The sequence below is a fragment of the Zingiber officinale genome, chromosome 2A (assembly GCF_018446385.1).
Source record: "Zingiber officinale cultivar Zhangliang chromosome 2A, Zo_v1.1, whole genome shotgun sequence".
Lineage (NCBI taxonomy): Eukaryota > Viridiplantae > Streptophyta > Magnoliopsida > Zingiberales > Zingiberaceae > Zingiber > Zingiber officinale.
Window position 1 is genome coordinate 134,504,505 of NC_055988.1, and position 72,089 is coordinate 134,576,593.

Genomic DNA, 72,089 nt, shown 5'->3' on the forward strand with positions numbered 1-72,089 from the left:
TTAAACAAGAATTAAAACTTCCTAATTTGTTTTCAGAAATTTATAAAATTTCTCCAATAATTTTATCCCTTCATGATTGGTTAGTAAAAAGGAAATTTTATAAATTAAAATCTTCCTTTTAAACATGTGGATAATTTTCAAAAAGAAAAGTTATCTCTAAAAATTAAAATCTCCTTTCAATCTACAAATAAGGAAAGATATCAAATCTTTTCTTAATCTTTTGTAGAAACTTATAAAAGAAATATTTAATTTTTAAACTCTCTTTTAAATCATGAACATGGTTAAAAAGGAAAGTTTTTCTCAAAATTAAAATCTACCTTTCAATCTACAAATAAGGAAAGATTTCAAATCTTTTCTTAATCTTTTGTAGAAAGCTATAAAAGGAAAGATTTTAAATTTTAAACTCTCTTTTAAAACCATGATATCCACATAAGAAATAATTTTAATTAAAAATAAATTCCCTTTTAATATGGCCGGCCAATCAAGCTTGGGCTCCAAGCTATGGCCGGCCAATTAACTTGGCTCAACCTTTGGGTCTTGGCCGGCCCTAGCTTGGGTTCCAAGCTAGCTTGGCCGGCCACCAAAAGTGGATAAGAAGGTGGGTATATGGTGGGTATAAATCTCTATATACAAGAGGCTACGATAGGGACCGAGAGGAGGAATTGGTTTTGGTCTCCCGATGAAATTAAGCTTCCCGTGTTCGCCCTGAACACACAACTTAACTTCATCAATAATAATTCATACCACTAAAGAATTATTATTGAACTACCGCACCAATCCCAAATTACATTTTTGGGCTCCTTCTTATTATGAGTGTGTTAGTCTCCCTGTGTTTAAGATGTCGAATGCCCACTAATTAAGTGAGTTACTGACAACTCATTTAATTAATATCTTAGTCCAAGAGTAGTATCACTCAACCTTATCGTCATGTCGGACTAAGTTCACCTGCAGGGTTTAACATGACAATCTTTATGAGCTCCTTTTGGGGACATTATCAACCTAGATTACTAGGACACAGTTTACTTCTATAATCAACAAGTCACACTATAAGTAACATCATTTCCCAACTTATCAGACTTATTGATTTATCGAACTAAATCTCACCCATTGATAAATTAAAGAAATGAATATCAAATATATGCGCTTGTTATTATATTAGGATTAAGAGCATACACTTCCATAATAACTGAGGTCTTTGTTCCTTTATAAAGTCAGTATAAAAGAAACGACCTCTAAATGGTCCTGCTCAATACACTCTAAGTGTACTAGTGTAATTATATAGTTAAGATAAACTAATATCTAATTACACTACGACTTTCCATTGGTTTGTTCCTTTCCATCTTGGTCGTGAGCTACTGTTTTTAATTTATAAAGAACCGATAATACGATCTTCTGTGTGTGACACCACACACTATGTTATCTACAATATAAATTAATTGAACATCTACATTTGGTATATAAATGTAGACACTTGACCAATATGATTCTTATAAATGTTTATACAAAAGCTAGGCTTTTAGTATACACTCCAACATTTTCCCACTGCCCGGCTTCACTCACCGGGACTTTTACCTACCTACCTTCACTCACCAGGACTTTCACCTAGCTTCACTCACTAGGATTTTCCATCTGCCTAGCTTCACTCACTAAGTCTTTCACCTGGCTTCACTCACCAAGATTTTTCCACTGTCCGGCTTTACTCACCAGGACTTTCACCTAGCTTCACTCACTAGGATTTTCCAACTGCCTAGCTTCACTCACTAGGTCTTTCACCTGGCTTCACTCATCAGTATTTTTCTACTGCCCAACTTCACTCACCAGGACTTTCCCAATCAAGTATCTTGTCAGCCTTGACCTACTTGACTCTTCTTCACATCTAACTAGTCAACCTTGATCAGAGGGGAATTGTATCAACAATCTCTCCAAATGGACGATTGCATCTACAATCTCCATATATTATCAAACATCGAAACCCAAACATCAAGACTCAGGCTTGAGCCAACTCAAGCCTAGTCAACCTGGTCAACCTTGACCCAGAGGATATTCCACCAATAAGCTTCCCCTTTTTAATGTTTGACAATACCTTTAAGTTAGGCTAATTCATAGCCTCAACTTCTTCCTCATGCCAAAACATGAATGAGGGTTTCTTTTATTCTCTCTCTTTCCTAGAGGGTAAACTCCGCTTAAGGTAATGAAGGCATAGTACAGACCCTGCATTCTCCTCTTAACTTTCCTATAGGGGCAAAGGCCTAACTTAATGTTGGTTAGTCCTAGGAAAACCGTACCGGCTCCACTGTACAAAAATTTTGTACAAGTGTCGAACCTTTCCTTAAATAACTTATTGTGTTCTTTAGAAGTTAAAATAGGAATCGCAGACGGAACTTAACATCATTGATTCCAAATTTAACTTATCTGTTCTTAATAGTTTAGATTTGAATCACAAGCGGAACTTAACACTATTGATTCAAATCCACCTATGTTATTAATTCCATTAAATATTAATTTCCAAAATTGGCTTCCAGAACTGCATGGCGAGGCACATGATCTTCTTGGATATGGAAGCAACCACCACCGCCTAGACAAAGCCTTTTAAGGAAAGCTAATATTTAATTTCCGTAAATAACTCTAAGTTAACCGAAAAGAACAATCGAATTACAAATTTGACAAAGTAAAAAAACAAAAACTCGAAAACAAATTCGAAAACAAATTCGAAAACTAGATCTAATTGTCTTTTGTGTTTGGAATTCATACAAAGAAAAATAAACTAGCATGATGCGAAAAATAAATACTAGTAATATCTTTCTTTGTGAACTTTAATGACCTCTTGATCTTCTACCGTATTCCTCTTCTAACCTCAGACGTTGTGTGAGCAACGATCTTCCGAGATGAGAACCACCAAACACCTTCTTCTTCCTCCTAGGTTTCGACCACCAAGAGTCCTTCTTGATGGAGAGGTTCGGCCACCACCAATGCTCCAAGGGATGCTAGAGACTAGGCTTCCTTTCTCTCCTTCTTCTCCTTGCTTGATCCGGCCACCAAGAGAACTCCACCAATGATGTAACACCCCACCCTCCTCACTACTGGACTGTGAGGGCGAAACGCTACTGGACTACTAACTTTACTTAATTAGAGTTGTTCACATGTAAAGATCAATACATAAACTCTAAAAAAACTCAAAACATACAATTAACTAGCAGCGGAAGACTAAATGACTCATCTAATACATTCTACTCAACTCTTTGTTAATAAATTCTCATTCTAAATCCCAAGGCTTCTATAGTCCAGGCATCACACATCCATCCGCACCTCCTTGTCGCCTTCCTTTACTATAACTTTTCTTTTCCTTTATCTGCAGTAAGAGGAAATGCATCTATAAGCAAAATTGCTTAGTAAGCGTTATCTAACTCACAAAACTCGAGTATGCATGTAAGCTGAAAGAAATCTAGAAACTGAATGCTCATCTAATAGCAAACGAAACATAGCATACTGAAATACTAAACATGTAAGCAAATCTAAACAAACATGCTAGTATAAAAGAAAGCTAAACTTGCTAAATTTTAAACTTATGTGAAGCTTATTTCTTTTGTTTGAAAACTTATACTTTAATACTTCAAAATAATAATCAACTTTCTTCTTGGACCCGACAACTGTACTTGCTATGCGCGCATCCCTAACTAGACCCGAGATAGTTGGTCCCGAATCTAGTAGGGTTTACTAGGTTATCTAAACCTAGTGACGACTATGGGAGCCCATCCCAAGGACAACTGAGAGTCCTGCATACTAGGTTATCTAAACCTAGGGACGACTATGGGAGCCCAACCCAAGGACAACTGAGAGTCCAGTACAGTGCCACTGATAAAAGTAAAATACTTGTTATCTTTTAATACTTCTAATATATAATGCCTCAGCATTTTAACGAGCACCTTGTGTGCCAAAGTCCCTAAAGTCTTGACTTTGGGATCTACTTAAGGCCTTGGCCTTTTTCTTTCTTTTCTTTATCTTTCTTATACTTGTTAATACTTCTAATAAAAGAATGCTTCTTTAAAAACTGAAATGTTAAAACACATTCTAACTTTGAAATGCATAAACAAAAATCTGCATACTATGCTAATCAAAATTCTGCATACTATTCTAATCAAGATTCTGCATTATATGCTACACTATTTCTGCATACTATGCAAACATAAATTCTGCACTATAATACTTAACCAAACTGCACTATAATCTTTTTCTTTAAAAACTGCATTATAAGTTCCACCAAAAATCTGCACTATAAACTTTAAAGAAATCTGCACCATAAGCTCTTAAGAAATCTGCACTACAAGTTCTAAAGAAATCTACTCTAAAGAAATCTGCATTTTAAGCTCTAAGAAATCTGCACTATAAGCTTAATTAAAATCTGCACTATAAGCTTACATAAAAATCTGCACTATAAGCTTGATTGAAATCTGCACTATAGGCTTAATTAAAATCTGCACCTATAAACTTAATTAAAATCTGCACTATAAGCTTAATTAAAAATCTGCACTATAAGCTTAATTAAAATCTGTACTATAGGCTTAATTAAAATATGCACTATAAGCTTACATAAAAATCTGCATTATAAGTTTAATTAAAATCTGCACTATAGGCTTAATTAAAAATCTACACTATAAGCTTAATTAAAATCTGCATTCAAGCTTATTAAAAATCTGCATTATAATCTTAATAAAATCTGCACTTGTAAGCTTAATAAAATTCTGCACACTAATGCTTAACAAAAATCTACACTATAAACGCTTCTCATGCTTCGAATTCAAGAAGAACAAAGGTTCGAAACTACTCCTACTGTAGGTGAGAAGCACTTACCTTGATTCTTGGACTCACAATCGAACAAAAAGGGCTTCTAGGACCTTGGCCGGCCGCCGGAGATGATGCCCTAACTCCCTTTCATTTTCTGCCCGAGCTCCGCCATCGTACGCAGAAGAGAAGGAGAGAATGGTTTAAGTCACGGGAAAACAGAGCATCAACTTATCCCTTTTTATAACTTAATATTTTTGTTAACTCCTTAAATAAATTCGCTATCTTTTCTAAACAGACAAATACAACATCAACTTATCCCTTTTTATAATCCAATATTCTGTTAACTATCTTAAATAAATTCACTACCTTTTCTAAACAGATAAATCCAACATCAACTTATCCCTTTTATAATATTCTGTTAACTATCTTAAATAAATTCGCTATCTTTTCTAAACAGACAAATCCAACATCAACTTATCCCTTTTATAATATTCTGTTAACTATCTTAAATAAATTCGCTACCTTTTCTAAACAGACAAATCCAAGATCAACTTATCCCTTTTATAATCTAATATTCTGTTAACTATCTTAAATAAATTCACTACCTTTTCTAAACAGAAAAATCTGTTTGCCCACCTGGTCTGCCGGGTTTTGACCGAGTCAAAGGTCGTGGGTTCAATTCTCGACTTGGATATTTTTTGTCGAAACTTCCTTCGTTTTGTAAAAATACCAAACGACCTCCAAAAATTATATAAAAATACTCTAAAAATTTCTAAAAATCTCTAGAATATTTCTAAAATATTTCTAAATATTTTAAAGAACTTTTAGAACTCCTAATGAGGAAAATTGGGTCGTTACAATCCCCCATACCTTATAAAAAGTTCGTCCTCGAACTTAGAATAATTCTATAGCATGTTCTCTACCTTGTACATGCATTAGTTAGCGTCCATAATCTAATGTACTAATGAAAACCACATCAAAGGTATCTTAGGACCTCCTAACCTACTTTCAATGAACATAAGCATAAGCAGTGACATAAGCATGCAACATAAACGTAAGCATGGTAGATGAACTAAACATAATGATAGACTCGATCGCAAGCATGTCCATATGCATAGGCAAGAACATAACATGAACATAGCGTGGACCTAAACATAAACGTAAATATAAATATAACTTGACTTGAACATACTTGCATGCATACTTATAAACATACTATTGTGGTGGCCTAGTTGCACTTAGTAGTACCGTAACATAAGTTGTTAATCAGACAACTATCCTAGCGCTAGGTTGGTAAGGGTCCGAACTTAGGACCGGAGTTCCCCTTTATTCTGGCGCGCTCACCGGGCTTAGGTCCCCGGATCATACCACTATCCCATAACATATCTTGTTTGATTCTGGCGCGCTCACTGGGCTTAGGTCCCCAGATCATACCACCATCCCAGAACATATCTTGTTTGATTATGGCACGCTCACCGGGCTTAGGTCCCCAGATCATACCACCATCCCAGAACACATCTTGTTTGATTCTGGCGCGCTCACCGGGCTTAGGTCCCCGGATCATACCACTATCCCAGAACATATCTTGTTATGTAAAAGAAACTAAGCAGAATTCTTAACTTTATAAGCACTTCTAAACATTTCCCTATTATGTACATATAATCTAATACTTCTAAGGATTTCTCTTTACTGTAAAGAATAAAGAAAAGCATACTAAAAATTAAGTACTTTCTTACTTGAAGATGGCAAGGTTGGTGCAGATGTGTGATGTTGGAGAATAGGAACTGCTCTGATACCAACTGTAACACCCCACCCTCCTCATTACTGGACTGTGAGGGCGAAGCGCTACTGGACTACTAACTTTACTTAATTAGAGTTGTTCACATGTAAAGATCAATACATAAACTATAAAAAAAACTCAAAACATACAATTAACTAGCAGCGGAAGACTAAATGACTCATCTAATACATTCTACTCAACTCTTTGTTAATAAATTCTCATGCTAAATCCCAAGGCTTCTATAGTCCAGGCATCACACATCCATCCATACCTCCTTGTCGCCTTCCTTTACTATAGCTTTTCTTTTCCTTTATCTGCAGTAAGAGGAAATGCATTTATAAGCAAAATTGCTTAGTAAACGCTATCTAACTCACAAAACTCGAGTATGCATGTAAGCTGATAGAAATCTAGAAACTGAATGCTCATCTAATAGCAAACGAAACATAGCATACTGAAATACTAAACATGTAAGCAAATCTAAACAAACATGCTAGCATAAAAGAAAGCTAAACTTGCTGAATTTTAAACTTATGTGAAGCTTATTTCTTTTGTTTGAAAACTTATACTTTAATACTTCAAAATAATAATCAACTTTCTTCTTGGGTCCGACAACTGTACTTGCTATGCGCGCATCCCTAACTAGACCCGAGATAGCTGGTCCCGAATCTAGTAGGGTTTACTAGGTTATCTAAACCTAGGGACGACTATGGGAGCCCATCCCAAGGACAACTGAGAGTCCTGCATACTAGGTTATCTAAACCTAGGGACGACTATGGGAGCCCAACCCAAGGACAACTGAGAGTCCAGTACAGTGCCACTGATAAAAGTAAAATACTTGTTATCTTTTAATACTTCTAATATATAATGCCTCAGCATTTTAACGAGCACCTTGTGTGCCAAAATCCCTAAAGTCTTGACTTTGGAATCTACTTAAGGCCTTGGCCTTTTTCTTTCTTTTCTTTATCTTTCTTATACTTGTTAATACTTCTAATAAAAGAATGCTTCTTTAAAAACTGGAATGTTTAAACAAATTCTAACTTTGAAATGCATAAACAAAAATCTGCATACTATGCTAATCAAAATTCTGCATACTATTCTAATCAAGATTCTGCATTCTATGCTACACTATTTCTGCATACTATGCAAACATAAATTCTGCACTATAATACTTAACCAAAATGCACTATAATCTTTTTCTTTAAAAACTGCATTATAAGTTCCACCAAAAATCTGCACTATAAACTTTAAAGAAATCTGCACCATAAGCTCTTAAGAAATCTGCACTACAAGTTCTAAAGAAATCTGCTCTAAAGAAATCTGTATTTTAAGCTCTAAGAAATCTGCACTATAAGCTTAATTAAAATCTGCACTATAAGCTTACATAAAAATTTGCACTATAAGCTTGATTGAAATCTGCACTATAGGCTTAATTAAAATCTGCACCTATAAACTTAATTAAAATCTGCACTATAAGCTTAATTAAAAATCTGCACTATAAGCTTAATTAAAATCTGCACTATAGGCTTAATTAAAATATGCACTATAAGCTTACATAAAAATCTGCATTATAAGTTTAATTAAAATCTGCACTATAGGCTTAATTAAAAATCTGTACTATAAGCTTAATTAAAATCTGCATTCAAGCTTATTAAAAATCTGCATTATAATCTTAATAAAATCTGCACTTGTAAGCTTAATAAAATTCTGCACACTAATGCTTAACAAAAATTTGCACTATAAACGCTTCTCATGCTTCGAATTCAAGAAGAACAAAGGTTCGAAACTACTCCTACTGCAGGTGAGAAGCACTTACCTTGATTCTTGGACTCACAATCGAACAAAAAGGGCTTCTAGGACCTTGGCCGGCCGCCGGAGATGATGCCCTAACTCCCTTTCATTTTCTGCCCGAGCTCCACCATCGTACGCAGAAGAGAAGGAGAGAATGGTTTAAGTCACGGGAAAACAGAGCATCAACTTATCCCTTTTTATAACTTAATATTTCTGTTAACTCCTTAAATAAATTCGCTATCTTTTCTAAACAGGCAAATACAACATCAACTTATCCCTTTTTATAATCCAATATTCTGTTAACTATCTTAAATAAATTCGCTACCTTTTCTAAACATACAAATCCAACATCAACTTATCCCTTTTATAATATTCTGTTAACTATCTTAAATAAATTCGCTACCTTTTCTAAACAGACAAATCCAACATCAACTTATCCCTTTTATAATATTCTGTTAATTATCTTAAATAAATTCGCTACCTTTTCTAAACAGACAAATCCAAGATCAACTTATCCCTTTTATAATCCAATATTCTGTTAACTATCTTAAATAAATTCGCTACCTTTTCTAAATAGAAAAATTTGTTTGCCCACCTGGTCAGCTGGGTTTTGACCGAGTCAAAGGTCGTGGGTTCAATTCTCGACTTGGATATTTTTTGTCGAAACTTCCTTCGTTTTGTAAAAATACCAAACGACCTCCAAAAATTACATAAAAATACTCTAAAAATTTCTAAAAATCTCTAGAATATTTCTAAAATATTTCTAAATATTTTTAAGAACTTTTAGAACTCCTAATGAGGAAAATTGGGTCGTTACAAATGAAGAGGTTTCAGCCACAAGAAAGGGAAGAGAGAAAGAAGAGGGGTTGGCCACACCCAAGGAGAAAAAGAGAGGAGAAAAATAGAATAGAGTCGTTAGCCATGAAGGCACCTCTACCCCCTCTTTTATATTCCTTGGTTTTGGCAAATAAGGAAATTTTAATAAAAACTTCCTTAATTCCTTTGACATGGAAAGGAAAATTTATTTAATTAAAAATAATTTCCTCTTCTCATATTACATGGTCGGCCATATCTAATGCTATAAATAAGGAGAGTTTTAATTATAATAAGAATTAAAACTTCCTAATTTGTCTCCGGAAATTTATAAAAAATTTCTCCAATAATTTTTCCCTTCATAGTGGTTTGTAAAAAGGAAATTTTATAAATTAAAATCTTTATTTTAAACATGTGGATGATTTCCAAAAAGGAAAGTTATCTCTAAAAATTAAAATCTCCTTTCAATCTAAAAATAAGGAAAGATATTAAATCTTTTCTTAATCTTTTGTAGAAACTAATCAAAGAGAATATTTAATTTTTAAACTCTCTTTTAAATCATGAACATGGTAAAAAAGGGAAAGTTTTCTCAAAATTAAAATCTACCTTTCAATCTACAAATAAGGAAAGATTTCAAATCTTTTCTTAATCTTTTGTAGAAAGCTATAAAGGGAAAGATTTAAATCTTAAACTCTCTTTTAAAACCATGGAATCCACATAAGAAAAATTTTAAAAAATAAAATTACTTTTTATTTTAATAGGGTCGGCCACCTAAGCTTGGGTTCAAGCTAGGGTCGGCCACCTCATGAACCCATGAACCATGCCTTTGGTCGGCCCTAGCTTGGACTCCAAGCTAGTTTGGTCGGCCCCTATAGGATGGGTAAGAAGGTGGATATAGGTGGGTATAGTACTCTATAATTAAGAGGCTATGATAGGGACCGAGAGGAGAAATTGGTTTTGGTCTCCCGATGAAATTAAGCATCCCGTGTTCGCCCTGAACACATAACTTAATTTCATCAATAATAATTCATTCCACTAAAGAACTATTATTGAACTACCGCACCAATCCCAAATTACATTTTGGGCTCCTTCTTATTATGAGTGTGTTAATCTCCCTGTGTTTAAGATAATGAATGTCCAATAATTAAATGAGTTACTGACAACTCACTTAATTAATATCTTAGTCTGAGAGTAGTACCACTTAACCTTATCTTCATGTTGGACTAAGTCCACCTGCAGGGTTTAACATGACAATTCTTATGAGCTCCTCTTGGGGACATTCTCAACCTAGATAACTAGGGCACAGTTTCCCGCTATAATCAACAACATACACTATAAGTAATATCATTTCTCAATTTATCGGGCCTATTGATTTATCGAGCTAAATCTCACCCTTTGATAAGTCAAAGAAATAAATACTAAACATATGTGCTTGTTATTATATTAGAATTAAGAGCACACACTTCCATAATAACTAAGGTCTAGTTCTTTTATAAAGTCAGTACAAAAAGAACTTACCTAAAATGGTCCTACTCAATACAATTGGAGTGTATCAGTGTAATTTATTAGTTAAGATAAACTAATACTTAATTATATTATGACTACTTCAACAGTTTGTTCCTTTCCATTTTAGTCGCGAGTAACTGTTTATAATTTATAAAGAACCAACAACATGATCTTCTGTGTGTGACACCACACACCATGTTGTCTACTATATAAATTAATTGAACAAATTACATTTAACAAATAAATATAGATATTTGACCATTGTGATTCTTTATTTCTAAATAAATGTTTATACAAAAGCTAGACTTTTAGTATACACTCTAACACTTATACCCTATATTCTCCCCCTATTGGCACACATCAAAAACTCTCCCCCTGAAGAGTTATCCACTATTTTTCGTAACCTCATATGTTGTTCACAACACCACAATGAAGATCTCATACTTTTCATTGTATCTAATACTTACCCGTGAGCATTAACCTCTTCACAAACACAATGAAGGTCTCAACCCTTCATTGTATCCAATGCTCGCCCTTGAGCATACACAGCTAAACAATGAAGATATTCACTCTCCATTGTGTTTAAATGCTCAACCTCGAGCATTTATGCTAAGGAAGGTTAACCACCTTCCAAAGTGTATGAAAAATTAATTTTCATGTCCTTAATGAGGAACTCCCCCTAAAGACATGCGCGTAACTTTTGTCATTGAACCAACAATGACCTGGAATCCCTAAACCTTTAGGAAATCCAAAATTAGAAGTTTTGATGTTCAAAATTCAATATTGAAACTAAACCTCAACCTAAACTTCAATTTCATCTTTCCTAACCAATCCATCCTTGTTTTCATCATGAAAACTCCCCCTAAATGAATACAAATATGTTTCAAGGGGTTAGAAATGGTTACCTAAACAAAAAATGGTTTAAAATGCTGAAATCAGGCTTTTCCAGCCAAAATCAGTATTCCCAATCGATTGAAGTTGAGTCTCAATCAACTAAACCCATTTCAATCGATCGCCTGATCGATTCCGTGAGTTTCTGTTCGCGGAGATTGCCTCTGAATCGATCCACTGATCATCCAGACAGGTTGAATCGATCGGCTGATCGATCCAGTGAGGCTCTGCTCGCGAAGAAACGCAGCTCAATCAATCGACTGATCGATTGAGGCTTCCCAATCGATCGGCTGATCGATTGGGTTTCTGAAATTCTGAAATCCAATTTCAGTCTAATTTCATAAATACCCTAAAAATTCTAAAAATTATGAAAACTCTTGTAGACACTATTTAGGATATATACTATCATGGAAAAATAGTTTTATAAAAAAATACATCTTATTTTTCAAAGATTGACACAAAATTAGAAAATTGTAAAAACTTCAATGTTTCTTCTAAGTTTATGTTTAACTCTTCAATGATTATTACTATCAAAAGATAGTCTTCACCAAGATTTTCCAAAGTATATTTAAAATTTTTTCAAAATTAATTTCCAACCATGTTCTTTGGGATCAATGCACATGACTTATACATTCAATTTCCCAATAATTGGAGTACACATAACTATGTATTTTGATGAATCTAAAACTCAAAAAGATTGCACTAAATCAACATCTTGAGTTTTGTTCATCATCCTAATACCACACTTGTATCTAATGTGTACTAAAACATATACAAGTCACCTTATAATTCTTTGTGAGATATAGATTTGGTTTTGCCCTAAACTAGGGATCATGCACATCTATTTGGGCATTTTAGAGATTATGAGCATCCACCTCGGATGCCACTTGTTACTAAATATCATTGTCCTTAATTTCAAGAAAATTAAAATAATACATGATGGGTTATGACATACATCAAAAAAAATTTTTTAAAGGAATTACACTATTGTTACATGATGTATGTATGGCATGCCATGATATTTTTGTGTTTTTCATAATAAAAATGAATACTAAATATGATGTCATAGCATATAATGGGTAAACAATCATGACAAGTTTTAGCATAAATAAAATATACCTAGATTATCTATCTAAATATCCTTAATCCTTAGCTAAACCTAAAATTAAATCCTAGATTGCCACTTTTTCTCAAGAAAATGTCAAACTTCCAATTTTGACACTTCTTTTACTTTTCCTAATTTTTACCAATTTAAATTAAGCATAATTCCTCAAGGTTTGATACATTTTACTCTTACAAGAGTAAACAATTTAAATCAAGGCCTAACTTGCCCTTAACTCCTTAAGAAAATACCAAATTCTCAACTTGGCATTTCTTTTACTCTTGATTTGTTGTGCTAATTAAAATTACATCAAATTTCTTAAATTATGGCACATTTTACTCTTACAGAGAGTAAGTCAATAATCCACTTTATTTTCAAAGGTTAATAATAACCTTGAAAATATTCTCCGAGTGTCAACTTCATCAAGGTTGGATTAACTACCCTTTCAATTAGAGTTGACACTCTCTAACACATCTAAGGAGTAGAGAAAATATTTCTAGGAACCCAAAACCTATTGGTGCTCCTTGGATGCTCTAGGTACTCACTAGGAATAACCTCCCTTGATGCCTTCCTAATGACCTTTCTAGGCTTCTTAGATGCTTTGGTCACTTCCTCTAGGTCAACTCTAGGGATAGCTTTGTTGGTGCAACCTTAGGTCAAGGTTGACCTGGGTGACCCGACTCGAGTTGACCTGACTCGAGGTATATTTTGATGTTTGACAAGAATGGAGAAGTTATACTTTGATGTTTGACAAGAATAGGAACTTGGGAGATTATGGGTGCAACCTTTGGTCAAGGTTGACCTAGTTGACCCGACTTGAGTTGACCTGATTCGGGAAAAGTCCAAGTATGGAGACTTGGCACGGAAAAGTCCAAGCAGGGAGCTTGACACGGGAAAAGTCCAAGTATGGAGACTTGGCATGGAAAGGTCCAAGCAGGGAGCTTGGCACGGGAAAAGTCCAAGTATGGAAGCTTGGCATGGGAGGTCAGAGAGGGCTCAGTAGCTCGTTCTCTGGACTGGATAGAGTCAGAGAGGGCTCGGTAGCTCGTTCTCCGGACTAGGTCAGAGAGGGCTCGGTAGCTCGTTCTCTGGACTGGATGGAGTCGGAGAGGGCTCGGTAGCTCATTCTCCGGACTAGGTCAGAGAGGGCTCGGTAGCTCATTCTCTGGACCGGACGTGGAAGTCGGAGAGGGTTCGGTAGCTCGTTCTCTGGACTAGGTCAGAGAGGGCTCGGTAGCTCGTTCTCTGGACCAGACGTGGAAGTCGGAGAGGGCTCGGTAGCTCGTTCTCCGGACTAGGTCAGAGAGGGCTCGGTAGCTCGTTCTCTGGACTAGGTTAGAGAGGGCTCTGTAGCTCGTTCTCTGGACCAGACGTGGAAGTCGGAGAGGGCTCGGTAGCTCGTTCTCCGGACTAGGTCAGAGAGGGCTCGGTAGCTCGTTCTCTAGATCAGGAAGGCTTTAGGTTTAAGGCTGGGAAATTGGATCGGTCTGCTGATACACTGATTCTCACTGTGGGTCATCTGATCGGTCTGGTGACCGATCAGTAAACAAACAGATTGGGAGAAGGAATAGGAGGGATTGGTCTGTGGACCGATCCACCTATGGCCTGATCGGTCCACAGACCGATTCACCTATGGCCTGATCAGTCCACAAACTGATCAGGGATCGGCAACAACTCTCTGTGAGAGTTGGGATCGGTCTGGGGACCGATCAGCCTAGGCCCTGATCGGTCCCATGACCAATCAGACCCATCCTGGACCGATCAGGGTGGAGCCTGATCGGTCCAGGCCTAGCCATTGAGACACAACGGCTAGATTTCTGTCTTCTTCGCAGGTTCAAGTTATATAACGAGGTGGAGGGCCTCTACAGGGTTCTTGATCTTCTTCTTCCTCCTTGCGATCTGAGCTTTGCTGAGCTCTCTATTACTGAAGCTTCGTGTGAGCTTCCCTCGGCTGGGTTTCCAACTGATCAGTTGCTGCTGTGGTTGGCATCCGTGAAGTTGTTGCTTCATCAACAGTCGACGAGAAGGCAAGCAAACCAGTGTTTTTATATTCATATTGTTCTTGGCTTCTTACTGTATTTCTTGTACTCTGATCTTGCTGTTGCAAGAGAGATTGTGGCGAGGTTTCTCCACCCAGAAGGAGATTTTATTAGTCGGGTTTCCGGGGTCTCATCCACCGACGGATTGATAGGATTCGTCCACCTTACGGACACACCGAGGAGTAGGAGTATCATCTCCGAACCTCATTATATCATCGCGTTTGAGGTTTGATATTCTCCCATTTCGTTTCTATCTTTTATTTCCGCTGCGCTAACTCAAATTGTAGGAAGAAATGAGAATTTGGGATCGGCTATTCACACCCCCCTCTCTAGCCGCATCCGAAGGTCCTAACAAGTGGTATCAGAGCGAGGCCACTCTTCGTCGGATTAACATCCGGGGGAGCACGAGCTAGAGAATGGATCAACTTGGAGAAGACGTCACGATTCCACCCTTCTACGATCGCGACAACTTCGCGTATTGGAAGGTAAGAATGAGGTATTTTCTTATGACTAACCTAGTAAATTGGAATTGTGTACAAGTAGATTTTATTCCTCCGGTGGATAAAGAAGGAGAACCTCTCGAGAAGAAGAAGTGGACGAAGGAACAAATCCACCAATCCATAATCAACGTTTGCAATCGAATAAAGCTTTAACCGATCAAACTTCTTGGAGGCGCCTTCAACACTCGAGATAGACTTTCTAGGAGTTATATAAAGTCCACTTGAACTAGGAAATAATCAATCAACTCTGTATCAAGTTCCTAGCAAATTCTGAGTGCTCTTAGTGTGTAAAAAAGGCTTCTTCGCCTATAGTGAAGGAGAAATTCTAGTGGAATTGTTCGACTGCCTTGGATTAACAACCCCCTGTGTTGTAACTAAGTTAAATTCCTATATCCTTTTCTTTTTCTGTCATTTAGTTTTTATATTATAATTGTTGCTAGCTTTTGAGTTGAAAGTGTTGGATCGTGAGGAATCGATAGAGGGGGGGTGAATATCGAAAAACGTTCGAAACGAGTAAGCGCAGCGGAAAAGTATAACAGAAAGACAATGCTAACATAGGTTCTTTTTACTTGGTTCAGAGTCTGCGTCGACTCCTATTCCAAGGCCCGTACTCGTTGAGTACTTTCGTTGGGCAATCCACTAGCAATTCGAATATTGTATTACAATGATTAAGTACAGAAAAGCTAGAAGTAGAATACCGACAAATGTAACACAATAAGAAAAGAATGGAGCTTGTTGGAGCAGAGTCGCGGCGTTGCAGGAGCGCAAGAGAGCAGATCGTCAATTCAGAGTTGTTGTAGAAGCTCCACCCCTGCCCCTTCTTTTATATGAAGCTCGGGGCGCCCCGGATCCCCTCTGGGTGTCCTGGTGGGACGTGGCAGGTCCAACCAGTGAGCTCCACGTGGCGACGACGAGTTTGGATAAAATTCGCCTCCAGGGCGATCGGACCTCCGGGCGCCCGGACCACCTTTTTCCAGGGAGCATCTTTCCTACAAAACAAGGTTAGTCTTAGGCAAATATATAAATTATAACCTGCAAAACAGAGTGTTAGTTCAGTTTATAGTTTAGCAAAAAGAGTATGACTTAGATTCCGTCTTTTCGAGACCGAAATCTAGTCACGATCTCGACTTAGATATCCGAAATGGATCTAAGCCGGATCGACGCCTAATGTTCTCTTTCCGGGAACGCGTCCTCACAGTCACTCCCTTCCAGTGACCTACCTTTACTCACCGCCAGACGTCCGGTCAGCCCTTCGACCCGTTTGGACTTCTCGCCAAGCGTCCAGTCAGCCCGTCGACCCGCTTGAACTTCTTGCCAGCTATCCAGTCAGCCCGTCGACCTAGCTGGACTTCTCGCCAAGCATCCGGTCAGCCCGTCGACCTAGCTGGACTTCGTCTGCACACTCGGTCAGAGTGTTAGATCATGACAAACCTAACTTAACCCGATTTGTCATTCATCAAAATCTGATTTAGACCGTTAGTGCTAACCGCACCAACAATCTTCCCCTTTTTGATCGAATGACAACCTGCTTAAGTTAGTAAAAATATACGAGTAAAAAAGTTAAACATTATGTTCTAGCATGAGGTTTAAGTTAGTTTTTAATTTTATTTTATTTTTCTAACTTAACCACCTATCCCTCCCCCTTTGGCATTCATCAAACAAGGATATAATTTAAACATTTAAAAATACAAAGCATATAAAAAAATGTAAGGAATGATGTCTAAGTTTATCTTGGGGGAGTAAAAGTTTTAGCTTTTGAAAAAAATAGCTAAGTTTTGAAAGAGTGGCCAATTTTTAAGGATCATTTACAAGTTTAATTTTCAAAAATGACTTTTGTAAACTCAAAAGAGAATTTTCTAATCATAAATTTGAAAAGCTGATTTTCTAATATAAGTGTATAAGTTTCAAATTTTAGGATCAAGGTAAATTTTCAAAATATGTTTCAATTTTGAAGGATTTTTCAAACATAAGTTTTGAAAATTAAAATTTTAAGGCTAAGTTTTCAAAACTAGATTTTTCAAACAACATTTTTCAAGATTTCAAAACTGAGTTTTAAAAGATATTTACTTTTCAAAACTGATTGAAACTAAGTTTTAAAAAAGTTTGAGTTTATAAACTTTAATTGAAGAATTTAATTTTATAAAAGCTAGTTAAAAATATTTGAAACATAAGATTTCAAAAACTAAGTTTGAAGACTTATTAAGTTTGTAAAAACTTTAAATTTGAAACCAAAATTCAATTTGAATACTGAAAAAAAATATTAGAAAAGATAGTATGATTAAGGTTAAGTGTTGATTTAATCCTCCCCCTAAACCTGACATCTAAAATAGTTGTCTAACCAATTAGGTACTTACTGACTATCAGAAGATAGCAGCTTTCACTTGGTTAGTCAAGTTATGTTCATTGTGATCAGTTAGCTGTTGACTAAACTGAATAACTTAACTTGATTAATGTATGTTTTGTATTTAACGCCCAGACTTATATCGATGCACTGACATAAGCATCTTAAGTCCAGGCAATTGACCTATACATCTCACCCCTTTCTATGTTTGTCAATCATAAGCAAGGTAATCATAGGTTGTTGGTGAGATGCTCAAATACTAGTCCTGGGGGAACATGATTTCTAAAGGGATTTTTCTAGTCTAAGACTAAAGTTGTTTTGAAATTCTAAAAGTTGGAAGGTTTTAAAACAAATGAAAACAAATTTAACCTAGAATTTTAATATAATTATTTTTGAAAACAGTTTTGAATTTTGAAAAGTCCTAGTTTATTAAGCACATTCCTAATTTTCTACGCAGATTGCTAAATTCACTTTCAGGGAGTGGTTTTGTGAATATGTCAGCTAAATTAGATTTGGACTGAATGTATTTGAGTTCAATGTCCCCTTTAGTAACATGATCCCTGATAAAGTGATGTCTAATTTCAATATGTTTAGTTTTGGAATGATGCACTGGATTTTTTGTTAGGTTAATTGAGCTAATGTTATCAATTAAGACTTTGACATTTGTGAGGTTCAAGTCGAAATCTTTTAGGGTGTGCATCATCCATAATAATTGTGCAACACACTCTCCTATTGCTATATATTCTGACTCAGTTGTAGATAGGGCAACATAATGTTACTTTCTACTAAACCAGCTGACAAGTGATGGGCCCAATAATTGACATCCGCCACTTGTGCTTTTACGGTCTAATTTACATCTAGCATAATCTGAGTCAGAGTACCATATTAATTCAAAGTTATTAGTCCTAGGATACCAAATACCTACATTTGTTGTTCCTTTAAGGTATCTAAAGATTCTTTTGACTTGAGTCAAATGAGATTCTTTAGCACAGGTTTGGTATCTGACACACATACTAACTGCAAATAAGATATCCGGTCGACTTGCAGTTAAGTATAGTAGGCTACCTATGACACTCCTATAATGTTTTAGATCAACTGATTTTTCATTGGGATCATCATCTAGGATTGTGTTTACTGCCATAGGTGTTTTCATCTCTTTGATGTTTTCCATTCCAAATTTTTTAAGTAATTCCTTAGTATATTTTTGTTGATAAATATAGTTACCTTCATTTGTTTGTTTGATTTGTAATCCTAAAAAGTAGGTTAATTTGCCTACCAGACTCATTTCAAACTCGTGTTCCATTAAACTTGTAAATTCATCTAAGAATTCTGAATTTGTTGAACCAAAGATTATGTCATCTACATAAATTTGTGTTATAAAAATATCTTCTTTTATTAATTTGACAAATAAGGTTGGGTCAATTTGTCCTTGGTTAAATCCTTTAGATATTAGGTAAGACGTTAATCTTTCATACCAAGCCCTAGGTGCTTGCTTAAGTCCATATAAGGCTTTCTTCAATTTATAGACATAATCAGGGTGTTCTAGACTCTCAAACCCAGGTGGTTGTCCTACGTAGACTTCTTCTTTTATTAGTCCATTTAGGAATGCTGACTTAACATCCATTTGGTATAGTCTAAACTCTTTGTGTGCTGCATAACTTAGTAACATCCTAATGGACTCTAGTTTAGCTACTGGGGCATATGTTTCATCATAGTCAAGTCCTTCCACTTGACTGAACCTCTTAGCAACTAGCCTGACCTTATTTTTAGTAATTTCATCAGTTTCACTTAGTTTGTTTTTAAATACCCATTTTGTTTCTATTATTTTCTTATTCTTGGGTGGTGGTACCAAGTCTCAAACTTCATTACGCTCAAATTGAGCTAATTCTTCTTGCATAGATATGACCCAGTCTGGGTCAAGTAGTGATTCGGCTATGGTTTTGGGTTCAATTTTTGAGATTAAAGATATTTGACTTCGATTTCTAAAGGAAGATCTAGTTTGAACTCTAAATCTGGGTCACCAATTATTTGATCAGTTGGGTGATTTGGATTGACTCTTATTGTTCTAGGGGGTTGACTCTTCTGAGGTTGTTCTTCTTCTTCATGACTTATGATTTGGTTGGTTCCTTCAGAGTTATTATTTTCTTGAACAAATTCATTTGATTGATGTTGTGTTTGTTCTAGGTTTTGTTTGAATTCTTCAAATTTCACATTAGTGGTTTCTTCAATTCTTATGGTAACCTTATTGTAAACCCTGTAGCCTCTACTATTTAGGGAGTATCCTAAGAAAAATCCATTTTCAACCTTGGAGGTGAATTTTCCTAAATGTTCTCTTGTGTTTAAGATAAAAGCTGGGCACCCAAACACTCTAAAGTATTTTATATTAGGTTGTTTATTGTAATAAACTTCAAAAAATGTTTTGTTATGAGTTTTGTTTAGTGTTGTTCTGTTTTATACATAGTAAGCTGTACTAACAGCTTTTGCCCAAAAATATTTAGGTAAGTTGTATTCATTTAACATCGTTCTAGAGGCCTCAAGTAATGTTCTATTTTTTCTTTCTACAATCACATTTTGTTGGGGGGTTTTAGGGCACAAAAATTCGTGATGGTAGCCATTTTCAAGATAAAATTTGTTAAAGTTATGATTTTTAAATTCTTCCCCATTATCACTTCTAATTATTTTAATTTTAAGGTCCTTTTCATTTTCAACTTGTTTACAGAATTTTGTAAAAATTTCAAAAGTTTCATCCTTATTTTTTAAAAATTTTACCCAAGTGAACCTAGAGTAGTCATCTATTATAACTAGACAGTATAGACTTCCATTTATTGATTTGACTCCATGGGAGTCAAATAAGTCTAAATGTAACAGTTCTAAGATTGAGTTGGTTTGTGATTCATTAGTTGGTTTGTGGGTAGATTTTGTTTGCTTACCTGTTGACAAGCATTACATATGGTTGAATCAAGGTTAGGTAATTTTGGTAGTCCTCTGACTAGTCCATTTAGTTTGCTTATATTTCTGAAGTTTGTATGTGACATTCTTCTATGCCATAACCAGATTTCTTCTTTTTGTGTTAAATAACACTTTAATTGAAGAAGTGGTTAAGTTAATTGTATAGATGTTGTCTTTCTTAAACCCTTCTAGGCTTTTGTTAGGGTTGTCTAGATGTTTAATTAAGCATTCTGTAGATAAAAACTTAACCTTATACCTAGTATCACACAGCTGACTAATACTCAAAAGATTATACTTGAAATTTTCAACAAGTAAAATATTTGTAATAATAAAGTCAATTTCTAATTCAATATTACCTATACTAATTACCTTGAGTTTACTGTTATTCCCAAAGGCAACTGTTCCTATGCTTTTGTAGGTGAGTTGAGTGAATTTTGTGTGATCTCCAGTCATATGTTTAGATCAACCACTATCCAAAAACCACTTAGTTTTGATAAATTTAAAATTAAATTATGTTGATAAATTTAAAATTAAATTATGTTGATATAAAAAATTAAATTAATTATTTATTTAAGAGGGAGAGTTCGTCCTGAGTATGATCTGATGAATCTTATTCATATAATATATTACGCATGATAGAAAAAGTTCAGCTCTTTAATCCGGATAAACTTACCTTAAAAAAACAAACGCTCCTAATTAGAACCATTTTTTTGTTTTAATTCATCCATACGCAACTTAATTAATACATTTGGAGTCGAAGTTGATGGTGCTCGACGTGTGACCCCGTCACGCGTCAACGTGGCAAATCGTTCTAGAATCGTCTAAATTTTATTAATTAAGAAATTATTATCATTATTAAAAAGAAAGGTAGGAAGCTGAATAAATTCTTCCCTTGGCGCAGGTCAGCCAAATCCTTGGCCACGAAGCAAGATATTCCATTTGGTGCAAACTATTCCTTTAGGCCGATCCAAGAGAACGGAGACGAGAAGGGGATGGGATTGCAGTGGGTGATCTTGACGGGCGTGGTCGCCGCCGAGGCACTGTTGGCGGCTTTGGTGACTCTCCCTGCCCCGCGGGCCATCAGATCGCGGATTGTCGCGTTGGCGTCGTTCCTCCTCCAGCCCGCCGCGAGCGTCCTCCCTTTTGCTGCTTTTCAGCTCTTAGGTGAGTTCATCCTTACGCCATCTCCATCTCACTTGTGATCGGGGTGCCCATTGACTTCGACGGTTGAATACTTTTGGCTAGATATACGTTGGAAAAACGAGCATCGTCTGATGTGCACCTCCGAGATCTGTACAATCGAGGAGAGGACTCGTTATGAGAAATCTGTAAGAATTTCCCTCTCGTGATTAATTTAGCATTTCCTTCGCCAACGATATACATAGCCATTTAGGTAAACAGAAGGGCGTAGCTTTGGGATATATGGATTGGAGTTGACAACTACTACTGATTGAATTAATTATTTTGTGTTTCAAAGGGGGAAAAATAGTTATGAAAGAAAATGTTAAAACTTGGGCGAAAAGATTATTTGATTGTCCCTGCAAAACTCAAGACATTATATAAATTGAGAAAATATGTTCAATCAAGCTACACTGAAAGCAATAAATTTACCTAGTTCACAACAATATGTGACTACTACATCCATGGGATAAGAAGAAGAATTTAATATTCAAACAATTCAAAATAGTACAAGTTTTAGGTGCATATTCTGTAACAACAATGTTTTGAAAAAAATGTAACGGCAAAAACCGCCTAAATCACAAAGTTGAGAATCAAGAGCTTAACAGAAAGGACGATTTCTTGCAAAACCACAAAAAAGTTCTCAAGAGTAGTGTTTAGATTTTTTATTTTATTTTTTTCTTTCTGAGGAGTCCTTTTACAAGATGAGGACGGGCTATTCCTAAGAAGCACCAAGAAAAGCCCTATAAAACCTCCAATATCGAGTTGCAGGTAACCATTTTATTTTGGATTTTTATTTCATCACAATTACTCTCAAGTAACATATGACAAAGAGGTCTTGTCATATTACCCCTAACGGCCTAACGTGGACAAACTTTTGCCACTAGAAAACCATCTAAGTAGCCTACAATTGGTATCAAATGGTGTGACTTTAACTATTTTGAATTACCGCCCTAGTTACTACTTGATGCAGATTACCACTCTAAGTTGGTAGTTAATTAACAATGATTATTATATTTCTTAATTTATTTAGTGGTTTCCTAGTGTATCATAAAACCAATTCTATAAAAGTGTCTAGCTTTTAATTTTTTTTATTAATAAGAATTCTATTTTGTTTCTCTATGTGAGATTCTCCTCATGGGAGGCTTATGTTTTTTTTTGATGCTATATCAATTGGTATTTGAATCAAAATTTGGTTTGGTTCTATACTTCCTCTCTTTGTGTTCTCTATTGTTTAACTCTTGCCTGCCTTCTATCAACCGATGCCACCTCGTGTCGTTGCTATGACCTTGCTTCCCTTTTTTATTCTATAAAGAAATCCCTTGTTTCTCCCCAATTCACTGCGCATGTGCCTATACATGCGCTCTTCTGCCATGCCTTCTGTGCCCCCCTCCACCTCAGTGTGTACACACCTCCAATAGACATGTCACTCACCCTTTGATCTTATCCTTCATTGCCCCTTTCATTCATTGTAGATGTGCTTACAGGAGCTAGCCTAATGGTTGTCGTTGACACACTCCCCTCTACTTGTCACCACTTTCCCCTTTACATTAGACTGAAATTGGTGTTCATCCACTAGTGCAAGACCCACATGACGACTCCAACAACTCCTTTGCCTTTGAAGACTCCTCCCTAAAGTACGTCTAGTGCTTCATCCCTGATCTGGTGCACTATGCCCAACATTGTGGCTCCCACCCCCCACCACCCCCCTGCTGCCCTGCCCTGCCCTGCCCTGCCCTGTCGACTCGAGTGAGCTACGCATGATTTTGCCTCTACCTAAGTGAGCTACGCATGACATTGCCTCCACTTGAGCAACTCACCTACTCTTTGCCTATGATTCTATCAACACTATTGATTAGCATGTCGAACATGAGATTGACAATGATGATCAACTCTTGCATCACTATTCTCAATGGCCTCTAGTTTGAACACTTACATCAACTCAGTAATTGTATTCACTCATTGAATTTTTTATTTAATTTTTTTATATTAATTAATCCCAATCCACTTATCATTTTCTCATATTATATATTCCTACTTCTAAAAAAAAAATCGTAACCTAATTTATTTGGGCTTTTACTTGTTCCTTTATTTAGCTTGTTAGAATATTCCATTATTAAAGAGGTTGATGGTTGGTATAAGAGGAAAACTATCAATGCTAATCCTAAACTCGAATAAAAAAGGTTGAGGGTTGCATGAAGTCGTCTTCAAACATAGTCAAATATTCTATAAATGGATCCATCAATGGTAGGTATAAGACGAGCTTAAGATCCTACAACATAGAGTGGATGAGCTAGAATGGATTAAAGACTATATGGTGAGTATAGTCAATAAATTGACAGAGATAGGTCCTTAGCCAACAAAGCACACATGTCATCTAGCCCCCATGACCTTCATCTAGACAACACATGCATCGTGATCATTATTTCACTCTAGAAGTAGATTGCTTTTTGAAACCCACACCCAACTCAAGCTTAGTTAGTCGACATGCACCATCTAAATCAAAAGACCTTTTGATTGGGATAATATTGAGCCAAAACAAAGATGTACAATTTACAAAAAATCAAATTTATTATATTAAAAAAGAAGTAACGAAGAAGTACCATCAAAGTGCTTAAGATACTATGCCGTAATAGGAGTTAAATCCATCATAATTTGGGTAAATACAAAGTGAATTGATGGAGGACATTCCAATGCACAGTTGTCAAAAGCGCGAGGTGCAAAGCGCTTGAGGCTTAAAGCGCAAAGCGAAGCACACACTTTACAGAGAAAAACATAATAAATAAAAGGACTTGTATCTATTAGAAGTCTTTGAAAATTCAAATGACCATAAACAAAATATTCTTTGATGAAACTATAGATTATTCAAAAAACGAAAAATAAATCAAGTCTTTGAAAATATGATAGATGAAATATCAAATATCAAAATAATCATCTTCATTATCCAAATCTACGTTAGCTCCATCGCTTGATTTGTATCCATCGGTATCTTCTTCTTTAGTTTCACTTTCATCATCATGGTTAATCTTTTCTTTATCTACAAGACTAGTTTGAGATGAAGATTGCTTTCTTTTTACTAAAGCAGATGATGATGCTTTTTTTGAAGAAGACACATTTCGAGATCGAAAGCCATATGCATTTTCACCAACCCCAAATGCTCGTGCTATATCACTCCAATGCAAATCTTCACCTTGATAGACAAAATCATTATCATTGTCTCTATCTCATCCAATTTTCTCAACAACCATTCATTACTATCATTTATCTTTGACAAAGTAATAGGATCAATCTTATTTCGCATGTCATACCTTCGCCTCAAAGCTCTTGTACTTGATATATACCAAATCATTCAATCGTTGTTGAGACAACCTATTTCTTTTCTTAGAATGTGTCTATCAAAAAATTAAAAAGTAAAAAGTTAAGTCCATAATATAAATTTTAATATCTATTAAAAAACTCCAGCTTGTTCAAAAACACTAATTACGTTCACATCTTGAAGAAGAGCATGAGAGGTTCAAAAGCTTCATTGCAAATGTTTTTAATTCGAAGTTGATACACCATACGAAGACCACCAATCAGTTTGAAACACAAAAACATATAAGATTAACTTTATTACCATCCAATATTGATATTGCACAAAATATTATTTACAGATTTACTTGATGATTTTAAAGTTCTTTGTCTGACTGCAATTAACAAACCAAAAAGTCCTGCTTTATTATATTTTTCCAATTGATTCGTAATTTTATCATGTAAATCCTCACCTCTCACCAATCTAGATTTGTACTTGTACAAACCTTCTATCACTTCCGTATCATTTTCTATGTCAGGGTTTTAAAATTTGAATTAGCAATATTCGAACATGCAGGATTTTTCAAATTCTCTATTATTGTAATTTTTCATTTTCTAATTTTATTTTGTCAAAATATTCTAGTTGACAAGATCTTACTAAAGTTTCTTTTAGCTCTTTGTTTTCTATTAATAATTTTTTATTCTGATTTTCTAATTTACAAGAATTTTTTTATAACATTTTAATAAATTCATATAGCTGGTCAGTAGGTAAAGACTGTACTTGACTTACCTTGTCGATCCTATTATCTGAGGCTTCCCTTGTAGAGTTGCTTTCTTCTGACATTGCTCCCCCTTCATCGATGCTCTTGATGCTCATCTCTAATGAGCTTGTTTCATCACCTTCATCGTGACTTGCCATCAGCGCAAGTCCAGCGTAGGTTTCGATCTCTGATTCTGATGACGTTTCATCCCATGTCGCCTTTAGGTTCTTGTGCTTCTTTTGCGTCACTTGTCTGTCCTTTTCCTTGTTCTTTGACGTGCCCTTCTTCATTGCAATAATAGCATCTTACTTTTCTCTTTCTTCTTTTGACCTACACTTGATTAAACTTATTAGTATTAAAAAATCTTTTAAACTTCCTTACCATGAATGTTGTTTTGTCATCATTGAGAGAAGTTTCGGATTCTGGTTTATCCATTTTTGTCTTCAAGGCAATGTTGTGCTTCGACTCCTTTAGATCTACATATCTTGATTCATGAATTTGAAAAGTAGAAAATAATTCTTTTAAATTGCTTACCTTTAAGTCCCTAGAGATGAAATATGCATCTACTAGGGAAAAACGTTAAGTGCATGTCTTAGCGAATCTCGGTTGGTTACCTTTTCTTAGATATTCTTGAGTCCGATGATGGGTTCTTTGATTCTTGAGTGGAGGTGTGCGACGGTTTCGCCTTCTTCTAATTGGAGGTTACTATTTAGTTCTGGAGCAGGTCTTGGCTCACAAGTGTTGCCTCTGAGGTTCCTTCGTGTAGTCCAGGAATTTCTCCTAGAGCTCCTTGGCTGACTCATAGGCTCTAATCCGGTTGATTTCTTGAGGCAGTAGAACGCTCAACAGATGAAATTTTGCATTGCCGTTTATCTCAAAGTCGGCTTGCTCCTTTTGCTCCTTTTTCATCCTATTCTTCTGCCTTTCCTTTGTTGATCCTTTGGTGTAACAAAATCATATCTCATTATTATTAATAATTCAAAGCCAGTTTTGAAGAATTCTTCCATCTTCTTTTTCTAAATCGCGAACTCCCCCTCGAACTTAGGCGGGTAGATGCTTGGTCCGACCATTATCTTCTGTGCTTTGGTCGGTGGTTAATCCTTCTGAAGCTTTTGGGCTTTGATACCACTTGTTGGTCCCTTGTGCCCGGCAAGAGGGGGGTGAATTGCCCTGCACAAGATAAAACAAGAAAGACCTTTTTCAACTCGATTGGGCTTTATCAATTACATAAATAAAATATAAAGCAATAAAACAAGTACGAGACAAAGAAATTTTTACTTAGTTGACAATTAGAGGATTACTACTCTAAGGAATGTAAGCTCACTATCAAGATCTCTTTCTCAACCAGAACGTCGGAGGTAGAGAAAACTCATACACGGAAATTAAGCTCGTAAACTAAAAATAGAACTAGAATTGAAGTACAGAGTGTGTTGTATTAGAAGAGAAGATTAGGACTCTATTTATAAGCCTGCTGGTCGGTCAACACTGGGCGCCTAGAATGGGTCCGGGCGCCTCCGTGTGGATAAAACTTTATCAACGAAAACGACTCGCTGAAGATAAGTTTATTGATTCGGGCGCCCCTGGACGAGACGCCGAGGGGATCCAAGCGCTCGGACCAGTAGGGATGGCAATGGGTCGGGTTCGGGTCGGATTCTATATCCTTCGTCCCCATACCCATCGGGTATAGGATCTCCGATGGGTATACCCATACCCATTAAATGATCGGATATCTTCTATAGTTATAGTTTTTCTTCTTTCTATCTAACTATTATCATTCAATAAAAATATATTAAAATTAACAACCTATTAAAAAATATATATAATTAAAAAAATAGATTAAATATCTATATAGTCTCCTCCTAATATCAACAAAAATAGTAAGTTAATTTTGGAAAAAGGAAATTTTCTTTAATATATGTATATATATATTATTTAATCAGGTATTCGGGTCGGGTATCGGGTATTGATAGTCCCTCCATACCCTCCTCCATTCGGGTCGGATGTCGGATCCTCTATCGGGTTCGGGTGAAATTGCCATCCCTACGGACCAGGTCCGGGTGCCCCGACCGTCTGGACCCATTCCAAAGAGAGAACTCAACAAATTCAACAATATGTTGGGAGATGAGTTTGTTTAAATAAAATCCCATTCAATGCTGTAGATAATGATAGCTTCAAGCAACTAATGGAGTTGAAAGAACAAAGCAACTGCTGAAGAAACATGAAGAATGGGCAAAGAATTCGTGCTCGTTCATGATAGATGCATGAAGTGATAGAAAAAGAAGAAACATCTTAAATTTGTATGTTAATTGCCCGCACGATACTACATTTTAAGAGTCTAAGGAGTTTTTAGACGATGCACATACAACTGAACTTATTTTTGAGTACGTTGACAAGTGTGTTGAATAAGTAGAAGTTCAGAATATTATTTAGATTGTAATAGATAATGCCACTAACAATATGGCTGTAGCTAAATTGATGAAAGAAAAGCGACCTGAGATCTTTTGGAGTTCATATGCAACTCACACCATTAATATCATGCTTGAAAGTATTGGCAGGCTTCCAAGCCAAGTCTTTTACCATTTTTATTTATGCTCACCATAAGACTTTGACATTGATGAGAAGTTTCACGAAGAAGAGAGACAATCCGGCTAGGAGTTATCAGGTTTGCATCAAATTTCTTCATGTTGCAAAGTTTGATTGAAAAAGAATCTAGTGTAAGGGCATGTTTACAAGTGAGAGAAATGTAAATGGTCAAAACAAAAGGGAAATTGGCTTACTCTGTGATGAGCATGAGTTTTTGGAATGATGTGATCCTTTGTTTGAAAATATTTGCTTCTTTGTTAAAAGTTATTCGATTGGTAGATGGAGATAAAAAGTCATCCATGGGATTTCTATATGGGGAGATTCAAGCTAAAGAAGATATTAATGTGGTCCTGAACAACGTGGAATTAAATTATTAGTCTATCATAGTGATTATTGAGTCAAAAATGAAAGATAGACTTGATATATCATTGTATACCATTGTATTTTTGTTGAATCCTTATTTTTTCTATATAGATAGTTCTATTGCTCTTTATGAGAAGAATGCAACGAGGATTTTTGAATGCATGAAAGTTTTGCATGCCAATGACTTAGATTTACATGATACAATTATTAACAAGGAATTTACAAAATACAAAGACATACTGGGTTATTTGGGAAAATATTGGCAGCAAAAGCATTAAAAAAAAATGATGATACATTTGGTCCATGTGCATGGTGGAGTATATATGGTGCTCACACATCCAACTTGCTAAGAGTGACACTGAGGATACTTTTATTAACTACAAGTTTATCTGGGTGTGAAAGAAATTGAAGTGCATTCGAAGGAGTAAGGTTTAAACTAAAGTCTTTAATTAAAGTAAAGTATTAGTTTCATGTTATTGACTATAATATGTACTCTCTGTTTTTTTTCAAGATTCATACATTTAAAGAAGAAAAATAGGTTGGATGTCGACATGTTGAACACACAAAAAAGAGAAAAAGAAAGGAATGTCGATGTGTTTTTTGCAAAAAAATATTCAAATGCATAAGGTTGGATTGTGGATGGTGAGGAAGATGATGAAGTTAAATTAGGTTCGGGGCTCACATGACAAATGGTTGATGAAACAAGTGGAGCAGATGAAAATCTACAATCTAGAAGAAGCTCTAGAGTGAGAGAACTTCACGAGGATTTGCATCAGAAGAAGAGGATCACAATAATTTGTTCAATGAAGAACAAGTTGTTGAAAATTATGGAGAAGTAGAATAAATATGTGATATTTGATTGTGTAATTTGAACTTATTTTAAATTTGATGTTTTTGTGTTGGAGTATGTGATTTATTATGTAATTTATGTTGATATCGTGGAATCTACCTAGCGATGTCTAGTCTCCGCCTAGGAGGCACTAGGGTGGCGCTTAGCGAATCAAAAGTCAATACCTATATTCTAAAAAATGTGCTCAAAACTTGCGGGCAAGTTCCTAACATCTCAGCTGTCACTATTTGAAGATTAGAAGAATATTTGTTAGCCAATTATGTTCTAGGTGCTCCAAGATCTTTGCATAAAATAACAGAAATAATTTTAAAAAATGTTCTACGATACTTGTCGTTACTCTACGTAGTAAGATAAGATTTGATTGTTGTTCTATGATATTCGTTTTTGATGTAATAATAGTAATATTTGGAAATCCTCTGATAATACTTTGTAGTGTATTTGTCGGGGCACTCAGAACTGCCAAAATATTGTGTTGTGGCGATAAGGCATGCGTTTATTACCTGATTCTAAGACGTGAGGCCATGTACAATGTGCTTGGTAGCGGGTGAATTGACTCTTGCAAATTCACTTGCATGTACCAAAGCTCCAACATTATTTTACTCCATACAGAATTGTTGATGCCTAGGGCTGCCATCAGCTCAAATAGAGTAATTCTAGGGCTGTCACTATTTGAAGATTAGAAGAATATTTGTTAGCCAATTATGTTCTAGGTGCTCCAAGATCTTTGCATAAAATAATAGAAATAATTTTAAAAAATGTTCTACGATACTTGCCGTAACTCTACCTAGTAGGATAAGATTTGATTGTTGTTCTATGATATTTGCTAAAATGCACGTTTTTGATGTAATAATAGTAATATTTGGAAATCCTCTGATAATACTTTGTAGTGTATTTGTCGAGGCACTCAGAACTGCCAAAATATTATGTTGTGGCGATAAGGCATGCGTTTATTACCTGATTCTAAGACGTGAGACCATGTACAATGTGCTTGGTAGTGGGTGAATTGACTCTTGCAAATTCACTTGCATGTACCAAAGCTGATGCAACCCATCTAGCATTATTTTACTCCATACAGAATTGTTGATGCCTAGGGCTGCCATCAGCTCAAATAGAGTAATTCTAGGTTTCTTCACTGATTTGATGTAGAATTATTGATGGCGAGGGCTGCCATCAGCTCAGATAGAATAATCCTAGGGTTCTTTGTTGATATGCTGTAGAATTATTGATGGCCACGGCTGCCATCAGCTGAGATAGAGGAATCCTTGGCTTCTTCGGTGTTATGTAATTGGAGGTTTCATTTGTATTGCGGCATGATAAATAACAATGGCATGGTTTTCCGCTTGTGCAGATATTTAAAGCACAGAGGAACGTTCTTCTCTGTATATCAGCATGCCTTCTTTATTGGTATGAAATATCTGATCACCTTGGATATGTAGGAAGCATTCCTGAAATTTTATTAAATATTTTTATTTGCAGGTGTATCTTCCGGATTTGCCAATATCACAAGGAGATCAAGGAACTTGAAGAAACTGAGAAGAGTCTCAAGGAAGAGTAATCATATCAGGTGAGGTGCTGGTTAATTTATGAGATGACTTTTTTTCCAAATAAATACTAAATTAACCTTGGATGAGATGACATTCTTTATTGTAGTAAGAGCATTGTGTATTTCTGTTTTTTTTTTTTGTTTCTAAGTTGATTCTTTTTTAGTAGCAACTGCTATCATGCATAGTTTAAAATTAAGAGCCGTGCCGGTATTTTGATTTATGACTAGAATAATCATATTGTGATATCATATTGTGCCGTGTCAATATGATTTTGATATTTTTAAAATATAAAATATATTAATTAAAAAATATTATTATAATATTTGATTAGTATAGACACTTTTATTCGATTAAACAAATATTTTAAAAATTAAGATTTAGTAAAAGTCAATTTAGGATTAACTAAAATGTGACATGATGATTAAAATCAAATATATTTAAATTAAATTGAATTGAATTGAATTTATTTTAATTAGTTTAAGGAGGAATTTTCTTTCTTATGTATTTAATGAGGAAAGGATTAAGGAAAAATATTTTCAAGGAGAAGCAAAATTTTTTCATGTGTTTAAGCATGAAAGGAATAAAAAAAAGAATTTAAATACGGGAAAAAAGAAAGAATTACCATTAAAAAAATAAAAAAGGAAAAAAATTACAAGTTACAAAAATAAAGAAAAAAATAAAAATTGAAAAACAAACTAGTAGCCTCGTGGTCTCATGCGATCACCGCCATCTCGTGTGAGGACTTTGTGCGTCGTGGGGTCTCGCACGAGGCCGCTGTGCAACCTTGAGGTCTACGTGCGGTTCTGGGGCCTCAACCTTGAGGCCTCTATGTGGCCTCCGTTTGGACACGGGACCTTGTGCGATCAGGCAGTATCAATGCTATCGGTGGGCGGAATGATAAGTTTCTCATGTGCCGACCAGTAGGCTATGAGGTTTTAAACTATGCTATCATTTATAAGAACCTCAATTATAGAATGATTTAAATTAGGGATGAGTAACTTACCGACGACCAAATTTAAAAATTTTAATTTGATTAATTTAGAAATTTATTTTTTTTTAAAAAAATATTTGTTATATGGGTTTATGGGTTTAATTGGTTCGGTTTCAGTTTTAAAGGTCGAAATTTGGTGAAAACTTTTTAACTGAATAAATCCGGATAATAAAAATTCCTAATCCAGTAGGCCGGACGTGACACCCTTAATCGACTGCCCCTTTGCACTTTGCTCTCCAATTGCTGCTCTACTATCTCTCCGTTTCCCTATGTCATGGCATCCCTGTTTAGGGATCCCTGCATGGCGTCGGAGGAGGGTGGATTGGGTGGGAAGACCTGTCACGATCAGAGAGGAAGTCGAGCGATCCGGTTCATGCCGTGCCGCAGAGGGGAGGGGGGGGGGGTGTCCAGATTTGACTGCGGGTGTCAGTTTTCCTTGTTGTGGCTGCAGTTCATGTTAGGATTTTAGATCCCAAGCTATTTGATCGGTAGAGCTTAACTACATTCTGTTTGTGTAAGTGTTCTTTTTTTTTTTTTGAATTTGCTATTTCGATTTTGGTTTGGCAAACTGTGACGACTTCGTGCTTATAGCAAATTAGATGGATAACATCAAGTATGCTTCTCCATATTATCTGAAAGGCGTGTTGTTTGAATTTTCTTCCCATTTTCTTTGTAGGATAGGAAACTATCTACTATCTTTTCTGAAAACTTTTTTGTTGTTCTCTGACCAAGGCCGCAGCCCTCCCAACTCTGGTGTTCTTGCTTTTTCGGTGGTGATTATAAAATCTCGGTTAATTTAGTTTTCAACCGAATTTGATTTGGTTTAATAGTTTTTGTCAAAATAAATTCGGTTGGTTCGGTTGACTCGAAATAATTCTGTTTGTTCTATTTCGGTTAATTCAGTTGGATTTTAATCGAATACTAAACCCTAATTTTAACCTACTTTACATTTTAATGACATTGAGAAAGTCTTAGTTGAGTAATGTTAATATTCTATTATTTAATATGGATATAGAAGAGTAGGATATTGATGAAATTTGAATATAATGGAATTTTCTAAAGAATCTACTATTTTTTTCATTACCACTATTTTAAAGAAGTAATGACCAATTAGTTCAACCGTACATGCAACAATAATACTAGGTCATATATTGCACCAAAAAAAAAAACACGGCTCACATGTACCAACAATGTGTCATAAAATTCCAAAGAGTCCCCAAGATGTCTTATGAGATGGCAAGGTGCTGAATTTTCGATAAATAAATTTATCACAAAAGGATTTACAAATATTCTCTTTGTTTTTTTTTTTCGGTTGGGCAAACAAGCATAATATTTGTGACATATTTGCTATTTAAAAATTTAATTTTGCAAATATGCTATTGTGAAACTTAAACATCTTGCATAAATTTGCATAAATGTATAATTATTTCTTTTTAAAATAAAGACTGATGATATACCACTTTAACTTTAAGCACTTAATTTGAATATTTATTAATATTTTAAGTATTTTTAAATTATTATGTTTATTTAATATTTTAAACTTACGTATATTTTAGAATGATTTGAATATGAAAAAAAAGTCAATAAAATATAAATGAACAATAAATTAAAATATGTAAAATTATAGCAAGGATATTTTTGGTAGATATTTGTAAGTTTAGGATGGCATATAAGCAATATCAAATTATGTAATGATAAATATGTTATATAATTATTTTAATGTAAATATGTATTTATGCTTTTAAAATAAAAAAATTGTTAAAAATTATATAATTTTTTTGCATCAATAATACATTTACTGTTAGGACCGGTAGGTTGGGATGGCCAATGCACACAAGAGGGGAATAGGGTGAATAGAGCTTTCTAAACTACTTTGCTACGAGCTTAGCGAGGTCGCATTAGTATCGGTGGATATATAAGTTCAAATACAAGCACTTAAAATTGCTAATAAGGTGTTTATATGGTTCGTTTACCCCTAAGGCTTCTACTCTATAGCCCATGATCTATTGATGGATCTCTTCCAAAAAGCCACTATCTTTTTCCTTTCTAGTCATCGTTTACAAGATCAACCCAAGCGATTACAAAAGGAGGCTAGAAATGCAAGGGAGAGACTTCTGAGAGGGATCTAATAAAAAAACCACTATTTCGCCAAGTTTCAAATCTCTATCGAGCTCCTTATTTATAGCTTTTAGCTCCTTTTCATCTTCATGTGTTGTTCAACTTATCTTCTGCTGATCAATTGACTGCTAGTAGTCAACTACCTATGTGAATGACTACTTAAATCGACTAAAGTCCCCACATACTGCCTCTATAGTAGCTTTTAGGCCATCCACCGTTGTAGCACAACTTTGTCACATTAACTCCTTTCTATTGTAGCATCACTTGACTACATCCCAACATCTACTATAAGTTAGTTGCCCTATCTATTGAGCCACACATATTTGCAGACACAAAAAAAAATGTTTGCTGGCTCCTTAGTTTTAGTCCAATGATTAGGCAACTCAGCTCATTAATCAATTGAAGTTGATTAAAATTTGACATTGAATGATCGAGTCTCATGGCTAAGTTGAGTTCTACCTTGTCCCATACGTATAGGTCAATCAACTCTCGTAACTAACCATTAGAGTTTTACCTTTACAGCTTGATGTTGCCCTATGGTTGTCTTGTTTGGTTACTCATCTCTTAGACGAGCCGAGAACTTGACATGTTCCATGACTATCCCTTGTTTTTTTATTCGTCTCTTAGATAAATCGAGCTCTTGCTCACTCTATATTTAATCCTTCACGCTTCACCTACATAGTGTGCTTCTATTGGCTGTTGTTAACATTGCCTATGACGCTCCTAGTCCTTAGTCCTTAGGATGCTCCATGCATCATTTTCTAATCTCTATAGACCTCAAGCTAACGAGTTGTCAACTAGACTGCGTCAAGTCATGCTCTAACACAACCTCAGTGCATACCCTTGGTCACCTTATATAACCTTCTCTGATCTTTATGGTCCTCTAAGTCACTTAGGCAGCGTTTGGTCTGGTTATTTTTTCATTTTCAATTTCTGAGAAAAGGAAAAACATTGTTTGGTTGGCAATTTCCACATTTATTTTCTAGAGAAGGAGATATCATTTTATGGGAAAATAGAGAATGTCTAAAAGTCATTTTCTAAGAAAAGGGAAAACGCTCGTTTTTCAGAAAATGAAAATGAAACCAAATGATCTCTTAGAGTGTCACCTTAACTATGCTAAGGCATCATCAATATAATCTCGACCTCGTCTAATAATAAGCTCTCCCTTCTCCATATATGCTCTTATAAGTTCCTCTACATTCAAACACATATCAAATATAAGACAAGGCCCAACTTAAATCCTTTGTCCAAACATCAAAATCCAAGATTGAATAGGATCACTCGGGGCACTACTACTAATAGCTCTCTTTTTAATATTTGACAATCCACTTTAGGAAACCAATTTAATGCACACCATGCAAATGTGACATAGTCTTAGGCTCCTCCACTTTAGCCTCTTCTAGAGGTTATTTTTATTTTATTTTTTCAAATTCATCATTAGAGAAGAGGTTCCCATAACCTTTTCTCTCATCTCCTTTTAATTTTAGTCTTTCTAATACTCGACATAGTTTCCCACCTCTCATTTCTAAATTCCCATAGTATTTCTCTTTTCTCCCCCCCTTGCCATTCATAAAAAAGATGCACTATCTCCTAATTATTGGTCTCATCACGCATCTATATAGATCTTTAACTTGTATTCAAAGTCCCCTAATAGACACCCAACATGAATATCAAGTTCCCTTACCATTCCCTAAGCTGAATGTACTAATTTAACCTTTCAACCATGGTATACAATTTCGAGCAATGCCGGTTGGCACGAGTAAAATTTATCATTACACTCTGATCCGTGCTAACCCGCAAGTACACTATTGTCATCAAGCAATAAAAATATCGTCCTCTGGGATTGTGTTATTGAATACATAGTAGGCTATCTCGACGAAATCGAAGTGAGGAATTAACTCTAACAAGAAACTAAGCTAAACTAAGAGCACTGGTTTCAAATTCACCGCGATGAGTGATGAGTATTGACAAATCATATATGGTTTCTTCTCTCACAACGCCAGACTACTCATGAAGGTGATTTATCCTCAAGTAATCAATGTTTCCTCTCGAAATACAATGATATGTTTATCTTGACACAACTCCTATTCTCATGGTAATTGAATCAGGCTAAACCCTTTAAGCTTTGTAACAAATGTTATCCTCGAGAAATTGAACTACTTTCATGATAAAAAAACTCAAGTTCAGTTATATAGATCCGAGACTAAGATTCACTTCTTAGTTCGTCTCTCAATCTCTAGTAACTGCAGACATAGGCTAATATATTCACAATTGCCAACGTTTTGTTAAGCACGCTAAAACCGAATCAAAGGTAATCATGACATTAATAAGAGAAAGAAATCATAAGTTCAATGTCAACATATCATCGGGCTTCTTCCTAATCCTAGAATAAGGTGACTACTCCATAATGTTGAAGATACAAGCCATAGATATCAATAAAGTATTCTACAATCTCCAAAATAAGCACAAGGGATAGAAAGAACTCGATTGTAGAAGTTTGTTCAATGCCTCTAGATGATCTCCATGTGTTCCTTGATGCTCGCAAAAATCTGTTGGCTCCTTGGACGTCTTGGAAATGACTTCTCTATAATCTCCTGTCATCATATGCCTCTAAACCGCCGCCCCTTACTTCCTTTTATAGTTTTTATAAAAATTAGGGAAAACCCTAATATAATATTTTTAAAAATAGGGCGACACCGTCTTTAAACCCTAACAATCCACAACCAGACCCTAACAAGTTTTTCTAAAAATTAGGGAAAATACTAATAGAATTTCTTAAAAAATAGGGCGACGCTGTCTTGAAACCCTAACGATCCCGTTCCATGGGTATGTTGGTTCTTCTCTTTGGTCAGTAGGGACCACAGCTATTGTACATACTATTTGTCTAGGTCGATGTTCCAACCCCAAATTTGATTTCCCAGATGATCCACTATCGTGGTGGCTACCATTAGCTGACCGTGGATTATTCTGCGATGTATTTCCTCAGATTTTTTTCTCTCCAAGCATGTATGCTAAATAAGACCAAAAACACACTTGCTGACCATCATGCATGACACGGGTTCATGGCTCGTGATACCTTCGTGAGGTCGCAAATGCAACTGTGACTCTCTGTAACCTTATGATGGTCTCCGCGAGGTCACGAAAGCAGTCATGACCCTCCATGACCTCGAAGTGGCCTCTGCGAGATCTGAAAGCATGCGTGACCTTAAAAGGTCACAGAGAAAGTTCCACAAACCTCATGGCAGTTTTGCGAACCACATGACGGTTTGTGAACTTGTGGTGCACCACAAGGTTTACAATTTTTTTAATTTTTTTTAAATGGTAATTTTTTTCCTGTCCTAAATTTGTATCCTATTCTTTCTCTTATTTTTTTTCTCTTCCATTAAGTTTTTTCCTCTTACATCATACTCCAGAGGTGCCCTAGGTCCGTAGAGTTTTTTTTAAGAGTATTTTTTTTCTACCCTAAATTCCTATCCTAATTGTTCTCTTAACTTTTTTCCCTTTCTATTGATTTTTTTCCTCCTACATGGTTAGTTTTTTCCTTAGTTTTTTTTCCTCCATTAGTCTTCCTACTTAGATTGCCTAGATTACATGGTGGAAAGAATTGTATATTGTTATTTTTTTTTTCATTTTTTCATGCTTTTTTCATCTGTCTACGAGGATGAATAGAGAAAAACCTCTTTAAGGATGGTTATTTTTTCCAACATCATCCACTAGATAAATAAGAAAAATAAAAACTCTTAAAAGGTTTTTTTCCCTTCGTCTATTCGTGAGATAAATAGAGAAAAAACTCCCAAGGCAATAGATTCTTAAAAAAATAAAAAAAATTAAGTATAATATAATTTCTAACCTTATGAAATATACTATTATGAATTAATTTATTATATATAAATTTGATTTAATTTTAAATTTATTATAATAAATTCAAATTAAGTCTTAACCTTCTTAATCCTTCCATTTCCATAACAATCAAATATTAGTAGTAATATTTTTTTAATTAAATATCGAAATCATATAAGCGTGACACAATAAAGTACCCAAATCATATTGGTCTGATTATAACCTGAAATTTCAGCATGACTCAAAATTTTAAACCGGGCATTGAACATTGTTTTAGTTGAGTCCCACCATGGCCCAATTGACTCTTATTCATGTTAGTTGATTTAAAATAGTTTTAGTTGACTAGGTACCTAAAAGTCTCAATCGTGCTAATTTATGAAATTCATCAAAAAATTTATAAATCCTTGAAAATTTCTAAATTTTATGAAGATATCTATTTGGAAAAAATAGATTTTCTCCGAAACTCATCCTAACTTCCAAATTAAACACATTCTTCAAAACTAGTTAAATAGTTTAAACAAGTTTTAGTTTTGGTTCCCATTCATTGTATCTACCAATCCCAAATTGAATGCACATATAGTGAATCAGTTTATTCACATTTCATACGAATCAATTCCATTTCATTCATCTTGAGCATATCCCTCACCCTTGATATTCCCATCATGAAAGACACCTAAAATGTGACAATTTCCTAGGATAATCTCTCTCTATTCATGCTAAAAAATGTTGCCACATCCTAAAGTACTTCTAGGAACCCATGCATCCCTTTCTTGGGACCTAAAGACCATGGGACCCAATTTGTCTCTTAGGGATCTCACTAGAGATACCATCTATTGTGACCCTTACAAGTCCAAATGTCTTCATGGCATTGTTCATCTTTAGATGGCTTGCCATAATTATATGTTACCCTAACATATGATGGTCACTCATCCCTTGTTGATGAAGGTCAATACCCCAAATCCGATTTATCTTGCTTTGACTGTTGCCTACCTAAAACCCTGTCTATGTTGGTGCAATCAACCTATGATTACGGTTGATCAAGATCGAATTGGATTTTGATGTTTGATGAACATGTTTGATGGTTGAGCGAGATATCAAGTAAGCCAAGGTTGAATGGATACTTGATAATGGAGAAGTCCAATTGGATCACGATTGACTGAACACTTGGTTGTGATGAAAGTCCTGATAGGTCATAAAAGACGGGATGTTAGGCATTTGGTAACTTAGGACCGGATGTTAGGGATGTGAGGGGAAGTCCTAACAAGTCATGGAGGATCAAGAAAGATGGATGCTAGGCAAGCGAAGTCCAAGAAAGGCCTTGGCAAGGTTGGAAGTCCTAGAGTAGTGGATTCTAGGCAAATGAAAGTCTTGGTAGGTCAAGGTTGATCTGTATTAGGTATATGAGGAAGTCTCAGCGCACACGATCTCTGGGCACGAGGAAATTTGGTGTGAATAGTATTTTTAGCACTGATGAACAGTTTAGTATGAACATTAGTTTCGGAATGATTAGTTTTTTTAGTCTAAAATTGAACAGAAAGATTTTGAATCGACTACTATAATCAAATAGAGATGGTAAAATCATCATAGAAAATTTCGAGGTGACTTCTGTAGTCGACTAAAGATAATATCATCATAGAAAAAATTTTGAGTCTGACTTCTGTAGTCAACTAATGTTTTCCCAGAATGTTTAGAAGTTGGCTTGGGAAGATGTCTTTACATTGCATAGTTGACTGATGTACTACAAAATAGTTGACTGACTACTGATGGTTATTTCGGAAAGTGATTAATAAGGATTCTGAAGGTATGGACTTGTTATTAACACAAAAGTTGACTACTGATGGTATGCAAACACTCAACTCATAGTGATGAAGATAAAAATTTATGTGTTTGTCTTAGAGATAAAGAGGCTTTTGGAGATTCATTTAGGGTGGTTCCAGAGATGGTTTTACTGCATTCCAAGGTCACAAAAATATTCCAAAGCAACTCTATAACAATCAAGCGATCAAGCCTTTGTAACAAGATTATGAGACAATATCCCCTATACCTTCTAACTTAATCAATCACATCCTCTACCCCTAAAACACCATATATATTTTCATCGTACATCACATCTTTGATGTGGACTCTATTGTTGATAGTCTTCTTTCCGCTTGAAAATGCATGTATATGAAATTTGTAAGATAACCTCTATATATTTATAACCTGTGTTTTCATGATTCCATTGCAATTGAATTAATTGAATATATATATATATATATATATATATATATATATATATATATATATATATATATATATATATATATATATTGTAGCTAGCTAGTTAGTTAGTTAAGAATTCTTTAAAACCATTCTTGTTCGCATAGCCTGTATATGGCTATTGTAGCTCAGAATTCTATAAACCTATTCTTGTTCGCATAGCCTGTCTAGCACTTCCTTATTGTTCCATGTCTTTTAGACTTTCATAAACAATTGCAAAACCTTTCTAGCACTTTCTCACTTAATATTCCATGTATTTTGGACTTCCATAATTAACTCTACACAGGCTTTAAAATATAATTGTTATAGGAAATTGTATGTTAAAGGCTAACGATAGGGTAGGGGCTTAGTAATCTGGTTTCATCACATCCAGCATTTACGATTTTTATACTCTTTTGTGTCTTACTCTTAGTGTTTGTCGTACTGCTAGTGTTTGGAGTAAACATTTCAGCAACATGTCACTACCATCTTTGAAATATTTAAATTACCTGGACACATGTTTGGCAGTTTGGAGAACAAATTAGAGAGATCGTCCAAGTTCCGTCATTAAATACTAACAATAAGAACAAAAATATTAATATCAAAATCTATAATCATAAGCAGTCTAACACACAGAGGTAGTTCAAAGGATCATGTTAGCATTAATCTCTCTCAAAAATTGTACAATTCCGAGAAAAGTAATCTTGATTGATTATTTGGATGATGCAAGCATAATCCTAGAGAGAGTTTAAGCTTTAAAGGTACCTTTTTAATTTTCTACATTGCTAGAAAAATAGCACAAATAATTATATACATTAACATAAAACATTAACATGAAGGCTCGTCGCCTGGCCTTGTCTTCCATGATTCATTATCTTTGGCGAGCGAGGAATAGTAGTTTCTTTGGGGAGGGATTATTAGATAGTGAAAAGCTTCAAGAATGTGCAATCTCATGTGTATCGGTCTTTGGGAGTATGCTTTGATCTGACGTTGTGTTAGACATAAGTACTTTGTAGGCCTAGTGCTTTGATTGGGGTGAGTATTTGATGGCTTCCCATTAACTGATGTTGGTGATTGGGCTTGCCTAATCCAGTTTGTACCCCTTTTTCTTTAGATTTAATATATTTTTATTTATAAACAATAAAAATAAATTGAAAATCATACATAACAAACAACAATTTTTATCTCATTAAGTGGGGTTGGTTATATGAATCTTCCTATGCCATTAGACTCGACCCCTACTTATCATCATTATATTTGTAAGAATTTTATCTTGTCATTTGAATTGATCCCCTACTATATCATTATTATATTTAAAAAAATTTTATCTTATTTTATAATCATTAACTAAGTCTTTTTTGGTTCTCTCTTTCTTTATTAATGCGCATATTTATTATAATATTGTATCATTTAATTGAGGCATTTATTCGATAAATAAGTGCATGCTCTTACCATTTTAAATGTATCTTTCAAAGTTTTTCTTCAATAGGTGTAATCTTGACTTTTTCTCTGAATATTTTCGTTTCTTCACTATCAATCCTCATATATTTGCACATCCAACTTAACATCTTTATCTCAGTCACTCATCTTTTGGTTGTGGGCATTCTTTATAGTCCAACGTTCAACTTTATATAATATAGTAAGTTTGATTACTATTTTGTTAAATTTCCTTTAAGCTTCACCCTCCTCTAGTTAACACCCTCCTCCATTTTAACGATACTGCTTGTATCCTATAAAAAATATCTCTATCAACTCTTCCATCTATTTAAAAAAATAATCCTAGATATTTAAAGTTCTTAGTTATAGGTAACTCATAATCTTCTAGTTTAACAATTGTTTAGCTATGTCTAATACTACTAAATTTAAATTCCATATATTTTATTTTTACTCTATTAAGTCTAAAACCAAAATTCAAGCTTAGCATTTACACCCTTGTGTGTCTCATTGATCAAATGCACCATAGTAATGTGTCTTGGATGTGTCCGGTAAATTCATCCATAACTAGTGTAAAAAAGTATGAGCTTAAAGGATCATTAGAGTTGTTAACACTTCAATTAATCTGTCTGAAGTTTTTCACTCTTGTCATTACATCCTCATACATTTTCTTAATTATTTCAATATACACTATAGTAACTTGTCATAAGTTTTTTCTAGGTTAATGAATACTATGTGCAAGTCTTGCTTATTTTTCTTATACTTTTCAATTAGCTGTTTGAGAATATGTGTAGCTTTTATTGTCGATCTTTCGGCTATGTATCTAAATTAATTTTCGATCACCTTGGTCTCATTTTTTATTTTAATTACTCTTTTTTAAAGTTTAGAAGGAGATCGTTGGCGCAATGGTAAAGTTGTTGTCATGTGACCTTGAGGTCACGGGTTCAAGTCGCAGAAGCAACCTCTTGCCATATTGGATCAATTGTATGCAATCTTACCTTGCATTTTTGCAAGAGGTTGCTTCTATAAGATTGCATACAATTGATCCAATATGGTCCGACCCTTATTTAGGCCTTACATTGGTGGGAACTTCGTGCACCAAGCTGTCCTTTTACTTTTTTCTTAAAGTTTCATAATATGACTCATTAACTTAATGCTTCTATAATTCACATAATTTTGTATATCTCCTTTGTTTTTATATAGGATGACTAACACTTATCCTCTATTGATCGAATATTTTTTTTTTTGTTTTCAATATAAAATTAAATAATTTCATTAACCATCAATCCCCTACTTTAGACATTTTCATATCTCTATTGGAATATGATTTGGTCCAACCGCTTCCCTATTTGTCTTCCCATTTAATGCTTATTCTACCGCTAAAATTTAAATTCTCTGATAAAAAACTTCTCCGATCTATTTAATTGTAGCAAAAATGTGATTACGCTCATCTCAGGCGCCCCTCACACCCGCCCCCATGTCATGTGAAGGGAAGTAATGACCAAGCCGCTAGGGGGTAAGAGGAGTTTTTTTTCTGAGGGCATGCGCACGTCAGGAATTGATCCTTGTCCCATTGTAACAAATCTACCACCCTCCAGTTACCGTGGGGACTTCTCTAATCTACTTAAGTTGCTAAGATGATCACTTAAATCTTTATTAAAAAGTTGATAAAAATACCTATTCCATCACTCATTTTTTTCCTCATCCTTTATTAGTATCTTATTGGATTCATCTTCAATGTATCTTATTTGAGAAAGATCCCTTATTTTCTTATCTCTCACTTTAACTATTTTCTTCTTCTCTTGTATCAAGTTGTCAATACAAGTGTTCGAAAGTTTGGTTCTTGCCTTCACTCAGTGCTTTCTAGATCTCTTTCTTGGCTATTGCATACATTTTAAAATCTTCTTCATTCTTGCAAGTATATAGTTATTTGGCTTTTCGTTGTTGTTGTACATAACAAACGCAATGACTCATCTCACATGTAAAAAAATTAAAAATGCTAATCTCAAAGGAGTATGATGCCATGACAACAAATAAAGCTAGTGGTTTAGGGAAGGATAAGCCATTGGTTTGCTGGAGGAGGTGACTAAGTTTTAGCAACACCTTTTCCGTTGTTGCAAGAAGCAAAAACACAAGTAGATGACTTATGCAACGACCTTTTGGCTTATTGCAAGGTCATCACAATTTGTGACAACAATTGTACTATCACAATCTGTCGTTGGAGGAGGCCATTCTTTTGGAGTGATAATTGGATAGATGGTGTAAATTCAAGTCAACAATCAATAAACTATAAGGAAAGGGACAGATGTACCATGAGTTGCACAATGAAATAAATATAAAAGGGAACACGTAATTTGAGTTACACCATTAATCTCATGGTCATGTCAATGATATATACTAGTTAATTTTCAGTCTGCTCTTAGTCAATATCCAGGAAATTTCTGTTATTATCATGCCGGATCCATCCAAAGATGATTTTTAGATAGTAAGATTAGACTCCTAAACATATTATAGATAAGGAGACGTTTGAGGGGGTAAAAGGAAATGTAACATGTGGGAGATAAACATAGTGAAATGGTGATTGTCTTAATGACGAACTAAAGTTCTACTGGATGTGGATGGATCACATTCTAAGGTAGTTATTTGCTAATTCCATACGATTGCTGCAATCTTCTTTGCACTAATGCTTGCCGTAGCAAGGTTTATGTCTCATCCAGGCTGGTTGACATGGGAAAACATTTCATTTTGCTCACTGATCACCTGATGGAACAGCTTGACGCTTGTGAGCACCTTCAACATTGCAATCATTTCGTCGTCTCATGAGAACCTTCATCATTGCAATCTCTTTCGTGTTGTGATCTATCTCACGAGAACCTTCGGCATCATGATTTCCTCCGCATCACAATCTCCACATTAGAATGACTTCCTTTGTATCATGATTGCCTCGTTAGAACCTTCAACATTGTGGTCTCTACATTGGAACAACCTCCTCCCCATTGCGATCTTGCAGAATTTCTTTTTCCATCTCGCAAGCCCCTTCAACATTGCGATCTCAATCTCACAGATGCTTTCTCCTCCTCTCTTTGCATTGGCTCCTCTGCACAAAACCCTAGCATGACAGATAAGCTTCTCTTCCCCTACCCAGTTCCTCTTCCTCTGACATTGACATTCTTCTCCTTTCCCTTCTCCTCAGCATCATCTTGAACTGACTAGAGAAGAAAACTTCGGCTTGACTCAAGATGTCAAACCTTGGTTCATAGTTAAAAACAATATAGGAAACTAGGTGGACTAATATGTGATTGAGCAAGAGTTTAGCAAATGAGGATATATCACTGTCAAATGGACTCATTTAAATGCTACTGAAAATCTTTTTCACCTAGCATAATTTGTTTCTTGTATTGCTTTGTTTATATATATATATATATATATATATATATATATATATATATATATATATATATATATATATGTTGAAATGACATGTGCTAAAGAAAATGAGGAAATTTGTTATTCTTCCCTTTGAATAAGAACTCTGCATTGATGTTTCACGTTCTGTTGTTGGGTGGTATTTGTCTGAGGGGCATTTTTTGCTTTATGTAAAATCGAAGGAATATCACCACACAAGCTTGAAACTTGATCTTGTAACCTGATATCTTCTTCATAGGTATCTTAAGTCTCAATATTTAGTGTCAATTAGATACATCTCATCTGTTCATTCGTTGAATTGTATTCAAGTGTATATCACTAATAATATTGAGATCATAATTATGTTAACTAACTTTTAATTACAGTATAGAGCTTTTAGCACTCCCATCTCTCGTTGTTTTAACTCAAATTATTCATCGTTAGACTTATCAAATTCATTTTATCTCATGTTATCATCAATTGAAGTTACACTTAATTATTCATTCTACCATTTTTATTTTATCTTTCCAAGTAACTTTATACCATCTTAGTGTTTTCATCTTTGCCATAACTTTTCTAATGTACTTTTCCCCCTATGTTTTTGTGATAATTTTACCAATTAATTTTATATTTACTTGAAGGAAGTAATTATCGCAATGCAATTACATTCCCTACTTACATTTGAATCTTTTATCAGAGATCAGAAAAGGACTTGCATATTTTGATTTCTATTCGAAATTAAATGGCAATGGAATACCCATTGTAGCTTACAATTTTCCTTTTCTAAATCAAAGAAATTAAATTAATAAGCAGTAGTTATTGGTGATTGCTTTGACAGAGTAGACGTTCAAAGAAACTTATTAATTGTTTAATAAGTGATTTCTTCATGGACAGATGTTTTTGAGCAATTATAGAATATATTTTGTGCATTAATACTCTTCTTTATTCTTTTTTACCCTGAGAGAATATATAATCTTAATGGCGTTGAAATATGAAGCTATTTATATTCGTCTAGTATTTGTTGGTGTCTATGCATTTGTATTTAAAGTTTGTAGTAAAGGTAGAATGAATGATTATTCTCTTTTGCTTTGTTACAGGTTTACACTTGCTTTTATCAACTTGGACGCACACTGGCAGCTTGATCTATGGCGTGTGAGACTGAAAGGAAAATCTAGATTATAAGAGTTTGCTATTAGAGCGAATGGAGAATTTAGATTCTAATAACCTATGAAGCTTTTTTCTTGTTATTTGCTATTTTCTGAAAATGAGATTCTTTATAGTTGTGACTATTTACTTCGTTAACGTACCAGTATATTTGAGTTTTTGGAATGTCGATAAAAAAATATTCCTATTTCTGAAGAAATCGAAGGACGAAATAGCATATCCCAACAAGAAACTCAGATGTGTTTTGCCTTTCCTGTGGGCGACATGGTGTCACCTTGGTTGAAAGGACTAACTTGCGCATCCTATCAATTAAAGTCGACTTTAATCCATCTAATTTCTGTTCTGCTAATTCTCTATTAGTTTTTTTTAATTATCTTGCTAATTCTCTATTAGTTTTTTTTTAACTATCTTGCTAATTCTCTATCTGTTTTTCAATTTGTCCACCAAATGGTCTTTAATTAATGCCTATTGTTCAATTGAGTCTTGATTCATCTAGGCTTTCTTTCATTATTAACTATTTTATTGGATATCTAATCTTTAGTCATTAAACACTTAAACATTAAAATTTAAATTATGCTTGCACGGATAATTTCCTTTTTGATATATGAGGATATATTCAAGTTACAACAACCATACTCAAGTTTTATTACATCAGGTGAAGTGAGTTATATGGATATTAGCTATATTCCTTATTATATTATTATTTATATTTAAATATATTTTATTTTATTTTATTATAATTAACTAAGTCTTTTTGGATTTTTTATTTGATATATATATATATTATTTCATATCATCTAATTGGAATATTTATTGAACAACTAAATATATATTTATAATATCTTAAATTTGCTTTTTGAAATTTTTACTCAATAGGTGTAATTTCAATTTTCACTTTAATATTTTTATTTTTGGATAAAAATTAAAAGAGCATTCTAGAATTTTTAAATCATCAAAAGAGTATTTTTTTTTTTAAAAAAAAAACAAATGGACACCCTTTCTATGATTTTATTTCAAAATTATCCCTTGATTCAATATTATTGTAGAAATTATTGGGTAACTTCTATAACATATAGTAACTATCGCGTAACTTTTATAATGTGTAGAAACTACTGGATAGCTTCTACTTATTGTAACAACTACAATGTGTTATTTGGTAGTTATTACAATGTGTAGAAGCTATCTAGTAATTACTATAATATTTTTCTGGTGACTTTAGGATTTAGAATTTAGGGTTTATATCATGCGAAAGCTATTCAGTAGTTGCTACAACGTATTTAATGTGAGTTTAAGATTTAGAATTTAAGGTTTAAGATATTTGTATATTATTATATCAAAATACTTTCTACAATTATTTTAATTTTAAAATTATTTTAATGAAATTTAAATATTTTGACTAAATTGGTAAATAATATTTGGATATAATAATGTTCAGATATCTTAAATCCTAAATTTAAAACCCTAAACTCACACTAATCACTAAATACACTAAATACGTTGTAATAGCTATTGGATAGCTTTTACACGTTGTAGCAATTACTTGGCAACTTTTACATGATATACATTTTAAATCATAAACTCATCATAAACACGTAGTCACTACTCGATAGTTTCTGTATGTTGTAACAGCTACTAGGTAGCTTTTACATATTGTAGCAGCTATTGAGTAACTTCTACACGTTGTAGCAGCTATTGGACAACTTCTATACGGTATAAATTCTAAATTCTAAATCCTAAACTCACCCCTAAATATCTTGTAACTTCTACACTTTATAATAGCTACTCGGTAGCTGTTATATGTTGTAGAATCTACCTAGTAGCTTCTACAATAGCGCTGGGTCAAGAGGTAATTTTGAGATAAAATTATGAGACACAACCATTTGATTTTTTTTTTTTAAAAGGGGCACTCAATTGATTTTTTTTTTAAAATTTGGGATGCCCTTTTGAATTTTTCTCTTCATTGCTAATCTTATCCATTCTTGTTCTTACATCCATCTTAACATCTTCATTTTTACAACTCTCATCTTTTGTTCATGTGCTGGAGTCCTATCCTAATATTTAACTTCATATAATACATGTCTAACCATCTGATCCGGAAGTAAGAAGGGGGGACCCCGTTTGGCAGAGTCAACGCCGCTAGGAGGTCCAAAGGCAATTGGCCAACCATAAGCTTGGCCGAGCGGATAATGAGGACGACGACGGCTGAGGCTTCCGAGCGGAAGCAATACACCCCGCCGGAGACGGGGTTCCGACGCTCATGATGAACAGTAGGTAGCGCCGAGCGGATGGTCGGCTCGGCCGAAGGAATAAAACAATACTGCGAAGTCTAGAGCACATGATCGAGAACCTCCCGAGCGGATCATCACATCCGACCGGCCGGACGCAAGGAAACCGCCGACCGGCCGGACACTCGACGGGGAGTAAGAAAAAGCAGGGATAGAAACATCTTCTGATAGCAGATGATACGCAGAATCTTAGGAAGTAAGCTCACTGTCCCATCAAAGACGTGCTCATACTGTAGCAGTAAGGAGTCAGGCAAGTTTCTCTGACAAGCCCATACCGGGTATGGGCTGAGGACACGTGTGTGTGCCTCGGTATATGTGCATCAGCCTCCTCAGAGGTCTATATAAAGCCTTCACTTCTTCAATCGGAGGTACACACGAGTCTTCTACTTCAAAGTCACTTCTTTGCTATTTCCTCGCCTGACTTGAGCGTCGGAGGGCCGTCGCCGGGACACCCCTCCCGGCTCGGTTTTGTTGCAAGTTCGCCGGAGCACCTGAGGATCTAGTAGGGAGCGCCACGTCCCCAGCGTTCGTTGACCCCTGGTTCGGACAGGATCACCATCATTTTGTAAAACTTTCCTTTAAGTCTTACTTTACGATAACAAAGAACATTTGACGTTCTCTATTTCAATTATCTCACTTGTATTCTATGTCTATATTTCTTTTAATCCCTCTATTATTTTGTAAAAATGATTCTAAAACTCTAAGTTACAGACAACTCATCATCTCCTATCTTAATAATTTTCTTATTACGTCTAATATTATTAAACTTAAATTTCATATATTTTGTCTATACTCTACTAAATCTAAAACTTTTCACTTCTAGCGTTTCTTATTAAAAGAGTTTATCATTTGGTCTTTCACATATCTCATCTATAGAAAATAATATTATCTGCAAATGATATGCACTGTGGTATCGTATCTTGGATGTATCCAGTTAGTCCATGATTAACGCAAAAAGATTGAGACTTAAAGTTGATTCTTGATGCAACCTTATCTTTATGGAAAATGCTTCAGTTAATTCATCTAAAGTATTTGCTATTGTAATTACATCCTTATACATATCTTTAATTAGTTTAATATACGCTATGCTAACACCTTTCTTTTTTAAAATTCTCTATATGATTTTCCCTAAAGCTCTATCATAAGATTTTTCTAGGTTGACTAATACTATATGTAAGTCTTTCTTTTGTTTTAAATATTTTTCAATTAATTGTATAAAAAGATTCTAACTTCTATTGTCTACTTTCCAAACATAAATCCAAATTGATTTTTGATCACCGTGGTATCCTTTCTTAGTCTTTATCCTATTATTTTTTTTCAAAGTTTCATAGCATACTTATTTGTTTAATACCAATATAATTTGCACAATTTAATACATCTTCTTTATTCTTATATAAGGGAACTATAATACTTACCATATATATTTTTTTTATTTTTTAATATTAGTTTGAATAACTTTGTAAGTTATTCAATACTTTGTTTCTTAGGTACTTTTATACCCCTATCGAAATATCATTTGATTTAATTGCTTTTCTATTTTGCATGTCATTTAAATCTTGCTCTATTTCTGAAGTTTGAATTCTGTAATATAAATTTAAATTTCTATACTCATTTGACCTACTTAAATTACTTAAGTTAAGTTTGTCACCTAAACATTCATTAAAAAGTTGATGAAAATATATTTTCCATCGCTCTTTTGTTTCCTCATCATTTATTAGTACTCTATTATATTCATCTTTAACACCTTATTTGGATAACCTTTGCTTTCGTTATTCTATAAATATTTTTTTCCTCTTTTTTTATCCAATTTTTGATATAAGTGTTTAAAAGTTTCATTCTTAACTTTATCCACTGTTTTCTTGATCTTTTTCTTTGATAATTATATTTTTTTTATACTTTTTCTCATTTATATAACTATATAATATCTTATAGGTTGTTTTTGTTGGTATAAGGAGCACCATAATCAAACCTATGTTTTGATATTGTCAAAGGTTTATCTGATAAATTGATCAAGTGTGCAAGATACTTAAAAAGTCCTAGTAAGTCAGCTGAACCTGATACTAGGCAAGAAAAGTATTAGTAGATCGTGAAAATCAAGTAGGAAGTCTAAATGGGTCAAGTGGATTTGAAATTTGGCAGGTGGATTCAATAGGTCTAGAGACCCGATATCGAATCAAGTGGAAGCCCTAGCTAGCCGATCCGATGTTGAGCGATTAAAGTTCAAATAGATCTAGAGGACCCAATGTTTGACAAGTAAGTTGAGGTAAGCTCTTGGAGGGAGTGCAGAGAGGTCGTGTCTCGATCGGGACAAACCCTAGGTGCTAATCCAATTGAAGAAACCAATAGAAGTTTTTAAGTTGAGATCAAGACAGTCCCTACTATCTTAATCATGCATACTACCAATTTGTACTAATCTTGTTTTATAGGTTTTATTACTATTGCATGTGCTAACTCTATGTTACAGATAAGCGAAAATCGGGCTGACCATGGGTTTGGTCGACTGATAAGCAGAATCAATTGACCGATACGACCAGTGTGGCATAGTACCGATCAGAGCTTTACAAAAATTGGAAATATAGAGTTATCCATTGACTGATACATAGATCTATCGACCGATCCATATTTGGTAACTGCAAAAGGCAAGGAAGGAAATAGAGTTCCATCAACCGATCAACAAGATAAGTCAACCGATAAAAATAAGGAAAAATAGACAAACCGATTCAGAACATAGTAAACAAGGAAAGACGTGGGGGTTCAGTTGACGGATAAAAAGATTGGTTGACCGAATTGATCAATCTACTAAAATGATCAGTCGATTGAACAATTTTTTAGTCGACTGAGCGCGGTGTCTCTAAAAAAAGGCCTCGAGGTCCAAATCCAGTACAACTTTCTTCTCTGATTAATTCTACTTCCGCTGTCACTGTCCGTGCAAGTGTCAATACTTTTTCTCCGAGTAGCTCTCTAACAACCTCGTTCAATCTTCGTAATCGATTTTTATACTTGCACTTATTTATTAGATATAGTAGGATTGTTACTATCATCTTTCATACTTGTATGAATTGACTTCTTTGGAAGAACTATATTAGAATTGCTCACTGAAAGCGATCAAGGATCGTAAGTCTTGGAGTAATAGTCATTGGACTATGAACCAAGTAAATTTGATTGTCTCTGAGTTTTTGTCTCATTTATATTCCACTGTAAAGTATACTTTGATTCGATTTTACTAATACGAAAAAGAAACAGATTTCAAAAGAACGAGATTCACCCCCTCTCTCATTTTTTTACGATCCAACAATTTTTCCTTCACTTTCTCCCGTACTATTTCATTTCACCACTAAGATTTCTTTATTTGGTGGAATATGCCCTTTGACTCATCAAATACACTCTTGGTTACTATTGTTGACTTTGATGTCATCTTATCCCATGTCGTATTTGAGTCACCGTAGATTTATCCTAATACTTGTACTCCTACCTTCTTCTTAAATATGTTTCACTTCTCATCTTTAACTTTCACCACTAAATTCTTGGAGTCATGCATTTTTTTCTTCTATTGATATTATATTTTAGGCATATATTCAACACTACTAATCTATATTAGATAGTTAATTTTTCTCTAAGAATTCTTCTTCTTAATCATAAGAAAGTCAATTTGCGATTTATTATTCTCACTTTTTGAACGTGACCAAGTATAAAAAACGTATTAGCTAATATAAGGCTATATGTTATCACAAATTATAGTTATTCCTTTCTTCATTTCTTGTTTCAAAACTATAACGCCCTTTCACCCTATCATATTCCTCATTCTTCACTCTAACATGCTCATTTAGATCTCCTTCTATTAAAATTATTTTGTTGGGTGGAATATTTTGTAATACCTCATTTAGAGGTTGTTCCAAAATGTCACGCCCTGGAATAGTCCATGTCCGAAGAAATTTCGGCAGCATCTCCCTTGTACGACAGACAATCTGAAACTTTACTACATCACCATATACCTCAGCCACATGCGGCTGGAATAAATAACAATAATAAAGAAACCATAACATATAGACATCCACACAGTTTAATAAGCAATTATAGTAAGACTCAAAATCCACCCTACTCAACTACACTCATAAAGCTCAAAACCGACGATAAAATCCACTTACCTCTTCTGCCGTCTAGGCAGGCATGTAGTAAAACAAATCCAAATCCAAACCCATCGATAAGTAAAAACAAATCCATACACAAGATCCAAGTATCAAAACGTAACAAGTCTAAATACAGTCAAATAAAGAAAACCACAAGATCAACGCTCATCCTCGTGGACTGCAAGGGACTAGCGACTGGAACTCTCTCCTGACAGCATCAACCTGAAAATAGTAAATATCCACGGGGTGAGTCAACTCCTCAGCGGGTAACAACTGATATACATAGTAAGGAAATAACATCTAGCACTAATCATGCGTACAGTTTCCTGACGTAACAAAGGTAAATGCAAACTGAAGTAAACAGGAGAATACTGTACTAACCAGGACCTGGTACAAGGATAAACAGTCCGAGAGGTATAGAAATCCTGTATGCATGTCAAGCATGACATCCAACCAATATGCAGCAAATAAATGCAACAAACACAATCACAAGAAATAAATGCATCAATGCGTATGATGTCAATGATGCGTCCTGGTCACCCCTGACGCCAGTCGACCATCTCACACACAATGGTGAGACTGAGTGGGTAGGGCTGTGACAACCGTGCACTCTGTCGTCACTGCTCCTGATGAGTGACCGAGTGGACGGGATGCTGTCGGAGTACACCTATCCTCCTACCCCAAATCATAAATGGGGGAGCGCAATTCTCTCATCTCCCGATACACGATGACGGGGAGGAATCTCTGACGGCTACCACGTTGCGTCACACTACTCATGAGCGGACCAACGGAGCCAAACAAAGTCCCTGCTGCAACACACTCTGCCTGAATCGACCACTAACCCATGAGTGATGGTGTGTGCAGATCCATGTAACTGGCGATGTGCTCAACAATAATGGAGCGGACTATCGCACAGCATGCAATCATGCAAATGATGCATGACACTAACCATGTAAATATCCTGAGCTAAACCATATATATATAGAAGATGCACCTTAGATCAATGAATCAAATCAAAGGTACACAGATAAGATAAGGTATAAAACCTAGGTCCTGAACATGGTGAAGCATGATATATCACTACCCCCTATAAGCATGTATAAGCAGGTAAGAAATAACATGAGATGCAAAACAAGTATCAACCAAGCATGTAACAAGTATCGGGTAGTGACTAACTGAAACAGATAAGAAACATAATTATTGTAATTTGTTAAATTCACTACTATGTATATTAAACGACATAAAGTCAGAAGTACCCGCCTCCAAATAACAAGATCCAAATCGGTCCAAATCCGACGTCGAGATACTCGTCTCGCGTCAAAGTCCTGTAATAACATATATACATATTTAGCTAATTACATATAAATTAATTAGCTAAATCAAATCCTCTACTAGCATTATCCTTAACCTTCCCTAGCTCCAAATCTGTGTACGCAACAAGAAATGAAACAGTTTCTCTACTTCTTACTTCAATTCACAGCTATGATTGTTGATCCACAGCAGGGAGTGTTGACACTGACAAAAAGATGGGCTACCAGATGGAATAACCGCCGAAACCAAAACCTTCCACCGAGCCCAACCTCCTTGCTGGATACTTTACTGACCAGAGTTAAGAAAAGCAAATCCGGAATCAACAAAACAACCTAATTTCCATAACAACCTATTCATTTTACCTCTTTCTCTCCACTAATCCGAGGTGATGAACAATCTGGCGAAGGAAACTCCAGCGAACAGTGATGGAGTGGCTGAAATCTAGCAAATCTTCTACCTTCGGACACAAAACTCCCAAATCAACACCACTCTACTAAGATCAAGTCCAAAACCCACAGCTAGGTATGATACTTACCTCCAAAATCGCTGCTAGGGAGACCTTATGCTCCTCGCCGTTAGCCAGAGAAGGGCTAAAGGAATCGTAGACAGTGTTAGAGTAGAAAGATCAACAGAGGGCTCGGTACTCCCTCTTCCGACCAAATTCGCTTGCGCAAGGGGCGGCGATCCGAGAGTAGGACGGCTGAAGGCAATCGGGAGAAGAGAAACCGGCAATGTCGATTTGCGGTTGGAGACAACGGGTCGTGGATCCGCAGTGGTCGGTGGCGGCGCTAGGGCACAGAGGGCGGCGACGTGCGGCGGTGGAGAGGTTAGGGCAGAGAAAGGTCTCTGCTCGGCTGTGCTCGCGCGTCGCCGGCGTTTGGACAGGGAGAAAGAAGGGGGTCTCGGTGGCTGGCGGCTAGGGCACAGGGAAAGGGGGTCGGCGTCGGTAGAGGAGAAGAAGAGGAAAGGGAGCTTGGCCAAGGATTTATCCGCGAGAGGAAACGGCGGTTTGCATCGCCGGTTGGGAGAGGTGGTTAGGGCACGGATGGTTCGACGCAAGGAGGAGAAGGGAAATCGCGTGAGGGGCTCGGGCACGCGGGCACGCGGGGGAGGTGGTTTCGGCGAGGAAGAAAAAGAAAAGAAGAAGAACAAATAAAAAGGAAAAGAGAACTTTTCCTCGTTAAAATGGGGTAGCCTAAACATGCTTTTTTCGAACCCCGTTTTTATCCCCGTTAACTCATCCGTACGAGCTCCAAAAAATTCCCGAAAAATTTCCAAAAATTCCGGAAAATTCCCTTAATAATATTCGCTTATTTTCGGTATTTTACACAAAATCTATATTTGGTGTGTTTATCTAATCCTACTCGATGTATATATATGCTAATTACATTAATAGTTTCTTTCACTACCACTATCTTGAGAGTTATAATTCTACCCCCTTTCTAATTACTTGATCCTTCAGCGAAGTATCAATAACAATACCTACTTCATTTCTTGTGTATTATAACTTAAAATTCGAATTGTCTATCATCTCTGCCTTCTCTCCTACATTTTTTTCTCTGTACACACAAAATATTAAATTTTTTCCTAATCATTGTATTTACTCTCTTCATTTCTTTACTAGTGAGCGCCCCTATATTTCATATTTTAAATCTTAGACAATTAGTTTTCTTATAATATTTGTTTTATTCAACTTATTGTGTGAGAACTCTAATATATTTAACACTATATCTAAGTTATCATGAAAATGTAGTGGTTCTTACTGACACATTATAATCGGACCCTACAACACGTTTCTTCCAGGGGAATATCCTAGCATTAGTATAATAATTTGATGAATTAATTCATTGAACATTTATCTTAAAGTCTATGCTATCTAACAATTTAATGCGCAATCCTCGTCCATTTCATCCCAACTTAGGACTGACATTGACATATTTGAGAATATATTTAAATTATATTTAATATTTTTTTCATTCACATATTTTATGTCAAAATTTAAAAACTTTTTCTAAACACAAACTCTTCCTTCTTCTCTAAACAATTTCCATTGTCAAAATTTAAATTTTGATATACTTTAAAAAGGTTCTACAAAACCTTCTAGATTCAAAAACTAACAATCTAGCTAAAATTTATTTGAAAGTTACTTATCTTCCATTCTTTTCCTTTAGAAATTTATCTAAAATTCAACTTTGAATTTATTATTTTATTAAGGAAAAGCCCTTCTCTCCCTTAAGAAAATACATCTTTCTAAATTACGAGTTAGTCGAGTATCATTAATAAGTTCCTTTAAAGCATACTTCTTCTAAATCAAAAGGTCTCCTTCTTATTTAATGCATTAATAATTTTCTTTATTAATAGTCTTTCTAATATTTCTCTTAATTTTTTTTTATCATTAGTAATATCCATTTAATTTTGAGTTTATGAGGTCTAGGTTTAACCTTGAACTTTTAACCTTCCCTTATTCTAAGGTCTTTACTTTCTCAACGCTTCTCCCTTTAGTTTTCTCCAACAAACTCCTTTTAATACTTCCTAAGTATATTAAAGGGTTAGGGATGGGGTTAAGCAAGTTTTAATTTTGTTGAAAATTGTACAATGCTTCTATCAATGCTCCAATCAATTGACATGCCTTTCTAGTAGACCACGCATTTATGAATTAGAGGGTGTTTGGCTGAGCTTATAAGCTCTCTAAAACAGCTTATAAGCTGTTTTGGAGCTTATAAGCTCTTCAAATTTGTTTGATAAATTTTTTTTCAAACAGCTTATAAGCTGTCAAAATAAGTTATTTTGGAGCTTATAAGCTGTTTTTTAAAAAGTATGGAAGACCCTACTTTTTTAAAAAGATCTTATTTTAATAATTTTTTCTCTAAAATATCCTTATATAATTTCATAAATCCTCATTTTATCCTCCATAAATTTTTATAAGTCTAATATCTTTTTATCTCCGTCGACTTTTCTTCCAACGCTGTGTCATCTTCTCAGCTAATGCCTCTTTCCAATTTTCTCTCCCCCGGTGTAAAAATTCGCCCAAAACCCTCTATTAATAAAAATATCAAAATCCTCTATTAATAGTATTATACCCTTTTTGGTAATTTTATTAATAAAAAAATCTTATAATACCAAACACATCAATACCTTTAAGTTGATTGTAATAAGTTCACCCAAACACTTTAACAATTTATTTTTAAAATAAGATCTAACAACTTATAAGCTCTTAAAATAACTTATAAACTGTACGAGCTTATAAGCTATTTTTAATAAGTTTAGCCAAACACCCTCTTAGTTGACTGTTATTTGAATTTTCTAGCAGTTTTAAATTAAAAAATTATTTGAATTTATATATGATAAAAACTGTCGGGTATATATATATATATATATATATATATATATATATATATGAAAAAAACAAATTAAATATTGACACAAAAGAAATCATTCAACCCTTTAATATTTTCAAATCTTTGGTTTAAATCATTAGTGGTGACCTCTACCAACAGGTAAATAACACTAAAATTTTTAAAAACTAATATTGAAATAATTTTTTAAATCATTTTTCATCCATGTGTCTTCTAACATTTCATTGGTTTCTATTTGTCTAAGTACTTAATACGATGTATCACCTTATTGGTCTAATGAGATGTATTAATATTTTCCCTATACTCGGTGATCATCTAGATCACCTACGCCAATCCTAATTGACCTCTTGACTTAGGATGCAATTGATATCATTATCCTTCAGTGCATGACGAACATTTATACATGCATCTTCTATTTAAGATGACAAAAATCATACAAATTTTTAGTGCATGGAGCATCAAATGATTAAACTTAGGATTTTGATGTATAACAAAGAGTTTAAAGTTAGATATTCTATGGTTTAATTTGTGTGTCAAGTTTGTGGGTGTAAGCAACTTGATTAACTAAGTAGATTAGAATACTAGCAAGTGAAGACCTAGTAGGTCAAAGAGGATAGATAAGTCAGGTAGAATGGATATCAGATAGTAATGACTCGATATGTCTAGAAGATCAGATACTAATAAAATCTTGATAGGTCAGGTGGACTAAATACTAAGAAGCGAAACCTAGTAAGTTATGTGGATTGGGTATCTAGCAATGAAGATATAGTAGGTTAGGGAGACTAGATATTAGGCAAGTAAAAAGTTTTGGTGTATTAAGGTTGGTCCGATACTAGGAAAAAGGTAACTCCATGAGTGGTCATTCTAACAAAGAAAGCTATGTAGGAGCATTTTATTTTTGAGACATGGGTAAACATTTCAGTTAAGCACAGACTTGACCAAGAAACCAATACGCATTTCTAAGTCAAAGTTGACCAGATTGACAAATAGTCAGCTGCTATGTTACTATATTTTGTATGTTTTTGGGACTAACTTTATGTTATAGAAACACTAAGATTTTTGGATCACCTAATTGTAGGATCGTAAAAGCGTTAGAGGGAGGGGGGAGGGTGTGAATAATGTTTATGGCTTTTTCTCTTTTAAAATTTATTTTCTCTTTTTCAAAGCACGCAACGGAAATAGATACAAACATAGAAAGAAAATTTTGTTTTTTTTACTTGGTTCACAACCTCTAACTGCTTTTCCAAGGCCCACGATCATTGATCACTTTCGAGGGACAATTCACTAGATATCTCTTTCTCAAAAGAGAGAGAGATGCATCTTTACAAAAGGATAAGGAATATGATGTAGGAGGATACAAATATCTTTTATACTATTTTAAAATTTTTTTTGAGTATTTTTTGTATTTAAGGTATTTTTAGTTTTTAGAATATTTTTGATAATTTTAGTCTTTTGTATTTTTGGATTATGAGTATGTTCTCTATTAAGAATTTTTCTCTTTTGTTAGTATTTTTTTCCTTTCTTTGCATTTTAGGAATTGAGGTCTATATATTAGGATTTCTTTTCTTTCTTTGTTTCTTAGAGTTTGAAATCTATATAAATAATTATTTGAGTTGATGTACAAAAAGTTTTTTGGATTAATAATATTTTTGATAGTGCCGTTTATTTTTCTATTTTCTAGTAGTCCTTCTTGAATCAACAGATTGTAGAAGATTACTTCCGATATTCATGCATGAAGCAATGGATTCAATAGCCTGCAGCACAATCGCTATCCTGTTCAGCGTCAGTTAGATCCCATAGATGGTCGTCGTGGTTGTGATCGTGGTTGAATAGGCAAGTTTCGGTTGAGGAAACCTCTCACCATGATCATAGCACCCAAGGCGAGATGCTTGAAGATCTACAAAGATAAGTCATAAAATTATCCTAGAGTCTAGCGACTCAAGATCTTGAAGATCATGAGGTACGTGGTCAAGGTCATGACAGGCAGATTTCGGCTAAGGAAGTCTCACAATGTGATCGTAGTGCCCAAGATCATAAAGAATGCAAGTTCTTTTATTTTAATTTGGATAAAAATTTTCTTGAGAAAGATATAGATGACAAGATCAAAATAGTCAGTAATCCAATTTATAATGATTATGAGGTGACAAGGTGTTTCATGGTGATGGCCATGAGACTTTAGTCATTCGTAAGAATCTGCTGACTCCCAAGGGCGATTTGGAAGATAATTGGTTGAGAATCAATATTGATGATACAAACAATGAAAGTTGTAGGATCATTGTGCTAGGGGGGGGGGGGTGAATAACGCTTGTGACTTTCAGGTTTGTTTTTCGTAAAACACAGAATAGGCAATGGAAAGTAAGAAACAAACGCCAGGGATTTACTTGGTTCAGAACCTGTGACGACTCCTACTCCAAGGTCGACAATCGTTGATTGCTTCTGTTGGACAACTACTATAGTACCAACAAATCTTTACAAGTTTATATTATAAAGTTGAAGCATACAAGTATTACATAAAAAGAAACTTGCTACCTATGACTTGGAGAATTTGATCTTCTAGTGTGATCGTCATCGAAACAGCGTTTGGGCATTGTTGAATTGTTTCTGGAGCGCGAGCAGAAGCTAAAGTTCTTCTGAATGAATTTGTTGTCTCGAAATGCTAGTCGAGGCCTCCTTTTATAGTCGAGTTGGGCTTGATCCAGATCCACTAATTTCGGGACCAATGTTTGAATTGACGTTGATCAATAGACCAATCCCCCTTGATCGGTTGATTGATCCTGCCTGAATCAACCCCACTTCCCTTCCAGAAGCTGCTACTTTGGATGAGTCTTTGTTCGGTTGACTGATACTGCTGTTCGGTCTACCGATCCATTGATGATTCTTGGCTTATCTGATCCGATCAATTCGCTATTTATCCACCATTCGATCGACTAAACCTCTCTATTCGATCGACCAATCCCTCGATCAAAACCTCATTGTGAGCTGAAATCTGATCCTTTTGTTTGGGAATTCGATCAACTGATCTGAACGTTCGGTCGACCAAACAAGCAAAAAATTCTAACTTGCAAAGTATTAGTATTCCTACAAAATAGAGTTAGAATAAAGGCAAATAACATATAAAGAATAATAAGATTTGATAGCCTTTGGACTGCTCGGTCTTGACTTTGAGTTTTGCTGAAACTTTAGGTCAGACTGACGCCTACTGTTCCCTCTTCAGAGAACTCGTCCTCACCTACTCCTCTAAGGAGAATTTACCTTTTGCCAGATTGATCCTCCAGACCGACTGGATTTTTGCTCAGCGCCCGAGACTTCAAGACTTCATGTTGAACGTTCGATCCACGACCCTCCAGACTTCCACCTAGTGTCCACGACCCCTAGGATTTTCAACTAGAGTCCTTGACTTTAGGATTTCACCCAAAGTCCTCCACTCTCCAAGACTTCACCTAGTCCCCCAAGACCAGGACTTCATTGCCTAACCGTAGCTAGGGCTTTCCACCTGCTTAACCGCAGCTAGAATTTTTCTTTGCCTAAGATCATTTAGGACTTTCCTGCACATTTAGTTCAACTTATTAGACAACAAGACAGCTTAACTTTAAATTCCTTTGCCATTATCAAGACACAGGTTCGATCGTCTGGTGCTCCCTACACCAACAAAAGTATCAATGATTATCACAAAGAGGTTGATCGTTACAAGTCAGTATAGAAACAACAAACTCAAATTTCTCAATTGCAGCAACATGACAACTATACAAATCAGTATAATCAATTAAACATGGATATAATCTCATACATGGAGGCTTGCATGAACTTCCTAAATTACTTACATGATGATGCTAGCTGGGCTGAAATCTATAGATTCAGACGCAAAGGTTTATTGGACATAAAGATAGAATTGTGTAAGGACATTGTATATCTGCATTATGTTATCCATAACTACAAGCGAAACAAATTTAGATGGGTGATATAGGTTAACAAGCTCATAGAGTTCAACATCCTATCTACCAGTATAGTCCCAACATTATCAAACTATGAAGTCATGGAGGGAATTGATGTCTGTAAAGTTGATTTTCAGCTCAAGTTTGAAAATAAAGTTGCATTTGGATTGTCGAGGGTTTCTAAAGTCCAACATCTGCTAATAGATTTTGTTAAGTTGATACTAGATGATCTTCCTTTTGGGCTACCACCTAATATGATTCTAAACTTGAGGACGAGTTTTTTTCAACCTCGGGCTATTGATGTAGGAGGATCCGACTATGTTTCATACTATTTTAGGATGTTTTTTAGTTTTTAGTATTTAAGGTATTTTTAGTAGTTTTAATTTTTGTATTTTTGGATTTTGAGTCCATTTAGGGATTTTAGGATTGTGAGTCAGTTCAAATTGTTTCTTTTCTGTTAAGATTTTTTTTCTTTCTTTGTGTCTTAGGGTTTGGATTCTATATAAATAATTATTTGGGTTGATATAAGGAAAGTTTTTTGGATTAATAATATTTTCGGTAGTATTGTTTATTTTCTTATTTTCTGGTATTCCTCTTCAAATCAACATGTTATAGAAGATTGCTTTCGATATTCATGCGCAAATCAACATATTCAATAGCTCGCAGGATAATAGCTATCTTGTCCGACATCAATGCTAATATGTTTACCATTTTTTGATAAGGACAAGCATGAAAGATAAATAAATACAACTAAATATACCGATAATCAAAGGTTTGGAGTCGAGCATGGTTATCGGAGCAGTGCCTCAGCGTAGTATTGGTGTTTTCGAATCAAAGCGAGAGTTGGAGCACTTGAGCACTGATGATGAAGCCTCGACTTGAGGGCTTCTTTTATAGACCTGAATCAATTTAACGATTCACTTAATTGGTATATTGATTGTTGTGGGAACCAGATCCATATTCGGTTGATCAGTCTACAGATCTATGGGACCGATCTACCGATTCAGCCTCCATCCAACAGGCTTCCGCCACATCAACATCTCGAACTTGATCCTTTGCCATGTTAGCGTCGCGGTCCTTATCCTAGACTAGTCCCTTTGTCATGTCAGCTAGTCAAAACCTATCTCTTTGGAACATCAGCAAGATTATCCTTGTCCTATGCCACGTCAGCCATCCGAGACTCATCCAGTACATGTCGGATGCCACATCAACACAAAAGTATTTGTTGACACATTAGCATTTGATCTACCTATAGGTCGATCGGTCTACCGATCTTGCAAAAATAGATTAGTACAACAATATGATAAATAACTACAAATGAGTTTGACAGTTGTCTAATCGTTCGGTCTCAATTTAGAAATTCGAGTAAACCCTAAATCCCTTAATCAAACCACCACCTAAGGTTGTCCCTATAAAGAGGATTTGTCCTTTTTTGTTCTTCCTTTCGGAAGAACTATTTCATTCTAAGAGCTTACCTCAACTTACCATTGGCCAAACCATGGTCGCCTAGACCCATTTGGACTTACTCTGCTCAACATCCTATCACTTGACCCCTAGGACTTTCTGACTTGATCTATAACCCATTAAGTCCTTCCTGCTAGATGTTTAGTCTACTGACCTGTTGGTGTAATGAGGACCATAATCAAACCTATATTTAGATGTTGACAAAGGTTTAAAGTTAAGTCCTATTGTGTGCAGGTATCTCAACCGGGAAAGTCCTAGTAGGTTAGCTGGATCGAATTCTAGGCAGTGGAAGTGTCGACAGATCAAGGACACTAGGCAGGAAGTCCAGATGGGTCAGTGGATCGTACATCTAGTGAGATTGACTCGATGAGTCAACGAGGATAGGATATCAAGTCAAGAGAAAGCCTTGGCAAGTCAATGATTGGATGTTGAGTAGAGGAAACACAAATTGGTCTAGAAGACTGGATATTTGGCGGGTAAGAAAGGTAAGCTCCTGGAGTAGTGTAGATCATCTAAAAGAAGAATGATAAGGATGAGTTCTTGTTAGAGGAACAACCTTAGATGTTGATTCGACTGAAGAAACTAATAGAGGTTTTTAAGTCGAGTCAGACAGTCTTAACTATCTAAATAACTCATGCATATTATCTATTTTTTAACTCTATTTTATAGGATCATTATTACTATTATTTGTTGGATCAAGACGTGCTAGAGGGGGGGGGGGGGGGGGAATAGCGCTCGTGGCTATTTTGTACGTATCAGAATCGAAAACAGCGTTAGAGTAATTAAAGCAGCGGAATTAAAAACAAACAAACACACAGAGAGAGACACGAGAGATTTTACTTCGTTCGGAGCCTAAGGCGACTCCTACTCGAAGGCCCGCAATCCTTGATCGCTCTCCGTGGGCAACAACTATAATCACGATAGAAATTACAAATTACACTGAAAGTATTGAAATAAACTTGTACCGACAACTTAAGAAAGAAGAAGATTGAAGCTTCGGGTCGTCGGGCACTTGTAGCAGCACTTCGGAACGTCTTTTGGAGCAGCACGTTGATGAAAGATCACTTGGTATTCGTTGTCCTAAAGTGCTGGTCGAAACCCCCTTATAAAGGGTGTTTAAGGCGCCTTGAAGGCTGTTCAAGGCGCCTCCATGCTGCCTGGTCTTCCGCGTGGATCAAATTTGATCTGGTCGAACTTCATCCATTCAAGGCACCTTAAACCTCACTCAAGGCGCCTTCCAAGGCGCCTTCTGCCTTCTTCAAGGCGCCTCCAATGGTGCTTCACAGCTAGCTCAGCTTTTGCAACCGAGGCGCTTCCAAGCTCCATGGAGGCGCCTCAGACACTGTTCATCCGAGGCTTTAGGTTCCTCCTTTGCACTTGCAAGATACGTTAGTCCCAAACACTATCCTGCAACACAAAGTTAGCACACTAAATATGATAAATGAAGTATAGACAGTCTCCGGACTATCCGGGTCTGACTTCGGATTTCCGTCCGGAAACCCTAGGTCGACCCGACGCCTATTGTTCCCTCTACAGGGAACGTGTCCTCACCTACTCCACTCAGGAGATTTACCTGTTGCCAGTCGATCCTCCAGATCGACTGGACTTTCTGCCTAGGGTTACCACCCCCTAGGACCTAGGGTTACCGCCCCTTAGGGTTTTCCTCCACCTAGGGTTACCGCCCCCTAGGACCTAAGGTTACCCCCCCTTAGGATTTTCCTTCACCTAGGTTTACCACCCCCTAGGACCTAAGGTTACCCCTCCTTAGGATTTTCCCCTGCCTAACCGCAGTTAGGACTTTCCTGAAACACTCATTCAACATGTTAGATAACAGAGAATCTTAACTTTGAATCCATTTGCCATTATCAAAACTTAGGTTCGATCGTCGGATGCTTCCTGCACCAACATTATTGTGCTAATTAACTTTGTTTTGAAGAAAAATACAGTATCCTATGATCAAAGGGTTCAGCCGACTGATCAAAAAATAAGATTTAATTGTTGGATAAGAAAATAAGGTTCAGTCGACTATTCAAAAAAATAAGATTCAGTCAACTGATAAGAAAATAAGGTTCAGTCGACTGTTAAGAAAATAAGATTTAGTCAACTAATCAAAAAATAAGGTTTAATTGACTGATCCAAACAGATAAGAACAGATAGATTTTTTGCCATGCAAAGAGGGGGAAAAAGTCTAGTCGACTGATAGGGAATTAAGTGATCAAGCAAACATGGAAAGAGTAAAATGGATATGATCGAATCAAAATAGTAAAGGAAACTCTAAGGTCCAGTTGACTAGATAGGGTTCAGTCAACCGAAAAAGTGGATTTCACGGGATCGATTAGATTAGAGCAAGCAAGGAAAGTCTAAGACCTAGTTGCCTGATAGAAGGTTCAATCGACCGAATGTATAGTCGATTGAACAACTTCTAGTCGATCAAATGAAGCCGATAAAAGAAGCCTTGGGATTCTTGACTTAACATCCAACTCTCTCTTTAATCCTTTTTTCTTGTTGCTTAGATCATGCAAGTTCTGCTATTACTACACGAAGAGGCTCTTCGACAACCTGTGTCCAAATTCTACTTTATGTTGTCTGGATAATCTATTACTTGCATTATTTAAGGAGATAGTAGTGTGTTGCTATCTTCCTCATATCTTGTGTGAGTTTTCCTCCTTCTCCGAAAGTTTTTTGGAGAGGAGAACTTTGTAGGACCGTTGGGCCGGCTAGAAGGGGGGGTTGAATAGCCCTGAATAAAACACAACCCTTTCTCGAACAATTAAGCTAACACTTGAAAAATAGATTAAGCAGAAAATAAAGCATAAAAACGAGGCACCGGATTTGACTTGGTTACAACCGGGGAGGTTGTTAATCCAAGGAAGATGGTTGCACTAAGAACTCCTTCAGGCGGAGAAGCCTCGTTTACAGCAGTGTAGGCACAAAAAGAAAGAAGCTAATCAAAGTAGTGGAAGCACACAAGTGTTGTTACAATTTCTAAACTGATGAAAAGCTTCTGGACCAAGGCTATATTTATAGCCTTGGTCGGGGCGCCTGGAAGGGTTCCGGGCGCCCTGGGGGGGATAAAATTTATCCCCCAACGGTTGGATCGAGTCAAAGCTCGATCCTGTGAAAAAGTCACTTCCGGGCGCCCCGGAGCCAAAAGTCAACCCAGTTGACTTTTGGTCCGTGCTCTCTTCTCCGGTTCAGCTCGCCTCTGGTCCGGGTCTTTCTGCTCCGGCTCCGCTTGCTTGGGTGATCTCTGACATCCGGAATAGGGCTCACCCAAACCCATCTTCCGGTCTTCTCGAGCATGCTTCCCTCCGGCTTCTTGTCCCTCGGAATTGCCGCGTGTCCCTTCTCGTCCACCAGCGTACTCATCCGCAGACTTCGTCCCTCGGTCGCACCCCGTGCCAACCTTCGCGCTAGCTGCGTCTCTTGCTCCCCGAGCAATCTTCCGCTCCGGCTTTCGTACCTCGGAACTACCGCGCGCACTTCCTTCTCGTCCGCCGGTGTACTCTTCCGCAGCACCTCGTCCCTCGGACTGTCGTCCTTCTCGCTAGCTGCGTCTTCCGCTCGACTACCTATGTTCCTAAGCTCCTGCACACTTAGACACAAGGTTAGAAACACACAGGACCTAACTTAACTTGTTGATCACACCAAAACAACCTTGGGGTTCCAACAATCTCTCCCTTTTTGGTGTGATCAACCAAGTTAAGCTAGGGTAAAATAGACTTTAAATTAAGTAACTTAACTTAATTTGCAATTTAAGTACAAAAAGATAGGAAAAAAATAACTCTATCTACCTCAGTAAAAAAGATAGACAAAAAATTAAATCTATCAACCTCCCCCTAGACTTATACTTTCCCTTTTCCCCCTTTGATCACAAAAAAATGGGGTTTCAAGAGAAACAATCTAAGTCAATATATATATATATATATTTTTTTAAAAAAATATTTCTAATTTAAAAAAAATTCTAAGTAATTTGAGAATAAATTTCTAATTTCAGAAAATCTTTTAACTTAAGAAAGAATGATTTTTGAGAATGTTTAAACACATAAATGACTAGGCAATTAAAAATTTCTAAGTAGGTAAATTTCTAAATTGAAATAAAATGTTTTGAATAACCCTTTTTAAAGCACTAATTAATTCTTGTATTAATACTTCATTAGTAAGTTAATTAAGCATTTATTTCAATATTTTGGCTTCCAGGTCGTGACGAGGCACGAGGCCTTCTTGGTTATTGGAGCAACAACCACTTCCTTGACAAAGCCTCATAAAGAAATTCTTTGTTTAATTTTCTCACTTAAAACGCTAATTTTAATTTTAAAATTCAGTTTAAGCATGATTTAGGAACCCAATATAGGTTCCAACCTACTGGATTAACTAAAACGTTTTTAGGAATATATTTTCTTAAAATGTTCCTAATTTATCTAGGGTGATATTTAAAGTACCAATTTAAATTATTAAATCTTCTACCATTGGTTTTAAATGAACATGCATGGTTTTTCAAATTATCTACTTGAATTTTCAAGTCATTATTTTCAAGTTTCAATTTTTCATTTTCCAATTTTGATTTATCTAATTCTTCTAGAGGGCAAGACTTAGCTAAAATTATTTTTAAATTTTTTATTTCTTTTTCTAATTTACAGCAGTCTTTAGTTAATAACTTAACAAATTTATAAAGTTTATCGGGAGGAAGAGAAGGTACCTGACTTACCTTATCGAGTTCATTTTCCGTGTCTCCCCCTGAACTACTGCTTTCTTCTGACGACGCTCCCCCTTCATCGATGCTCTCGATGCTCATTTCGGAAGAGCTTGACTCGTAGTCGTCGTTTTGATGACTTGCCATTAGAGCAAGTCCGGAGAATGCCTCGACTTCCGACTCCGACGACGTATCATCCCACGTCGCCTTTAGGGCTTTTCACTTTTGGATAGACTTCTTATCCTTTTCCTTGTTCTTGCTCTTCAGCTTGGGGCAATTGTCCTTGACGTGCCCTTCTTCGTCGCAATGGTAGCAGCGGATCGTCCTTTTCTTCTTCCCCTGTGGATGGTTAGTAGATCTGGATTTACAAAGTTTCTTAAATCTTCTTACCATCATTACCATTTCCTCGTCGTCGAGAGAAGATTTCGACTCAGGTTCATCTCTCGAAGCTTTGAGGGCGATGTTGTTCTTGGGCTCCTTCATTCCTGTACATCTTGTCTCATGCACTTCAAATGTTGAAAAAAATTCTTCTAATGAAATTTTTTCTAAGTCCTTCGAAATGTAAGAAGCATCTACTAGTGATGCCCATTTTGAATTTCTTGGAAATGAATTTAAGGCGTACCTGAGCGAATCTCGGTTACTTACCTTTTCTCCGAGATTCGTGAGTCCGGTGATGATTTCTTTTATTCTGGAGTGCAGATGTGCGACTGTCTCGTCTTCCCCAAGTCGCAGGCTAGTGAGCTGATTGCGAAGCAGATCTCGTCTAGCGAGTTTGGCTTCGGACGTACCTTCGTGCAGCTCGAGGAACTTCTCCCAAAGTTCCTTTGCGGAGTTGTATTTACCGATCTTGTTGACTTCTTGAGGTGGAAGAACGCTTAGCAGATGGTCACCACGAAGTCAGCCTGCTCCTTTTTTGTCCATTTATCTATTTCCTTGTCCTCTGGAGCTTCAAAGCCAAATTTCATTGTTAAAAATAGTTCAATATCTGTTGTAAGAAATACCTGCATTAGTTTTTTCCACGTAGAGAAGTCCCCTTCGTATTTCGACGGATGGATGCTTGGTCTGGCCATGACGTTGCTTCGTTCGGCGGTTAGTCCTCCTGAAGCGCCTTGGCTCTGATACCACTTGTAGGACCGTTGGGCCGGCTAGAAGGGGGGGGTTGAATATCCCTGAATAAAACACAACCCTTTCTCGAACAATTAAGCTAACACTTGAAAAATAGATTAAGCAGAAAATAAAGCATAAAAACGAGGCACCGGATTTGACTTGGTTACAACCGGGGAGGTTGTTAATCCAAGGAAGATGGTTACACTAAGAACTCCTTCAGGTGGAGAAGCCTCGTTTACAGCAGTGTAGGCACAAAAAAAAAGAAGCTAATCAAAGCAGTGGAAGCACACAAGTGTTGTTACAATTTCTGAACTGATGAAAAGCTTCTGGACCAAGGCTATATTTATAGCCTTGGTCGGGGCGCCTGGAAAGGTTCCGGGCGCCCTGGGGGGGGATAAAATTTATCCCCCAACGGTTGGATCGAGTCAAAGCTCGATCCTGTGAAAAAGTCAGTTCCGGGCGCCCCGGACAGTTCCGGGCGCCCCGGACAGCTCCGGGCGCCCCGGACAGTTCCGGGCGCCCCGGAGCCAAAAGTCAACCCAGTTGACTTTTGGTCCGTGCTCTCTTCTCCGGTTCAGCTCGCCTCTGGTCCGGGTCTTTCTGCTCCGGCTCCGCTTGCTTGGGTGATCTCTGACATCCGGAATAGGGCTCACCCGAACTCATCTTCCGGTCTTCTCGAGCATGCTTCCCTCCGGCTTCTCGTCCCTCGGAATTGCCGCATGTCCCTTCTCGTCCACCAGCGTACTCATCCGAAGACTTCATCCCTCGGTCGCACCCCGTGCCGACCTTCGCGCTAGCTGCGTCTCTTGCTCCCCGAGCAATCTTCCGCTCCGGCTTTCGTACCTCGGAACTACCGCGCGCACTTCCTTCTCGTCCGCCGGTGTACTCTTCCGCAGCACCTTGTCCCTCGGACTGTCGTCCTTCTCACTAGCTGCGGCTTCCGCTCGACTACCTGTGTTCCTAAGCTCCTGCACACTTAGACACAAGGTTAGAAACACACAGGACCTAACTTAACTTGTTGATCACACCAAAACAACCTTGGGGTTCCAACAAACTTTAGTGGATATCCAACATAAGATGAAAGACACTGGACGAGTAACAATCGCTGACATTAAACCAAGAACATGTTTGTATTTTCTAAAAGTTTTCAAACGAGGGATATTCCCCCCCCCCCCCCCCTCTTTTTCATGCTTTCTGGTCCTACAATTGGTATTAGAGTCTGAACGTTTTGAATATGCTTAATCTTCTTTTGAGTTTTTGAAAAACTTTTTATTTTCTTTAAATATTTTATCTTTTAATTATTTTATCATTTCTTGCACGGCTTGCCCACGACCTAAAATTCTTGAAAATTTTAAGTTAATTCTTTACAAGAAATAATGTCTCAACAAGAAGGGTATAGTACTACTCGTCCACCTTTTCCAACGACAATAATTTCGACTACTAGAAGGGCTAAATGGAGTATTATCTGAAAACCCAGGTGGAGATATGGATGATGATTCAAACTGAATTCACGTTGCCAACCAACAAAGAAGGAATCGCTTGGATGCAACAAGTGGACGACCAACATCAAACAAAAAATTGAAGCGAATGCGAAGGTGGGCCAAACCCTCTAATGTGACTAGTCCAAAGACGAGTTCTACTGAGTCAGCCCATTCATAGCACAAACGATCTATGGAGCAAACTAGTCGAACTACAAGAAGGGACCTCCGACACTAAGGTTTGTAAAAAAGGCTTATTTTTAAATAAATTATATAACATTAAAATGCAGGAAGAAGAATCTGCGAGTCAGTTACAAGCCCGAATTTGATACATCCTAATGGGTTGCACTCAATTGGACAACAAGTGGAGAACCTCAACATTATAATGTGCGCATGGAAAGTGTTTCCTAAGAACACATTATGGGCATCTATGATAGATAAGTATAAGGTTTCAAGGGACCATTCAAAATTTAAATTAAATGAATTATTTGTTGAATTTGAATTACATTAATAGGCTAACTCGAGGCAAGCCAAGAAAAGTATAACTTTAATTGCTGGACAATTCAAAAGAAAAGAAACTCAGTCAAAATTTTGACCAAAACCTGAATTGAAAGATGAATTGGACTCGGACGAAGAATACAAGGAATTGATTTTAGAAATCATCAACCTACTCTGAAAGATGTTAAAAAAGAAGAAGAAATTCACCAAAAGAGATAACAAACTGAGAAGCCTCGTACACTTGGGATGAGACATCCTCAAAATCATATTCATAGGAACCAAACTAGACCAAGTTTTTGGCGCTAATTGTAGCAAAAGGTGGAATCCACCACCTCAGCGGCCCCACACGGTCGACCCCACAACCATCTGTGAGGAGGTAAATCGGGAAGCTGTAGTTGGCTAGTGTAGGAGAGGGCTTTTTCCTCGGCTTTACCGAGATTCGAACCTTTGCCCTATTGTAGAAACTCTACCTCGCACTAGCCAACTCAACCTTGCCCTGAGGGCAAGTTTTTGGCACTAATGACTAAAGAGGAAGTGGTTGAATCTGAGCATGAGTCCGAGTTTAAGTCCAAACTGTTGGAACACTTCGGAGCTAAAGGGGGGTGAATATCTCGCTTGATTTGTCGATGATAATCTTTTACAGTGGAAATATTCGAAGCAAGCCCCTCCAATGCTAACAAATAAGATTTACTTAGCATCCACCTCAAGAAGATATGACTAATCTGCGGATTCGACCCTCTCTCACACATCCACTATGTAAACACTCCTCTCGGAAATACTCTGGAGGCGGAGAAGCCTCATATAAACTTTCAATACAACAAAAAGAAAAGAGAAGCAAATACAAATAAAATCTTATAAGATTTACAACAATGAAACCCTGACTTAGTACTCCCTTTTTGTTTGGAAATGCCTCTTGATGCTTGGAAAAGCAACAACACTTTGTCCAAGGACCTTCAAGAACCTGCAGTGAGAATCAAAGAAGATGTGTGAAGAGCTCTAAGTGAAACGATCATGAAAATAGGGTTACCATTGGTGCCTTAATCGATTAAGAATTTCTTAATCGCTTACTATGTCAGCAACCTGCTTAAAACGGCTAGTTTTTCAAGCTTAATTGATTACCCTAATCGATTAGCCTAATCAATTAGGAAACTTTTGTAGATCCCTTGCAGCCGACAAGAGAGGGTGAATTTCCCTACACAATAAAATAAACCAATACCTTTCTCAAATAATTGGGCTTAACACAATTACACACTTAATTAAATAGAATAATAGAAAAATAAGTATGAGACAAGTAAGGTTTTTACTTAGTTGACAATCAGAGGATTGCTACTCTAAGGAAAGTAGGCTCAAAAAGAAAATCTACTTCTCGAACAAAACGTTGGAGGCAGAGAAGCCTCGTACACGAAAATGAAGCTCAAAAGTGAAGAACTGAATAGAACTTGAAGTACAGAGTGTGTTATTTGAAAAGAAGATTAGGGCTCTATTTATACTCCACTGGTCGAAAATGATCGTTTGCAAACATGGCATGGTTCGGGTGCTCCGACCCTCTGTGGGTGCCCCCAGCTTGACAAATCTTATTTTCTCGC

General features: G+C 35.9%; 1 protein-coding gene across 1 annotated transcript; it reads left to right on the forward strand.

The window, feature by feature from the left end:
- Positions 1 to 21,366: 21,366 nt before the first annotated feature.
- Positions 21,367 to 46,451, forward strand: LOC122042378. Its single transcript, XM_042602471.1, has 5 exons — positions 21,367 to 21,655; positions 21,737 to 21,819; positions 30,867 to 30,922; positions 30,995 to 31,082; positions 46,186 to 46,451. Exons 1-4 carry the CDS (start codon positions 21,484 to 21,486, stop codon positions 31,071 to 31,073), a joined length of 390 nt encoding a protein of 129 aa, XP_042458405.1. The 5' UTR covers positions 21,367 to 21,483; the 3' UTR covers positions 31,074 to 31,082; positions 46,186 to 46,451.
- Positions 46,452 to 72,089: the final 25,638 nt, after the last annotated feature.

Coding starts and splice junctions, on each gene's coding strand:
- LOC122042378 (XM_042602471.1), top strand. CDS start 21,484: ATGGGATTGCAGTGGGTGATCTTGACGGGCGTGGTCGCCGCCGAGGCA. Junction 21,656..21,736: donor TGCTGCTTTTCAGCTCTTAG/GTGAGTTCATCC, acceptor ACTTTTGGCTAG/ATATACGTTGGAAAAACGAG. Junction 30,923..30,994: donor TCAGCATGCCTTCTTTATTG/GTATGAAATATC, acceptor TTTTATTTGCAG/GTGTATCTTCCGGATTTGCC.